At 35.6% G+C, this 72089-nt stretch overlaps 1 protein-coding gene and 1 long non-coding RNA gene across 2 annotated transcripts; one reads left to right on the top strand and one right to left on the bottom strand.

The window, feature by feature from the left end:
* The first annotated feature begins 34024 nt into the window (after positions 1–34024).
* On the top strand, positions 34025–37120 carry LOC108462774 (uncharacterized). Its single transcript, XM_053024600.1, has 4 exons — positions 34025–35735; positions 35919–36115; positions 36274–36555; positions 36908–37120. Exons 1-4 carry the CDS (start codon positions 34025–34027, stop codon positions 37118–37120), a joined length of 2403 nt encoding a protein of 800 aa, XP_052880560.1.
* A 19940-nt stretch (positions 37121–57060) lies between these two features.
* LOC128286424 (uncharacterized) lies at positions 57061–59184 on the bottom strand. Its single transcript, XR_008276982.1, has 3 exons — positions 58939–59184; positions 57976–58019; positions 57061–57084 (listed from the first exon to the last, which is right to left on the bottom strand). It is a non-coding gene; the product is annotated as an uncharacterized LOC128286424 (long non-coding RNA).
* Between the last annotated feature and the right edge of the window lie 12905 nt (positions 59185–72089).

Genomic DNA, 72089 nt, shown 5'->3' with positions numbered 1-72089 from the left:
ATTTTTGTCGAGATTTGATTTGAATAAATTGCTTAGCTATGTTTTATCTTTGATAATTAGTCTATATTATTCTTAAAAAAAATTACAATACCTACATATATATTAATAGAAATTCGTTGTTTTTTTAACTTAAGTGTTTAATTCCATATTCAGAGAAGAAGTTCACTTGTATTCGATTGATAATTAGTTATTTTTCTAGTTAGGTAATTTTTCAAATTCAATCTTGATTCTAACCCTTTCTTTCAGCTTATGACCACACCCACTAACCAAGCCACGTTACAACCCTCTAAAGACCTTTTTGATTGATGTATCATCTCAATATATAGTGGTGGAGTTTTGATTTTCATGCAGGCCTATGGTAACAACTTTTCATATTGACTAATGAGTGCATTATTTGATGTCCTTAAACACCTCGAGTGATTTGAGTGAATCTTTGGTAAGGATGTTAAACTCTGTGATATTTTGATCAAAGGTGATTACTTAGATGAGGGGGGACACCTATGTTTTCATGATAAAATGCTCAACTTGGAATGTTTAAAACTTTGGTGTACTTTTAGTTGAATTTTCAATGTATGATTACTTATGGATTATGTTGAGATATTGTTGATATGGATTATAAATTGAGAAGAATTGATTTTGATTGTGAGTTGAGGATTTTGCTTGAGGACAAGCAAATGGTTAAGTGTGGGGGTATTTGATAAACCGTAATTTATACATATTTTTATCCCATGCTTAGCACATTTATGGATGATTTCTTCTTAGATTTGGTGAATTCCATGCTCCTGATCCTTTAATTTCATGTTTTATACTTAGGTGAGCATAGGAGAGTAAAAAGAGCAAGAAACGGGTAGAAAATGAAGAAAATGGACCAACATGGGAAATCAACACGGCCTGGAATTCCTCACACAGGTAAGCCACACGACCGTGTCCATTTGGCAGGATCGAAGCACGACTTACAGGGGTAGACCACACGCACGTGCCTATTTAACAACCTTGAGCACGATCTTGAAGAAATCGCACACGGGCGTGTCACATGGGCGTGTCCCTGTCGAGCCCAAGTTTAGTCCTATCCTGAAAAGGCTACTTTTGAGGGCTTTTAGGCATTCTAAAGCCTATATAAACACATGAGGAGGCAATTAGAATGGACACAGTGAGGAGAAGGCAAGGAATTACTCAAAGAAAGCCGATTGATCCATCTCAGAAGCTTGATTCATCATCAAGACTGAAGATCTCCCTTCAATTTCCTGCAAGAGTTTTGGGTTTTCTTTATGTTTTGTTATCATTATTCTTTTGAGATGTTTTCTTTCATAATTATGAACTAAAAACCCTAAATGCCTAAGAGGAATGAAACCTAATACGAATCTTGTTATTATTAGCTGAATTGTATGATAAATATTTGACTTGTTCTTAATTATATGTTCTTAATTCTTGTTTTAATATTTCAGGATATTGATTCAAGTTAATGCTCTTATTCAGAGTAGAAAAAGTCCCTGTCTAAGTGTAAATTTGTCATAATTAAGCAGAGTTGATTGCACGGCTAGAGATAGGGTGACAAGATTTTTCCAGATAAGGGTGAAACCTAATAAAGGAGTCCATAGATCGAGCTAATAGAACACTAGGGTGTTAATTAGAAAGAGATTTCAATTAATCAACCTAAGGTTAGACGTTATTAGTCTCAAGAGAGATAATAATATAACTTATGGATTTCTACGGATCAAGTCAAATGAATAAGTCAGCTGATTCAGAGTCAAATAACAAGAGAAGTCTAGGTGGATTTTTCCTTGGGTATTGTCTTCATCAATCGAGTTTTCCCAAAAGCTTTTCCCCAATTTTCTCTCTATACACTCTTAGTTTAGGTAATTCGTTTAGATAAACAAATCCCTTAATTTTTAGGCTAGATAATAAAAAGAAAGTAATTACTAGTACTCTTGGTTCCTTTGGGTTCGACAATCCGGTCTTGCTAAAGCTATACTACTGTTTGATAAGTACACTTGCCTTATCGTGATAATAGTTAGTTTCAAGAACGATTAATTATAAATTTTTAAAACATGTCGTGAATGTCACGTATCAGTTCTTCTTGTAAGTCTCAAGTCTTTGAAGCTCAAACTTTTTTCATACTTTATCTGGGTTTATTACTTTGTTGCTCTATTTTCAAACAGAGCTTCAAACTTTATCTGGATTACTTGGTTCTTTTTTTCTTTCTGTGTGTAAAAAACCCAACAAATGGTATCAAGAGCCTATCATCTTTGAGGGCCTTGGTTGTGTTTTGTTGTGAGTGACTTGTGGTTGAAAGAAAAGAAGCAGAAGCTATTTTTTTGTTGGTTTGTTTGATTGCTGTAAGAATGAGTTTTACACCACCACCACCACCACCACCACCACCACCACCACCACCACCTGTGTTTGCTAGAGAAAACTTCCACATTTGGGTAGTAAAGATGAAGACATATCTCCAAGCATACGATTTATGGAATGTTGTAGAGAATGATGCTGAACCACCTCCATTGAGGGCCAATCCCACCATTGCACAGATAAGGCAACATAGTGAAGATTGTGCCAAGAAGCACAAGGCTATGGCTTGCTTGCAAATGGAGTATCCGATGTGATTTTTACTAGGATAATGGCTTGTGACTCACTAAAGCAAGCATGGGAGAAGCTAAAGGAGGAGTTTATGGAGTCAGACAAGATAAGACAGCAGCAACTGATCAACTTTAGGAGAGATTTTGAGAACATGAAGATGAAAGAGTTAGAGATCATCAAGTAATACTTTGATAGGATAATGGCCATAGTCAATAACATTAGGCTCCTTAGTGATGATTTCAATGAAAGCAGAGTTTTTGAAAAGGTCATTACAATTCTCCTTGAGAAATTTGAATTAAAGATTTCTTTATTGGAGGACTCAACGGATTTATCAGCCATCTCATTGTCTGAGTTGGTAAATTCCTTGAAAGTACTTGAGCAAAAGAGGGCCAATAGGTAGGAAGAGCATCCTGAAGGAGCTTTCCAAGCAAAGGTCAAAGAAGGCTTAGGTTCAAGTTAGAAAAGAAAGAAACCTTGGCTCGATAAAAAGGAGAAATCAAAGAGAGATGCTGGTAAGAAGAGGTTCCACCATGCATTCATTGCAAGCATACCACACACTTAGAGAAGTTTTGCTGGTACAGGCTAGATGTCCAGCACAAGAGCTGTAAATAGTTTGTCATGTTGAAAAAGTGTGCAAGACCAAAGGAAGGGCTCAAACTTAACAGTAAAACCAAGCTCAAGCTACTGAGGATGTTCAAGCTCAGGAAGAGCATGTTTTCTCTGCATCTTGTTATGAAACCTCAAGCAAAATCAAGAAGAACTGGTTAGGTGACAGTGGTTGTTCTCACCATATGGCTTCAGAAGAAAAGCTGTTCAAGAATCTTGACAGAAGGTTTACTTGCAAAGCCAGAGTTGGAAACAGCAACCCTATTGAGGCCAGAGGCAAATGAGATACAGTGATCAGCACACATTCAGGTAACAAAGTTATTTCTAATGTACTTTATGTGCCTGACATAGATAAAAACCTACTTAGTGTTGGTTAGCTAATTGAGAAGGGTTATTCATTGGTTTTCAAGAATAACTCTTGTGTTGTTGGGGATTCATTTGGTCAAGTACTGGTTATAGTGGCTATGACTGATAGGTGTTTTATGCTGGATGTAAATCAACTAGAAAAGAAAGCCTATACTAGTGCTATTGACACAGCTGGTTTATGGCACAAGAGGTAGGCCATGTCAATTATAAATCACTTGATTTGTTGCACAAATCAAACATGGTTGAAGACATGTCCAAAGTTGAAGTCAGTGACAATGTTTGTGAAATCTGTTAGCTTGGGAAGTAGGCAAGATTGCCTTTTCCAGTTGATAAGGCTTGGAGAGCTTAAGGCAAGCTCAAATTAGTCCCTACTGACATCTGTGGACCAATGAAGACTTTTTCTTTAAATAACAGTATATATTTTGTGCTATTCATTGATTATTTCAGTAGATTCTGCTGGGTTTATTTTTTGAAGCAAAAGTCAGAAGTATTTGAGGCATTCAACAAATTTAAAGCTCTAGTTGAGAATCAATCAAGCTGCAAGATCAAGGCTTTGAGATCAGAAAATAGTGCTGAGTATTTGTCTGAGAAGTTTCAGAAGCTTTGTGAGCAAGCTGGAATTCATCATCAGCTAAAAACAATCTATACTCCTCAGTAAAATGGAGTATGTGAGAGGAAGAATCGAACAGTGTTTGATATGGCTAGATGCTTAAGCAAATTTTGGGCTGATGCTGTAAACACCTCAGTATACCTGCTCAACAAGTTGCCAACTAGTGCAGTTAAAGAAAAGACTCATTTTGAAACTTAGAACGGACTCAAGCCAACTGTTTTATACCTAAAAGTGTTTAGTTGTGTCTGTTATACCCTCATCCCAGTTGAGAAGAGAACCAAGCTTGAAAGAAGGGCTGTTCCAGGGATCTTTGTTGGTTACAGTAGCACCAATAAGGTCTATAGGGTATTTGATCCCTCAACAAAGAAGATTTTGGTGAGTAGGGATGTGAGGTTTGATGCAGATGCAAGTTTGAGTGAAGAGGATCAGCTTGACTGCAGCTTAGAACCAGTTGAAAATGAGCCTAGCAATGAAGATTTTGATGATGCTCCTGTGAGAGGCACCAGAACCATTGCACACTACAACAAAATAGGTTTTTCGCTGCGTTTGTAGAAAAAACGCAGCTATAGATTGAACATTAGCGGCGTTTTTCAAAAAGTACCGCTAATGCTCGATCTATAGCGGTGTTTACGTTGAGCTTTAGTTTTATTGGCGGCGTTTTTTTATAAAAGCATCGCTATAGATCGAGCATTAGCGGTGCTTTTTAAAAAACGCCACTATAGATCGAACATTAGCGGTATTTTTCAAAAAGCGCCGCTAATTCTCGATCTATAGCGGCAAAAATGCCGCAAAATAATTCATCAACACGCCGTTGTTTTTTGTTGAGCTTCAGTAGCATTAGCGGCGCTTTTTGAAAAACGCCGCTATAGATCGAGCTTTAGCGGCGCTTTTTCAAAAAATGCCACAAAAAACATTTTATTGGTTTATTTACATTAATTAAAATGCAATTTATTTTTAATTGAATATTTAAATTCTTCAAAAAAACTAATGACACGTAGAAAAATTTAAAAATAAAAACATATAAAAATATATGATAAAATGAAAAATTAAAATACTATCATTTAAAATAATTTTAAAGCTTTTTGGTATATGACTAATTGTTTGTCAATTTATATATTAAATAAATTCTTATATAATCATAAAAGAGATAATATTAATTTGAAATATTGAATTAATTATCATTATAGTTTAAGGATTATGGTATAAGGTATATAGTTTAGGGTTTATGTTTTATGATGAGTTAATATTTTAAGGTTTATGGATTATAGGTTTAGGGTTTATGGTTTAGGGTTTATGGTTTATGAGTTAATATGTTAAGGTTTCTGGATTATGGATTATGGACTTAGGGATTATGATTTATGGTTCAATGGGTTGAAGTTTAGGGATTCAGGGTTTATGATTTAGGGGTTAAGAGTTAAGGGTTAAGGGTCTAGGAGTTAAGTGTTAAGGGTCGAGGGCTTAAGGGTTAAGGGTTAAGTGTTTAGGGTTTATAGTTTAAAGTTTAAGGGTTAAGGGTTTAAGGTTTATGAGTTAGGGGTTTAGGGGTTAAGGCATTAAGGGGACAAAGGTTATGGGTTTAGGGTTTAGGATAATTAGTGTTAAAAAAATTAATTAAAATTTGAAATACTATTATTTAAAATAATTTTAAAGTTTTTGGGTATATGACTGCTTTTTTAATTTATATATATTAAATAATTTCAAATTTTAAAGATTTCAAATTTTCAATAATTTTGAAGATTTCAAATTGTATCTAATTCTTTTAAATATAAGTTAAATTTTAAAAAATTATTTATTTAAATAAAAAATTAAAATACTATTATTTAAAATAATTTTAAATTTTTTGGGTATATAAGTGATTGTTTTTAATTTATATTGTTTTTAATTTATATATTAAATAATTTTAATTTTTAAAGGCATTAGCGGCGTTTTATAAAAAACACCTCGAAAGATCATCATGTTTTAAACAAAAGCGGTAGCTTTTGTAGGATTTATTAGTGGCGTTTTTTGTGAAGCGCCGCAATAGGTTTGGATTTAGCGGCGCTAGTGTATAAACGCCGCTAAGATTATTTTGTTTAGATCAAAACGTCGACGTTTTCTTGGTTTATTAGTGGCGTTTCTGTAAAACGCCGCAATAGCTTACCCTTTTAGCGGCGCTATTGTAAAAACGCCACAAATGTTAAATTATGTTGGTTAAAGCATCGTCGTTTTGCTATCTTCTTTTTTACCCACATGATAACACTTAGACATTTTTACAGCTCTCCCCAGTTCATTTCCCTTCTTTTCCTTAGTCCCAAATCCCTAAAGTATTATCACCCCTTTTTCCCCAATTCGACATCCGAAAATAACCCCTTCTTCCCCAGTTTGAAATCCCTAAAATTCACCCTTCCCACTGGCCATTGATTTCCCATCTATGGGAAATCAGATTAAGAAAGGCAAGGGTTTCAAAAGTTGGCTTTGGGGTCGAAGAAAATAGTTCAAGGTAAGAAAACAGTTCAACAATTAATGATTTTCGAAGTTGGTAAGAAAACAGTTCAACGATTAATGATTTTCGAAGTTTCTTTGTTCTATATTAATGATCGGTATTTGATCAACCATGCTTTTCTCTTTGTTTATTATCTACTTAATTGTGATAAATGGTAATTAGAAATTTCTTTATTGTTAGTTAATTTTATGCTTTGTTGTTCATTTTATGAAGTACTATTTGGTAATCATCTCCAAACATATGAAAAAACTTAGATTTGAGACATATACTAGTATTTGACTTTCATTCCCTACTCGGGGTAATTTTATATTGTAAGTAATTTGTTTGTTATGGCAGGGAAAAAAGATGCATGTTATTTGCTTCTGTGAAAGAAAGAGCTGAAATGTGAGTGGAACAAGTTGAAGAATGCCGAGTTGTTGTTTGATATTCAACAATCAGCTGAATTGAGTTTGAGATTCTTATTGCATATTGCTATATTGTAACTTCATAGCCAGGTATGTGATGTTGTAGTGTTTGTATTACAATTGTCCTATTATTTGCCGGTATGTAATGGTGAAAAGTGATGATCCCATGCTTGGTGTCAGGTGTCCTGTAGGCGTTACACTTAGGTTCAGATAATAATAAGTTTCCTAAACCTCATCTGGCCATGCGTACACTTTGTGCCCCTAGCATAAAAAGCTTGCTCAATTGAAATCTTTATTTTATTTTCTTATAAGTTTCTTCATTAGATGTACTTTTACTAGTGAGAAAGGGGATAACATCAAGGTCTCTACTTTGAGTATTCAACAACATACACGAACTAGAAGGAAAGCATACATATCCAATAGAATTTAAATAAGTTTGCATTTTTTGTTGAAACCCTGGACCAATCCTTAGAGTTCATTATCATAATTATATATCTTAAGCTTATTATATAAATTTATAGATGTGTATAAATTTATAAATGTGCATGCAAAATATACATATATTCATCTGTGTCTTGGATACTACTAAGGTTAGGTACTTGAGGTACCAGATTTCAAGTTTGTGGGCCCGAGATTACCCAGAACTGCCCAAGTTTAGCTTTGTTTTAAGTTTTAAAGTCATGGTAATTAGAAATATATATGATTTGGAATGAAACTCCCTTAAGTTATTTTAATGGTTATATTTGTATGTGCTTTGATAATACATTCTCCATAAGTGTGCCATTATTTGCAGCAAGTATGGTAAAGCAACAAATTATTGTGAATCTATGGATTCTTTTTCAGCCTTGAATTCTTAGAACTTATGAAAATATCCGAATACATAAAGCAATTTTTTTTTCTTACATCTGTTCTAGGTACTATCGAGCACCTAAATTAATATTTGGTGCAAATAAATACACCACAGCCATTGACATCTGTTCTAGGTACATGTTTTGTTGCTAAATTACTTAACTTATTTCTATGCATTTTCCCTTTAAATTACTTAACAAATACTATTTTTCTGACTCCAGCCTCTGTTTCCTGGTGAGAGTAGAGTAGATCAGCTTGTTGAAATTATTAAGGTACGTTTTAGTTCAAAATTCTTTGCCAGTTTAATGAAGCATTGAAAGGTGCCAAAAATATGGTTAAGAATGATGAATATGAATATGACTGTGATGTTTGGAAACTGCATGTCCAGCCCCATCTTCACTATTTTGCCATACATGAGTGGTGCTAATTCTGGAGTTGGAGTTTATTTTGTCAACTGGGATTCAAAACTGCTTCTTTACGTTTTGTTATTAATAGAAGTTTTCATGAGATGGATCGAAATTAAAATATATAAAAAGAAGATGGTAATATGAATATAAAATTTGTTCCATGGCATCCACACATAACTTAGATTCGGTAATAACTTTAATATTATTTATTATGGATTAGGACTACAGGTTGGGTTGAAATGAATTTTAGATACCAACTTCTCTTCCCAATCAAAATTTCAAATTATAATCAATAAAAATTGACATTTGTTCAATTGAGTATTTGTTAGTATTCTAGTAAGCACCAAAATTTAAGTTACTTTAAAAACTTTGAAGTCCCATTAAATTAAAGATGAGATTCAATTAAAATTTTGAAACTTTATATAAAATTTAGAATTCTAATTTTACGTTAAACAAAGACAAGTTTATTTAAAACAAAATATGTGGCCACCAAAAATGGTTGAACTAATAATAATAATAACAATAATATGAATAGAAGAAATGAGATTGGTCAAAACTATGGCTTTATTTCTGCTATTATACTGGGCCAGTTTAGTCATAAAATAAACTTCTTTGCCAGTTTAGTCATTTAAACATATACAATGATGGTGGTAGTTTGGATTATCTAATTGGATAATAACAATAATGGCCGACTTTTTCTCCAATCTTATTTTAAATATTTTATTTTATTTTAAATTACCTAATTAAATTAAATTGTATTTAAAGTTTTATTTTGAATATGTTATTTTATTTTATTTTAATTTAATAACGAAAAATATTTTGTCTACTTTTATTTTATTTTTAAATTACCTAATTAAATTAAATTGTATTTAAAGTTTTATTTTGAATATGTTATTTTATTTTATTTTAATTTAATAACGAAAAATATTTTGTCTACTTTTATTTTATTTTTAAATTACCTAATTAAATTAAATTGTATTTAAAGTTTTATTTTAAATATTTTATTTTATTTTATTTTAATCACGAAAAATATTTGTCTACTTTTATTTTATTTTAAATTACCTAATTAAATAACCATAATTGAGCACACATGATGAACTTAATTCAAAATAAATAATTAACCCTAAACTTGTAAATTTAATCCAACAACCAATTCTTCACTTCCCTTGTGTTTTTCCATCAACACAATTACAATCCCACCAACATAAACATATATCATATCTTACACAATTTACATAACTTACATAATATATAAATATATATCATATCTTCATAATTTACATAAGATAAACAACTTACATAATTTACATAACTTACATAATACATAAATATATATCATATCTTACATAATTTACATAAGATAATATCTTTTATTGTCAACTTTAGATTTCAAGAACTACGAAATGGATAGGAGTTGGATGAACTTGTCAAGGGTAAGCAACGCTTATCGAAATGCAGTACAAACTTTTTTAAATTTTGCATTTCAAAATGCAAGTCAAGAGAATATGATTCTTTGCCCTTGTAAGAAGGGTGGCAACATCAATTGGCATTTTCGTGAAGTTGTCTACGAACATCTAATTATTGATGGCTTTATTTGGGGGTATAAAAAATGGATTTTCCATGAAGAGTGTACATCTAGTGGAACTTCTTCAACGATTAATATGACTTATCCTGATACTGCTTACCATCAGTATGTTAGACAAGATGACATGGAAGGTATGTTGCATGATGCATTTACTATGCACTATCATGGTGAGCAATTGTTTCCACCTGACTTTATTGCATCCGATGATTGTAATATTGGTGAAAATGTTTTTTGCGAAACGGGAACAAGTGCACCTGATGAGGAGCCAAATGAAGAAGCAGCGACGTTCTACAATTTACTTAATGAAATGAACGAGAACTTTGCGAGGGATCAAAATATTTGAAATTGTCTTTCTGTATTCGTCTATTTCACTTAAAATGTTTGGAAGGGTGGACCGGGAACTCTTTTACAATGTTGCTAGAGTTTCTGAGAGAGATGTTTCCATTTGCAAAAATCTCCCAGTCTTGTCAAGATATGAAGAGACTAATAAAAGATTTGGGCCTTGGGTACGATAAAATTCATAGTTGCCCAAATGACTGCATGTTGTACTGGGGTGATCAGAAAAACCAACAGCCTTGTCATGTTTGCGATAAGTCTCGTTGGATGGATAGGAATACAAAAGATGTGAATGCGGATGAAGGCGGGGCACAGTTAAAAAAGAAGCTAGTCAAGGTTTTGCGATATTTTCCCCTAATACCAAGACTTTAAAGGCTTTTCATGTCATCAAAGACAGCCGATTCTATGAGGTGGCATAATGATCAGCGAACCGATAATGGATTATTAAGACATCCTGCGGATTCTTTAGCTTGGAAATCATTTGACAATAAATTTCCAAGCTTTGCAAGCAATCCTCGGAATGTGAGGTTTGGGCTAGCAGCTGACGGCTTTAATCCTTTTAAAATCATGATTACTTCATACAGTACTTGGCCTGTAGTGCTTGTTCTTTACAATTTGCCTCCATGGATTTGCATGAAGCAATATTCTTTTATTTTATCAATGATTATCCCTGGAGAGAAAGGTCCCAGAAATGATATTGACATCTATTTGCAACCATTTATTGAAGAGTTAAAGCAGTTATGGTTGGGTATTGTGACATATGATATATTGAGAAAGGAGAACTTTAATTTACGTGCAGCTTTGTTGTGGACAATTAATGATTTCCTAGCTTATGCTAATTTTTCGGGTTAGAGTACTAAATGACGTTATGCTTGTCCTTGCTATGTTGCGCAAACTTGTTCGAAGTGGTTGTATAATGGGAAGAAGTTCTCTTACATGGGCCATCATCGGTGATTGGATGGAAATCATAAATTTAGATTTCAAAGGACTCTATTTGACGGTACTGAATAGTACAGAGGAGCTCCTGAGCAAACTATTGTATCTGAAATCTTGTTTATGTTAAAAGATATCAATTTTAGTTATGGGAAGATGAATCAACCACCTAACATGCAAATAAAGAGAAAATCGAGGGATGAATCTGATGAAGAGGATGATCCTAATGAGGCGGACTTGTGGAAAAAAGGAGTATTTTTTTTAGTTGCCTTATTGGGAGCACAACATTTTACGCCACAATCTTGATGTCATGCATATTGAGAAAAATGTCTGCGAGAACATAATTGGGACAATTTTGAATCTCAATGGAAAATCAAAAGACAATCTTCAGAGTCAACTTGATTTAGTTGACATGAGAATTCGACGTGATCTTCATTCTCAAGTACTTCCAAATGGGAATTATCGGTTGCCGCCTTCTATTTTTTCAATGTCAAAGGAAGAGAAAGAAGTATTCTGCATGGTGTTGAAGGATATAAAGGTCCCAGATGCGTATGCGTCAAATATATCTCGATGTGTTCATTAAAATCACATGATTACCACATCTTGATGCAAGATTTACTCCCAGTTGCTTTACGATACTGTATGTCAAAAAATGTAACGTCCTGTATAATTGAACTATCCAGTATAATGAAAGCTATTTGTGGAAAAGTTTTGGATGTTGAAGAACTTGAGAAAGTACAAGATCGAGTCTCTTTGTCTTTATGCAATTTGGGGAAGATCTTTCCACCTTCCTTCTTCCCTATTATGGTGCACTTGGTAATCCATCTCCCTCATGAAGCAATACTTGGTGGATCGATTTTTTATCGATGGATGTATCCTATAGAAAGGTGCTAATTTATTTATCAAGTAGTTATTCATTCACCTATATACATTTAGTTACTGCTTTTGATAAATATTGTATATCATGTTTAGGTTCCTAAGCAAATTGAAGTCTTATTGTCGCAATAAGCGTTATCTAGAAGGATCAATTGCTAAAGGCTACTTGGCAGAGGAGTGCATGACCTTCTGTTCTAGATATTTAGAAGATGTTGAAACACGATTGAATAGACCAAGTAGAAATGCTGGGCTCAATGATCATAACTTTGCTGAAAGTTATTTATTCCACAGTTATAGAGAACCAATCGGCAAAGTTGAAATTGTAGAATTAGATGATATATCGTGGATACAAGCACATCGATATGTACTTTTTCACCATAATTCAATTGAACCGTTACGCAAGTAAGTTCTAAAACTTCCTCACATATTCGTCGTTTTGATTTGTTTATCTTCTAACCAATTAAACTTGTTTTTAACATAGTGAGTACAAACAAATCTTGAGATCTTGTGCACGCTCCCGAAGATTACAACATCGAGAGATTAATAAGTTATTCACAGAATCTTTTCATGAATGGTTAAGCCAAACTGTATGTAACTGAAGTTAATAAGTTACATATAATCGCAAAATTTAGTTAATGAAATAAGAATGTTTTTACATAATACATTTATAATTACTCAATTTACTTTCGATTCAATAGGTTTGGAGTGGGAAGGACGTCAATGACGAAGTTAAATGGCTTCCCCAAGGTCCAAACAGAGTAATAAAAAGATATAGTGCCTTCCTCATCAATGGATACAGATTTTATACAACATATCACGAGAGAATGAGGAGAACTCAAAATTGTGGAATTGTTGTTAATTCTTCAATTACAACTTATGCTGTGCTAGGGACAGTAATTCGATTGAGGGTAATGTGGAGTATTATGAACTTCTTACCGACATTATTGAGTTGGATTACTATGGCAAATGGAAAGTTGTCTTATTTCGGTGTGATTGGGCTAATGTTAATACTGCTCACGGAATTAAAAAAGATCAATTTGGTTTTACAATGGTTAATTTCTCTCGCTTGATTCACACTGGACAACAATTGATGGACGAGCCTTATGTATTTTCTTCTCAAGTGAAACAAGTTTTTTATTCGAAAGATCCAACTGATGAGGGTTGGTATGTGTACTTTGGAACACCCCTAGAGACTTGTTTGACATGGGTAATGGAAGTAGAGATGAAATCGTCGAAAGATCTGAAACATTGCCTTTTCCAGAACAAAACTTAGATGAAAATATCCCTAGTACTAGTACACAACATCAATGGGTTCGACATGATGTGGATGAAGATATTTACGAATAATGATGTAGTAAGATTTTATGATTTTTTAATTATATGTAATATTATAATTTTAATCTTGGTCATGTTATATAATTTAACTATTTTATATGTACTATTATTGTTGTAATTTGTTACTAAGATTTCAACTATTTTATGTGTATTGCAGGAAAAACGCGTAGAAGAAGATTACGACATTTAAGTATTGTCCAGAATACTCCAAATTTAGAAGAAGCAAATAGTGAATAGTAGACAGTTGTTGGATCTTCAAATGTGCCGGAGACACTTGACGAGCCTACAAAATTTCAAAGTAATGTTAAGTTTATTTTACATGTGTGTTGACTTTTATTATTGATTTATTTTTCAATTTTAATATAATAATAATATATCATTTTTTAGCTGAAAGTGGTGGGACGCACAGAGGTCGAGGACCTACGCTACTTAAAGATTTATACGAATTAAATCCTGTCAAGCGTGTCAAAGTAAGTAGAAACAGTCATGGTTAGCCTGTTGGATCTAAAGCCTGACTTTTAGCAGGCTATTTGGGCATTATAGCACGAAATGCAAATATGTTGCCCATCAACTACGAATCATGGCATCACATGCCTGATAGCAAAAAAAATCAGGCTCTCGATAATATTAAGGTAACTAAACGTGAATGTAATTTATAATACTTTGATTTAAGTTTCATTTATATTTACATTCTAAACTTGTGGTTTTTAGGAGAGATTTGCTTTAGAGGTCTGGGATGACTATATCAAGAAGGCATTGGGTAAAAAATGGAGAGACCATAAAAGCACTTTGAAAAAACAATATTTTAAGAAAGACATAAGCCTCGAAGAAAAATTGCGAAATGTCCCACCGAGAATGCTGAGGTACCAATGGGAAGATGCGGTTAGATTCTAGAATTCAAATAAAGGAGAGGTATTACGTACTTCCAAGATCTTATATATAGTGTTTACTATATATGTAATAATAATTTCATTATGTAGGATCGTGAGCGAGTTGGAACAAGCAGCAGGAAAAAACAAAAATTCACGCACAAGGCAGGGTCGAGAAGTTTTACTTCTGTAGTTGAGGCCGAGGTATTATGAATTTATTAATTCTGTCAAATATTAATGATTTTATACTATTAAATAATATTTTTACTACTATATTGTAGGAAGTCTCGTCTGGTCAAAAAGTTGGACGCCTTCAGCTTTTTGAGATTACGCATAGGAAGAAAGATGAATCTCCTATGACATCCGAAGCTGGAGAAATTATGGTATATTTACTTAATAAACTTTGATTTATTATAAATATTTATATTGTTTAATTATAATGGTTTAATTCGTCGTTAGTAGTTTTAAATAATGTTAAGTTATGTTGCATTCCTTTTTATTATATATTTCGTTTCTAACTCTTTGATTGATTTATTAGGAGAAACTAAAGGAGAAAAAGGCAGAGTATGAAGCGATTGCTTCGACTGATAGTTCTGTTAATCTTGAGAACATTGATAATAGAATTATCACTGAAGTTTTGGGTCTTGAAAGGTACGGTCGGGTTCGATTTCAAGGATCTGGTGTTACCCCAACCCAATATTTTGGATCTGGCTCCCAGCAATACATGCCTTCCGAGAGTCAAGCTCAAGCTGAAATTTAGAGGTTAAGAGACCAGATAGCTCAGATGCAAGCGAGCACAGTTGAGCAAATTACCGAGGTTCAAAGAAATATGAAGAACTCTAGCAACAACTTAAAGCGGAGGTAGCAGAGAGGAGGCAAGCAGAAGAACGGGAGGCGTAAGTAGCAATGATGGCAAAGCAGAGCAGAAAGCGAAAGTACGATGAGCTCCAGCTATAGCTTCAGCAAATGATGCAGATGTTTCAGTAGTCGCAAAAGCCGCCATCTTAGACATTAGTTTTCTCCTTGTAAGAATGTTTTTTACATTGTCACATTTAACATTATTGTAAGAATATTTTGAGTTGTACTTAATTTATTAATTTCCATCATATATCTTTCGTTTAATTTGAAGTATCATTTAGATTTAATATTTTTGGTTGTATTTTTAATGCTACATTTGCTATTTTTGGTTGGATTTCATGCTATATTTGCTGTTTTTGGTTGGATTTAATGCATGAAGGGTTGGATATTGGTGAAAAATGTACATTGCAAATCCGCCAAAATTAGCGGTGTTTGTGAAAAAAGCGCAGCCAAAATTCATGACTTACTTTTAGCGGCGCTTTTCCCACAAACGCCGCTAAAAGTTTTGATCTTTTATGGCGTTTTGTCCAGATAAACATCGTAAATTTTTGCCACGTTTCCTATAGCGGCATTTTTTGCGGTGCTTGTGAAAATGTCGTTAAAAGTCTATTTTCTTGTAGTGGTAGACGTCTACCAAAGATGTGATGGTGCAATAGTTGAACCTTCAAATTTTGAAGAGGCTACCAGGGACAAATTCTGGAAGAAGGCCATGGAAGCTAAATTGGAAATGATGTACAATAATGACACTTGGGAATTCGTTGACAGACTAAACTAGAAAAAAGTTATAGGTGTCAAGTGGGTGTTTCGAGCCATGTACAATGATGATGGCTCATTGAACAAGCACAAGGAAAGGCTTGTGGTGAAAGGCCACAGTCAGCAATATGGCATTGATTTCATGGAGACATTTGCTCTAGTAGCAAGGCTAGACATAATTAAACTTTTGTTTGCCTTGGCTGCACAGAAACAATGGAGAATTCACCAGCTAGATGTCAAGTCAGCATTCTTAAATGGCTTCCTTAAGGGGGAGATTTATATTGAGCAACCAGATGGATTTAAAGTCCTAGGAGAAGAGGAAAAAGTCTATAGGTTAAAAAAGGCCCAGTATGGTCTGAAGCAGGCACCAAGGGCCTGGTATGACATGGTTGATGCATTCTTGTCTAGGCTCGGGTTCAAGAAAAGTGTTAGTGAACCTACACTTTTTATAAAGAAGTCAAAACATGAAACTCTTCTAATTGTCTCACTTTATGTGGATAATTTACTTGTAACTGGAAGCAAGGAAGAGTTAATCAATGAATTCAAAGTACAAATGCAAGAAGTTTTTGAAATGACAGATTTAGGAGTTATGACATACTTCCTTGGGATGAAAGTGAACCAGTCTGATCAAGGCATCTTCATTAGCCATCATGCCTTTACTTTGAAGATTCTCCACAGATTTTGCATGACAAAATGTAAAACAGTCAGCACACCAGTGGCTCAAGGGGAGAAGCTGACTAGTAGTGGAAATCAAGAGAGGGTTGATGAGAAGGAGTATCGAACTTTACTTAACAGCTACTAGGCCTGATATCATGTATGTTGTTAGTCTCCTATCCAAATTTATGCATTGCTGCGATGTTGTTCATTTTAAAGCAGCAAATAGAGTTCTTAGATATGTGAAGGGAACTTTGGATCATAGAGAGAAGTTTGAGAAGGCAAAAGAGCTCAATCTGATAGGGTATTTTGATAGTGATTGGGCAGGGTCCATTGATGACATGAAAAACACCTCTGGATACTTTTTTACTCTTGGCTCAAGAGGTTTTTATTGGAGTTCAAAGAAACAACAAACTGTTGCTCAACCAACAGCTGAAGCAGAGTACATTGCAGCTGATGCAGCTGTTAATGAAGCCATTTGGCTTAGAAAGTTGTTGTGTGGTTTGAATGAAGAGCCGATTCAAGCTACTAAGATCAGAATTGATAATCAGTCAGTAGTTGCTATAGCTAAAAATCCTGTTTTTCATGGCAAGACCAAACTGTTGCTCTTGGTTTTTTCCTCCAAGATCCCTTTATTTACCCATAAATATTACCAGTATCAGACATCATCTACACTTGGTACATATTACTTTCCATCATTCACTTCTAGGAATCTAAGCAAAAATAGCAAGAGGAGAAGAGAATTTCCAAATCTCATGAAATTCAATGCCTAGCGCAACAGAGCTGGAAGATGCAGGAATCCATTTCTCAGGTGACCCTATCCAAGATATGCAAAACCAGGAGCAAGGAAAAAAGAACATGTTTGATATAACATTTGACAATGACATTAAAGAACTCAAGATTCCAACCTTAAAAGTCGGTGATTCCACAGGGCATGAGTTCCGAAATAATATGGTCTACGAACAATTCTTCGCATGGGAGGTACCAAATTTCTTTGTTGATTATGCAGTATTCATTTGTAAACTCATCAACACAAGCAAGGATATGGAGCTACTCTATAAAAGTGGAATTACTGATAATTTGTTAGGAAATGATGAAGCAGTTACCAAAATGTTTAACAAAATGGGGGACTCCATTTAGTACAGCCCAAATACTTCTACTATAAGGACATAGCTAATCAAGTGAACAAGCATTGCCAGAAAAAATAGAATATGGAAGGCCAAATTAAAGAAAGATTATTTTAACACTCCCTGGTTGCCCATATCATTTCTTGTTGCACTTTTCTTGCTCATGCTTACCATACTACAAACTATATTTTCGCTTCTTTCTTATTATCAGTAGAGGCAGTAAGACTATTGAAGCCAAAGTGTATGATATCAACTAAGTATAAGCTGCTAGACCTAGCAGTTGTTATTTCTCATCTTCATGTATAGTGTAATAGGCCCATTTCGCCTGGGCCCATAACAAAAACCAAAAAAACAAAATAAATAAATAAATAAAACCAAATGTTAATAATCCAAGTCCTTTTTGTTACAACAGAGCCCAAACCAAAATAAACCAAGCATCCGACCCAAACATTAAACTCAAATTAACCCAATTAACCCAAATAGCCTAGGACCCAATAGCCCAAAACTAAACCAAATTTTTGGTAGAAACCCTAAGGTTCCCTTACGCAAGAATCGGTTTCCAAAGACTTCCAAAGATTCTTTGCCTCCTGCCAGTTCCACGTGTGCCATCAGCCAGCTGGCTCACTACCTGCAACAAATGGAAATCACAACAACAAATGACAAATAATATAATGGAATAACAACAAACAAAAGGGGAAATTTGTAAATTTTATATTTGATTTTGGCTATATAAAGCCAATTGTATACTGTAAATAGGAAAATCTGATTTTTTCAGAGAAATATTTTACGCATACTAAATACAATCAAAGATTAGAAGGTGATTTTTGATCTATTTTTGGCATTGTTCTCGCCTACATTTTTCGGCATAAAAAAATAAAGAGAAATGAGAGAGGATTACCTTCGTGGGTGTACCGTCGGGGTCCTTGTCTCCTCCATCAAAATCGAAGTTTTAGACGAGGATTTTCAGGTGAAAGAAGGCTTTGAATCTCAGCTTTAATGGAGAAAAAGAGGGACTTCTCATCATTCACCGATTTTAATGGTGAAAATGGTGGTTAAATGGTGGATGAGGAAAGAGTTTTTTTGGTTCGGCTGAATGGGAAAGGAAGGAGGCTTTAGTTTTTTTTTTTGCTTTGATTCTTTTTCAAATGGCTGAGTGTTAGTCTAGGTTTTTTAGTTTTGAGTTATGAGATTTGGTCTTTGAGGGATAATTCCGCAATTCGTCCCTCCCTTTCACGCTATTATTCAAATCGAGTCCCGTTCGATTTCTTTTGCATTTTTGAATTTTTCTTTTGGATTTACATACTGTTTCAATTTAGTCCATGTCTAAATGCTTTGTTTTGAGATATGGTGTAACGCCCTGTACCCGAGACCGTCGCCGGAGTCGAACACGAGGTGTTAACAGACTTAATTCATTACTTAAACAGCACAAACAATTTATTTTTAAAATTTCCAGTCAAGCTAGAAATCTGCGTCATAGTATCTTAAAAAATCATATCTCGAGTTCCGAAACTTGAAATTCAATTCCATAAATTTTCCCTGAAACTAGACTCATATATCTATTTACTAATTTTTTTCTAGAATTTTTGGTCGAGCAAATTAGTACAGTTTATTAGTTAAAATCTCCCTTGTTTTAGGGTTCGACTACTCTGACCTCTGTGTATTAAAAATCATATATCTCTCTGTACAGAATTTCAATGACTATGAGTTTGTTTCTCTTAAAACTAGACTCCATAAGGAACCTGTACATATAAAGCATGACTTCTAATTATTTTTTTACAATTTATGATGAATTCTTAAAGTCAGAATAGGGGATCAAAAATCGCTCTGGTACTGTTTCACAAAAATTTAAACATCTCATAAAATATAACTCATATACCGGTTTTGTTCCATTCATATGAAAATAGACTCATAATTCTTTAATTACATATTTTATTCATCATCTAATTATATCTGTACTATTTTTAATGAATTTTCAAACTCACGTCATTGTTGATGTCTGAATCTATTTTATGGTAAATTTTACCTATTTCATGGTTTCCATGGATTAGCTAGCAATTTAGCATACATAACACCAAATATGATCATGATTAGCCATTCCAATGGCTAATCATTACCAAGCATTTCCATACCACTCAATAACCATATCATAAGACCATATATACAAAATGATTATAATACTATACATGCCATACTCAAAATATACAAGCCATTATGCCAAGATGGTATACGGATAGTGTGAGCTTGCCTCCGACCGTTCCCGATTTCTGAGCTGGCTTGTCAACACTACAAGGAATGAAAAGGAGGGAGTAAGCATAAATGCTTAGTAAGTTCACATGCAAATAGCAAGTAACACAACTATATAAGCAAACATAAAACATCATTTGCATCATCATCACCAAGACATTCATATCACATTTTCATTTATCATCTTACCATATTGTTGTTATATCGAGTTTTCAACCCTAGGGTTAAGTACATACCTGTTCAAAGTATTCATTTCACAACACTTACTGATACGTCTCTTTCATCTCGAGTATTCCTCCATTTGAGTAGAATTTTGCCCGTTGAACACATCGGAATATAATTCGGATACATGGAAAGTTTGCACATAAGTGCCACATATGTGGCCAAGCTACCATGTAACCCGCCCATAAGCGAACTCAGACTCAACTCAACGAGCTCGGATGCCTAGTTACATCTCACGAACTCGGACTCAACTCAACGAGTTCGGACGCTCGCATCCATAAGTGAACTCGGACTCAAATCAACGAGTTCGGATGCCCAAATATCCCATTGACATGTCACTTGTATCCTAATCCATTCCTAAGGTTCAACGGGACATTTTTCCCAATCATATGTCTCAACCATCTTCTATGGAATGTCGATACTGATACTCGGTAGTATTTCACATTTTCCAAGTATATCACATAATTTGACATATTATCAAACAATTGTCACAAGTATGATATTTCATAATAATTATCATATCATTTAAATAACATTAAAACATTTAAAACAATAACTATGTTACCAACATTTACATATGAACTTACCTCGTATGCGAAAATGGCTACTTTTACCATTTCGTCCACAACTTGGTATTTTCCCCATTTTAGCCCGAATTTCAGTTTTCCTTGCTCTATCATTTAAAATATAATCTAATTAGGACTCACATTATTCAAATTGACCCAAAATCATATTTTGGAAAAATTACAATTTTGCCCCTAAACTTTTGCATATTTACACTTTTTCCCCAAAGCTCGTAAATTAAAATTCAGCCTATTTTCTTATGTTTTATGACATGCTGATCATTTTTCCCTTCTATGGAAACATCAAATTCTCACTCTAACATGTACTTATGACTATTAGGTATTTTTACCGATTAAGCCCTTTTGCTCGTTTTCACTTAAAACCGAGTAGCACAAGTTGTCTAACATAATTTAAAACCTCATATTCTATCATAAAACACCAAAATACAAAAATTTCACCTATGGGTATTTTTCCAAATATAAGCCCTAGGTTGAATTATTGCTAGCATAAGCTTAATCGAGCTACCGGGACTCCAAAAACGTAAAAATCAATAAAAACGAGGCTAGAACGGACTTACAATCGAGCTTGGAAGCTTGAAAAACCCTATCCATGGTTTCTACTTGCTATATTCGGCCATGGGGTTGAAGATGAGTAAAATTGGCTTTTAATTTTGTATTTTAATTCATTTTACCCCTAAATAACCAAAATGCCCATACTACTAAACTTTCCAAAAATTCCATCCATGTCCAATTTTTGTCCATAGACATAGAAATTGGTAAAATTTCTATTTAAGACCTCCTAATTAATATTTAAAAACAATTTCATACTAGAAACTTCTAGAATGCAAGTTTTACAAATTATTCGATTTAGTCCCTAATTTCAATTTAAGCACTTTATGCATAAAATTTCTTCACGAAATTTTCACACAATCATGAAATCATATCATAGACCTTAAAATAATCATAAAATAATTATTTCTATCTCAGATTTTGTGGTCACGAAACCACTATTCCGACTAGGCCCAAAATCAGTATATTACAACTCTCCCCCCCTTCAGGGATTTTCGTCCCCGAAAATCTTACCAGAAAAGTGGTCTTCACTTTTAATCTCATATTCGGTGCTGAAGAACTTGCACTTAGACTGTACCTCCAATATATCTCTTCAATTTCTCATATGATCTAAAAGCTTACAGTCTCAACTCTCAACTGTTCTTAAATTTTCAACCCTTCTCAGTTTCCCATGATATCATGACATAAAACCCGAATCTCAACTTGATTTAATGGAGACCGGAATTCCAAGAAATCCAACAATCAAAGAGACCTGAAATTTCATGAATCTGGTGAGTAGGAATTCATTCAATACGGATATGATTTATAGATCTCGCCAAACATTTAACAATAGGATACATCACATTTTCCTCTTTCCGCCATAGAAATAATTTTGATATGGCCTCAAGAATAATCCTTTTCATTTCCATCCCAATATCAACACTGACAAGGATAATTTTGATAGATCCCAATGCTCAGCTTTAACCCCTTTAACAACTCTGATTTTATGTAACATCGGATGCTCTAAACTATCACATTACCTCACTGTCTTGAAACACATCACAATTCATACAACAATACATTACTGAAAGTCAGGAAGTCTTTGCTCAATGTAGACTAGTCTAGTTCAGACGCTTCGGTTACCAATATTCTCATCTATCCGAACTCTGTCAACATGTAATAAACTTTTCACTTTCACAAGACGAAAACCTTATCATTCGTAATGACTTTAACTAAATCCAACTCTTTCTAATAAATATACACTTCTCATTCAGACTATTTACTCTTTTATCAGTACAAAAATGAAATTCTATTATCAAACTCGAGAAAAATAATCCTGACATAATTGTCACATGAAATCTTTCAAATAAATAATTCACCATATCGACTGAAACTCACGCTTTTATCACCTATGCCTTTACTGATGTCAAATCCTTACACAGAAATTAGAAAAAATCCCAATACTAAAATCACCACATTACCAAGACCAAATTAAAAGTATAGTCATATTTGACATGATTATCACGAGCTGAAGAACGTACTTCGAACATGAGTCATAATTGACAAATTATGGAACAAAGATAACAAGAAAACCGAATAAAGAAATCCAAGATAGAGAAACCCGAATAAAGAAATCCGAATAAAGAGATCCGGATAAAGAAACCCAAGATACGATACTATGCGGAGAATCGAAAACCAAACTCATAGAGAAAATACAGAATACCCGATAATTCTTCAAAGAAAGAAAGTCCAAAAGAAAACATCATTTAATCCCACTGGAATCAAATATATCAAGAACAATATATCTTCCCATACATATATATCAGATGAAGCATCAAGTAGAAGAAACAGAATCATAATATCATATGTATTCTCTCATCAATTCTTATCGATTTAAATGAAATAGAATACCCGATGAAATAGAGCAATATAAATTATAAACCAGTCAGACTACCAATGCTTTCATCCAACACCAGAATTAAAAGACATTCCCATATAACAAGAATTTCTTCAAAAGATCAATAGCCATAGAAATATTTTTGAGAACGGGTAAACACATAGAACATCTCAAAAGAGACTGCTAAATCTATCCAGTCATAACTGTCACACTCAGATAGTTCACATTTCAAATATCATTTCCCCAACTAGTTCTGCCATCACAAATTTCATATTAAACCATTCACTAAAGAAGGCCAATTCTGAATAAATTTCGATTTACACTTTTCTCGACCTTGCACCTGAGTAATTTGATTTACCAAAGAGAATTCCTTCTCTAACTGGGACAGTGCATAATTCCAATAATCTTTATATCAATTCGATACTTTACTGGCTCTGACTTTACTTATCAGCTCATTTTCAATCTCTGATCATACTTATAATTATTCTATCACTGAACTCTTTGGGTTCTCAACCGGAAACTTATTCAATACAAATTTCATGAAATTCCATTATAAGTACCACTTCGGTAAGGGGGAGGGGTTGTAGGACCTCTGACTCAACTTTCTTATACATACACATATGACACAACTTCCATCATCATAGCAACATCATCAAAATCATGACATTCATTCATGTTGGCTTACACCAATTTTCCTATTGTCCCATTTAGACAATATACTTATGCATACATTCTATGTTTTCTAGACAGCTTTACTTATCCATTCATTTAATTAAATTAATTCATGCTCATGACATTATATAAGGCCAAACAAACATAGATATTTGCATCACAATCACAACTTTCATTTCGTGCATCATCATGTACATATCATTACAATCATATAATTCAGTCCAACAATTTAACATAGATAAGTTCATTTCATTATAATCCTTTATCTCATATAAATTATATATCATTAACATTTATCAACATTCGACGTCCAAATCAAGACAAGGACATTTTCACTCGTATCATAATATTATGACCTTTATTCATACCTCTACTACTTTCTATTTATTCCGTTCATCTTATCAAGTAAGCCACATACACTACACCATATGAGCATTAAGCAAATATTAATATTTATCACATATGTATCATAAACTTTTATTCATACTTTTCTGAACCGAGACTTATCATAATCATAATTTTACTCAAATACTTTCACATAACATTGAACATGGTCGGCATGACTCGGTTGGAGAGTACCTGCCTAAATAAGATGGTACTCATACGCGTCGGAAGACATCACACTATCACAGATCAGTGGCATGTATAGCTAAACTTTTACACATGCTAGGTTAGTCTGAGAACCGACTAAACCTGCTCTGATACCACCAAATGTAACGTCCCGTATCCGAGACCGTTTCCGAAGTCGAACACGAGGTGTTAACAGACTTAATTCATTACTTAAACAACACAAACAATTTATTTTTAAAATTTCCAGTCAAGCTAGCAATCTGCATCACAGTCTCTTAAAAAATCATATCTCGAGTTCCAAAACTTGAAATCGAATTCTGTAAATTTTCCCTGAAACTAGACTCATATATCTATTTACTAATTTTTTTCTAGAATTTTTGGTCAAGCAAATTAGTACAGTTTATTAGTTAAAATCTCCCCTGTTTCAGGGTTCGACTACTCTAACCTCTGTGTATTAAAAATCAGATATCTCTCTGTACAGAATTTCAATAACTATGAAGTTTATTTCTCTTAAAACTAGACTCCATAAGGAATTTGTACATATAAATAATGACTTCTAATTATTTTTGTACAATTTATGATGAATTTGTAAATTCAGAATAGGGAATCCAGAAATTTCTCTGGCCCTATTTCACAAATATTTAAACATCTCATAAAATATAACTCATATACCTGTTTTGTTCCATTCATATAAAAATAGACTCATAATTATTTAATTCCATATTTTATTCATCATCTAATTATATCTGTACTATTTTTAATAAATTTTCAAACTCACGTCATTGTTGCTGTCTGAATCTATTTTATGGTAAATTTTACCTATTTCATGGTTTCCATGGATTAGCTAGCAATTTAGCATACATAACACCAAATATGATCATGATTAGCTATTCCAATGACTAATCATTACCAAGCATTTCCATACCACTCAATAACCATATCATAAGACCATATATACAAAATGATTATAATACTATACATGCCATACTCAAAATATACAAGCCATTATGCCAAGATGGTATACGGATAGTGTGAGCGTGCCTCCGACCGTTCCCGATTTCCGAGCTGGCTTGTCAACACTACAAGGAATGAAAAGAAGGGAGTAAGCATAAATGCTTAGTAGGTTCACATGAAAATAGCAAGTAACACAACTATATAAGCAAACATAAAACATCATTTGCATCATCATCACCGAGACATTCATATCACATTTTCATTTATCATCTTACCATATTGTTGTTATATCGAGTTTTCAACCCGAGGGTTAAGTACATACCTGTTCAAAGTATTCATTTCACAACACTTACTGATACATCCCTTTCATCTCGAGTATTCCTCCATTTGAGTAGAATTTTACCCGTTGAACACATCGGAATATAATTCGGATACATGGAAAGTTTGCACATAAGTGCCACATATGTAGCCAAGCTACCATGTAACCCGCCCATAAGCGAACTCGGACTCAACTCAACGAGCTCGGGCGTTCGCATCCATAAGTGAACTCGGACTCAACTCAACGAGCTCGGATGCCTAGTTACATCTCACGAACTCGGACTCAACTCAACGAGTTCGGACGCTCGCATCCATAAGTGAACTCGGACTCAACTCAACGAGTTCGGATGCCCAAATATCCCGTGACATGTCACTAGTATCCTAATCCATTCCTAAGGTTCAACGGGACATTTTTCCCAATCATATGTCTCAACCATCTTCTATGGAATGTCGATACCGATACTCGGTAGTATTTCACATTTTCCAAGTATATCACATAATTTGACATATTATCAAACAATTGTCACAAGTATGATATTTCATAATAATTATCATATCATTTAAATAACATTAAAACATTTAAAACAATAACTATGTTACCAACATTTACATATAAACTTACCTCGTATGCGAAAATGGCTACTTTTATCATTTCGTCCACAACTTGGTATTTTCCCCATTTTAGCCCGAATTTTAGTTTTCCTTGCTCTATCATTTAAAATATAGTCTAATTATGACTCACATTATTCAAATTGACCCAAAATCATATTTTGGAAAAATTACAATTTTGCCCCTAAACTTTTGCATATTTACACTTTTGCCCCAAAGCTCGTAAATTAAAATTCAGCCTATTTTCTTATGTTTTATGACATGCTGATCATTTTTTCCTTCTATGGAAACATCAAATTCTCACTCTAACATGTACTTATGACTATTAGGTATTTTTACCGATTAAGCCCTTTTGCTTGTTTTCACTTAAAACCGAGTAGCACAAGTTGTCTAACATAATTTAAAACCTCATATTCTATCATAAAACACCAAAATACACAAATTTCACCTATGGGTATTTTTCCAAATATAAATCTTAGGTTGAATTATTGCTAGCATAAGCTTAATCGAGCTATCGGGACTCCAAAAACGTAAAAATCATTAAAAATGAGGCTAGAACGGACTTACAATCGATCTTGGAAGCTTGAAAAACCCTAGCCATGGTTTCTCCTTGCTATATTCGGCCATGGGGTTGAAGATGAGCAAAATTGGCTTTTAATTTTGTATTTTAATTCATTTTACCCCTAAATGACCAAACTTTCCAAAAATTCCATCCATGTCCAATTTTTGTCCATAGACTTAGAAATTGGTAAAATTTCTATTTAAGACCTCCTAATTAATATTTCAAAACAATTTCATACTAGAAACTTCTAGAATGCAAGTTTTGAAAATTATTCGATTTAGTCCCTAATTTCAATTTAAGCACTTTATGCATAAAATTTCTTCACGAAATTTTCACACAATCATGCAATCATGTCATAGACCTTAAAATAATCATAAAATAATTATTTCTATCTCGAATTTTGTGGTCACGAAACCACTATTCCGACTAGGCCCAAAATCAGGATATTACATCTGGAACATTTACCTTTTCAGTCCTTGCGTATTTGCGCGCGTTGCACTTTCGTTCTTGGTTCTGTTTCAATGTTCTATCTTATTTATTAATTATCTCTTTGAATTTGATTTGATTTCAATTAAGTTTTATTTCAATTTGTATAATTCAATTTCTAATTCATATAACATTCATTTTTTTAAATTTATTTCTCTACATGTTTTGAATTACTTTGGTATTTTACTTTGTTTTTATTTTTATTTTTGTTTAAATTATTAAAATTATTATTTTAAAAGTTCCTTTTATATCATGTTGACTTGAAATTATGTATGATATTATGTTTAATTTTTTTGTAATTATACATATATAGTTTTTGATAAAATTAGTTCAATTTTGTATACATTATCTGTAATAGCCCAAATTTACCCACGCCCGTAAAAATAAATAAATAAAAAAACAAAAACAAAAATTTATTAAAGTCTATTTACAGTCCATTAACAAAACCCAAAATTCGGTTAGCCCAAAATTCATTAGCCCTATACCTGGTTATACCCAAAACCCTTAGCCTGATAGCCCAAACCCGTTTACATTGGTAGCCCAACAGATGACCCAAGACCCAATCAGCCTAAATTACCCACTACCCCATTACACCCTTAACCCAAAAAACGAACGGGGCCCAAGAGGCCCAAACCATGAAATAGGGATAGCAGATCTAGGGTTTCAGAAACCCTAGGTGCCGCAAGCACTACAACTGACGCGTCCTTTCGTCTCGCAATGACCCACCATCAGTGCCGTGATTCCAGGCTCCGTATCACGCCGTGATCGACGCATGAATCAATGCCAGTGTACCGTCATCAGTGCCGTTCATTACTAGCCTCCTCGCTGGTACCTGCAAAAGAAGAAGGAACCATAGCAACCAAAGAAACAAATATGGAAAGAAATTAAAGGATTCTTTCCTAAATTGTAACAGAGGGTTATAAAACCCCCTTTTTGTTCTAATTTGTTTACATTTTTTTTCTTCATACACAAATTCAATAAAAGAGAACACGTTCTACACTAAAAGAAACCAATAGTTGACTGGAGAGTACAGAGGTGATTATTTTATTTCTTTTTCTCTCTAAATACATACTGATCATAAAAATAAAAAGAAAAGGAAACGTACCGATTTGATCTACATTGGAAAAGGAAGCTTTCCAGCTTCCAACCAACGTAAGTGGCGGCATTGACGGGGGCACGTGAGCGCGTACAGACCTCCAGACGGAGGCTTGATAGAGCTCCGAGACCCCCAGCCCTCTTTCAGAGGGTTTCTTCTTTTTTTTTTTTTAAAATAAGGTTTCAAAATAATTTTAGACTCGATATTTGGCTTATATAGCCTTACGAAAATGGTGCTGTTTTGCTTAAAACCAAATAGCTTCAAAACGATGCCGTTTAAAGCTAGGATCCGCGCGTTGACTCGAGATTCGGGTAGGATCCACGAGGTTTTGGGAATTGGGCAAATTGCCCAATTGGTCCTTCCATATTTTTAATATTTATAATTTTATTTTATTTTTATTATCATTTTGCCCTGAATTTTTATACCTGTTTTAATTTAGTCCTAACTGCTATAATATGGCTTATTTTGAAACGGTGTCGTTTTGGGATTAGGGATAAATTGTCCAGTGAGTCCCTCAGATTTTAGCGCATGTTTCAATTAGGCCCAAATTTTCTATTTATTTGTAATTAACCCCAGATTTTTTAATTAAATTCAATTTTAATCCTTTTTATAAATTTAATTTATTTTAAATACTATATGTATTAATTTTAGTTATATATAAAAATAGTATATATTATTTTTAATTATATGTTATTTTATCATATTATTTATATTTCATTATATATTTTATATTTTATTACATATCATATTCTATTATATATTATTCCTATATTATTTTCCTTTTATTATATATATCATTATTACATTATTTATTATTTATTAGTACATAAAATTAAAATTTGTAAATTATTATAAACTAGTACATATATTATTAATATCTGCTTAATGTCTAATATTTTAAAATTTACTACAAAATTTTATTCCAATTTAACATATTATTATCTTTATAAGTATTAAGTTATTATATCATGTAGTGTATTTTGTATATATATATGTTAATCATCTCTAAAACTCACCTTCATCTTTTATACTTTGTTTAAAATATTTTATTAAATACTTCATCTATTTTTTTAAATTTTTGTATTTATTTTTATCTTTATTTTTGATTTATATATTCATAGTTTTGTTTTTGTTTTGTTTTTGTATCTTTTGTATTTACTTAATATTGTTTTAAAATGATAATGATATCTCACCACCTATTTGCTATTTTTATATTCATTGTTTACCATATTTGCATAAAATTGATGTTGTTTTAAGTTATATTTCCATGAAATATTATTATGTATATATTATGTAGTCTATATTGTATTTTCATTGTTTTCTATGATTATAACTGCATGAGATGATAATGTATATTATAATTTATGTCGTCATTCATCATTTGCCATATTATATTTGTATAAAGTGTTAAAGTATGTAGTTTATGTTGTTTAGTATTAATATCGTAGTATGTTAAATGCATTATCACTTTTAAAAAACTTTATATTTCATTTGATCCAAAAAGATTTTAAAGAAATGAGGCAATGTTTTTTTGGTAGTTAGGAATTCGGGAAGTAGTGCCCTAATATGCTGGGTTGCGATTTCCCGTTTGTCTAAATGCCTAAAATATCCTTCTAAATAAGTTTTGAAAATCACAAGATGATTTTGGTTACGAAAGTTTAAGAATATCGTGTCCAATCATGCTGGATGTGATATTTATATTCTTTTGAAGCGAAGGAATCTTGATTATTTTTAACTCAAATTATTATGGTTTTAAAAGAAATCTTATTTCTAAATTCTTTCAAACTTTTGACATTAAGGCAAAATTATCCAATTTGGTACCAATTTTGGGCATTGCGAGGTGCTAACCCTTCCTCGTACGTAACCGACTCCCGAACCTGTTTTCTCATAATTTCGTAGACCAAAATATTTTATAAGGTGATCCAATCACACCTAAAAAGGTTGGTGGCGACTCCTGTTTTCAAAATACCCTCCTCTTTTAAAAAGAGGTTTCGATAGCTTGGCTACTCCGCTGGGGACAATAAGAGAGTCAAACCAAGAAATTGATTATTTTTCTGTCTTAATGTCGGAAGTTTGGAAAAATTTTAAAATATTGATTATTTTACATGTGTTTGCTGCATATGTTTGTTTTCACACACATTGTATTTGCATGACCGCTGTGGTCGCACCTTTAAGTGGGAGTGAGAAGCTACGCTTCGTGAGGTTTTCACCTCCGTATGGGCTAGTGGATTGCTTCCAGGATACATCCGTACCTATGTCTTCGTGAGATTTTCATATCCGTGTGGCCATAGGGAAATGTGTCCCCCTGAGCCGAACTTGGTCCATATGAGCCTATAATGGGTGAGGACCGAGGAATCTGCTGGTTCAGGTACCCTCGCTTTAGAATTGAAATGCATATAGTGAACTTTAAGTGCTTACCCAAGGGAGTAGAGTGATAACCTTTAGTAAGCTATCCTTATAAGTGCTTGTTTGTTATACTTTTATATATGATACTAACTTATTTAATTTTGTTATCATTGCATGACATTCAGCATTTAAGGTGTCGATTCACGGTTCGATTTCTAGATTAGAAAGTTTTGTAATGAGGAACGAATATCTTAATAAAGTGGAGGACAATGCCTCTGTTTGTACCTGGCCAGAGAAAGCCCAGTTAGAGAAAGGAGATAGTATTACCGAGGGGTATACATCAGAGTTATGGGACTTCACTCGCATTAATTCGACACAGAATGAGTTTCAAGAGTTGAGAGACATTTGGGCCCAATGGGATGACAAGGCTAAGTAGCTTTTCTATCAGAATTATTGAGATCTTCCCTATTTGCTAGACATCAAGGTAGATAAGCATCTGTTCCAAGCTATGGTATAGTTTTGGAACCCTGCTTATAGTTGTTTTACATTTGGAGAGGTAGACTTAGTACCTACTTTGGAGAAGTATACGACCTTACTTCGCTGCCCAAAAATTCAAGGTAACAAAGCTTATGTTAGGGCTGCTAATCCTCCAACTTTTGTGAAGAAATTAATGACGATTATAGGGGTGAGTGAACAGTAGGCCGCAGCTCGAATCCAACAAAAGGGTGATAGCAAATGCATTCCGTGGGCAAGTTTGAGGGGTTTGATATTGGCACACCCAGATGTGAAGAAGAAGGTTGATGTCTTGGCCTTAAGTATGTATGGATTGATGATTTTCCCAAAAGCTATGGGGCACATAGATGAGGCAGTTGCAGATTTATTCGATCGAATTAGTAAACAGAACACACCTGTGCCTGCAATCCTAGCCGAGGCGTTTAGATCCTTGAGTGCATGTCGGAGAGCTGGTGAAGGTAGATTCATTGGATGTGCACAATTGTTGTTAGTTTGGTTCCACAGTCTCTTTTGGAAGGTTGATAAGGTTCCTTGTCGGGTGTTCTTTAAAGACTATTCTCCACTAAAGGAAGCAGCAGCTACACCGAGGAGGGATGACAATACAGAGGAAAGGTGGATAGAAATACTTCAGAACCTCCGAGAAGAAGATGTTATGTGGAAAGCCCCTTGGATGACTCCTAGCGAAATCCTTTATCGTTGTGGGAACTTTGATTGTGTACCTCTTCCTGGAATTTGGGGGGTTATTGGTTATGCACCATTACTTGTCCTAAGGCAATACGAGACAGAGCAGTTTATACCAGCAACACAAAGGCTAGCTTAAAGTGACTTCTCATATAAAGGGGATCATTATAAGAAGAAGATGCGAGAAATCTCCGAGGCTTGGAAGAAGGTTTGCTGTGTGAAGATTCTGACTAAAGGACCGACGACAACTTTTGAATACAAAGGGTGGTTTAGTAAGAGGGTCAATGATAACATCCCTAGACCGAGTTTGGAGGCTGCTCGATCAATGGATGAGAATTTACGAGTGATTCCATCAGAGTTAGAGGTTACAGAGTAAGAGTTCGAAAGGAAGAGTTTGGAGCTTGGAAGAAAGATAGAGAGGCTCGAGGAGAAAAAGATATACCTAAGCTTAGATGTCGACATCTAGAAAATCGAGGTCGAAAAAATAAGGAAAGAAAAGAGGAAGATTGAGGAAGACCGAGATGACTTGAAGATGCAGTATAAGAAGACACAGCTATCATTGAAGAGAGCTGGATTGGGGAAGTCTTCAGAATAGTAGCAACAAGAGGTTCAAGAAGAAAGAGCCAAAGCCAAGTATTGGGAGAAGAAGTTCCAAGAGATGCAGGCGCGTAATCAGGCCCTAGAAAAGGAGAATCAAGGATTAAAAACTAAGGTGACTGAGCTTGGACGATCTCTTCATCATCACCGAAGTTGTAACTCTGCGGTCGAGTTAAAAGCAAGCTTAGATAATATCGAGGAAATGAAGCACAATATTGAGGGTTGGAAGCAGCATTACAGGACTGTGAGCTACGGATTGAGCAGCTTGAGGCAAGAGAAGAACATTGGAAGGGAGAACTTCACCATCTTCAGGATCAAGTTGGAGATAGGGATTTTCTCATGGGAGAAGCTATAGTCCATATTCAAGAGGTTGCTGATCATTTACAAGACCTAGCAGCACAAGCTAATGTATTAAGTACAAAGTATGAGTTAGTGACAGATAGAGGTTTAGAGTTAGCTTCGTTGTTGGATAGGATTAAAACTCTGGGTCTGAGGGAGAAGGTGTATTTGTAATCCATTTTGTATAAAGATTTTTGTCTCTTAAATAACATTTTCTAAAAGGGAACTGAATCAGAATCGATATTTTTCAGCATTCATGCATTTGCATCTCATCGCATCATATGCATTCAAATTTATAGAAAGACCCTAATTAGTTAAAATTATTAGGGAGAAAGAGAGAGTAAGAGAAAGAAAATCTGGAAGCAACACATCCTTACGGTACACACGCTAAGTCAAAGAGTATGGATCAAAGATTTGAGTAGATTTAGAAAGAAATGCAAGAGCAGTTGCAGGAGCAATTGGCAAAAATCCAACAAGAGATGAAGGATCAAATGTTGGAGGCTCAAAGAAATATGATGGCTGAGATGGCTCAAGTGCTGAAGGGGGCGACAGATAAAGGAAAGGTCCCTATGACCATCACTGAAGGAGATAATGAGTATCATCCTCTGAGTTTTACTCCACCGCATGTGCAAACTCAATCTGAAGCATATCCTCAAAGGCGTCCATCACGATAAGGCCTCAACATGGGCAGGTAGATACCGGAATACCTATGAACTTTCAAACTGGCTCGGGGTTTAATCTAGGAGATAACCCTACCAATCCAGTCATCCCTAATTTAGATGTAGCTGAGAGGGAAGAGATGAGGCTTGAATCATCAAGGCAATTGGAGGAACGTTGTAAATGGTTAGAAGAGAAGTTTAAGGCATTAGAAAACACTGATAATCGTCAGGGAATTGATGCGAAAGACTTGAGTTTGTCCCAGATTTGGTACTTCCCCATAAGTTCAAGATGCCAGAGTTTGAGAAGTACAATGGGATTACTTGCCCTGAGACCCATATCACTATGTTTTGTAGACGGATGGCTGGCTATGTAAACAATGATCAATTATTGATCCATTGTTTTCAAGATAGTTTGGATGGACCAGCGGCTAGGTGGTATAATCAATTGAGTCGTGCAAGGATCAATTCTTGGAGAGACCTAGCGCAAGCTTTTATATAGCAATATAATCATGTGACTGACATGACTCCTGATAGAATTACTTTGCAGAACATGGAAAAGAGACCTAATGAAAGTTTTAGGCAAAATGCCCAGAGATGGAGGGAGGTCGCCATGCAAGTTCAACCACCGCTCTTGGAGAAAGAAACTACTATGCTGTTTATTAACACTTTGAAAGCCTCATTCATTACTCACATGGTTGGAAGTACCACCAAGAGTTTTGCTGATATAGTTATGGCGGGAGAAATAATTGAGAATGCCATAAGAGGTGGCAAGATAGAGGGCGAAACTGCCAAAAGATCAGCTCCACGGAGGAAAGATAATGAGGTGAACAATACGAGCAGTTATAATCCAAAAGCAGTTACGGTTAGTCAGCCCAGAGTAACTACAGTTGGGCAACAGGATTCTCAGAAGCACGGATCTGGTTCGAGACAAAATTCTGAGAAGGTCTCATTTACGCCTATCCCAGTAACGTATCAAGAGCTTTATCAAAGTTTATTTAATGCCCATGCAATAGCTCATTTTCATTTGAAACCACTGCAACCTCCATACCCTAAATGGTACGATGCAAACGCCAAGTGTGAATACCATGTAGGGATATCGGGGCATTCTATCGAGAATTGCACTGGCTTTAAAAAAGTAGTGGAAAGACTTATCAAGATGGGGGTTGTAAAGTTTAACGACACCCCTAGTAATGAGAACCCGTTGCCAAATCATGGTGATCAAGGGGTAAACGCATTTGGGGATATTGGAACGAGAAAGATTAAGGAGGGTGTGGCTGAGGTGAGAACGCTGATGAAAGTGATTTGGGAAGAAATGGTGAAAAAAGATATGATAATCTCTAAAGAAAGGAATAGAGGAGTAAGGGACTATTGCGAGTTCCATGCTGAAGAGGGACACGAGATCCAGGAATGTGAAGAGTTTAAAGTCTTGGTACAAGGCCTTATGGATAATAAGGAGTTAGAATTTTATGAAGCTAGCTCAGATGAGGGATATATATGTACATTAAAAAGGAGACCAAAGAATCAAAACCGGCCAAGGATCATTATTTCTTTACCAAGAAATAATGAAGTTGAAATACCAACGGTACCGAAAGTCATTATTCATAAACCTGTTTCCTTTCCTTACAAGGATAACAAGAGAGTACCTTGGAATTATAACTGCAATGTGACAATGCCAGAGAAGGAGGATATAGCTAGTGCCTCTAAGGAAGTTCGAGATGAGGGTTCTTATACACGTAGTGGGAAACGTTATGATGCAGAAGACGTCAGAGTTGAGCCCACAAAAGCAAAAGCTTTTGACAAAGGAAAGAGGACTGAAATACTGGTTAATGAGCCAGTGAAGGAAGAAGAAGCCAGAGAATTTCTAAAATTCTTGAAACACAGTGAGTACAGTGTAGTTGAGCAATTGCGCAAACAACCAGCTCGTATATCAGTACTAGCTTTGCTTCTGAGTTTAGAGGTACATCGTGAGGCATTAATAAATGTGCTCAACGAGACTTATGTTACCAATGATATATCCGTCAACAAGTTGGATCGATTGGTTAGTAACATAAGTGCTGACAATTTTATTTATTTCAACGATGATGAAATTCCACCTGGAGGCATGGGATCAGCTAAGGCTTTGCACATTACCACTCGTTGCAAAGGATATACATTGCCGAGCTTGCTTATTGATAATGGGTCAACCTTAAATGTCATGCCATTGTCCATACTGAATAGATTACCCATTGACAGTTCTCACATGAAAACATGCCATAATGTAGTGAGAGCATTTGATGGCACGGAGAGAAAGGTCATGAGAAGAATTGATATTCCTTTGATGATTGGGCCAAACACGTATGAGGTAGACTTTTTAGTAATAGACATCAAGCCCTCTTCCAACTGCCTGTTGGGGAGACCTTGGATACATTCGGTAGGAGCGGTACCCTCATCTCTGCACCAGAAATTGAAGTTAGTAGCTGATGGACGGTTGGTTACCATAAATGCAGAGGAGGACATTATAGCAACAGTTACCAGTGACGCACCCTATGTAGAAGCAAATGAGGAGGCCATTGAATGCTCTTTCCATTCATTAGAATTCATCAATGCAACATTCATCTTAGAAGGGAATAAGGTGCTGGTGCCTAGGATATCCAGAACCACAAGAATGGGTTTGCAGATGACAATGGGGAAAGGACCCTTGCCAGGAAAATGATTGGAAAGATATCTCCAATGAGGGATTCAAGGTCCTAAACTAAAGGAGAAAAGAGACCCTTTTGGCTTGGGTTTCAGGACAGATTACAAGCAGAGGAGGAAAGAAATAGAGAAGCGCCAAGACAGAAGAGTGGCGTGTTTAGATGGAAGAGAGGTAGAGTGGGAACTGATGACATTCCCCCATATATCCCAAACCTTTGTATCAGAGGGATAATTCACCCTGGAGGAGGGTTGCTTGAAGAAGGAAGTTATTATATCAATGCTGTGCATAATGAAGGATTTGGACAAGGAAACCTTGAGGGCATTCGCCCTTATGAACCGGGAAGCTTTTTGAATAATTGGGTTGCAGAGGAACTTCCTGTAGTTTTTAAAGATTCTTCAGAGTAATTTTCAGAACACTCTTATTGCTCTAAAGCCTAGGAGTAGTAAGATTTCATTTGTAAAATAGGCTCATGTTCGGATATTTACATTTCAATAAAATGTAACTTTTGTTATCGATTCAAGTGAATATTCTTTTATACCATTCAATATTCTTTTGACATTTAAATTCTTTCAAATATTTTCCATTCCATTCATAACATATAAATAAATTCATTCATTCTTTGTACATTCTTTCGTACCCCGCAGGCCCCTAGATATCAATGACATGAGCACTGATACTACGAATCCTAGATTCTCTTTTGAGCAAGACATGTGTTTAGAAGAACTTTAGGATTTTGAAGATGACAGGGATTGTGATATGTCTCCAGATCTATTGAGAATGGTGAAACAAGAGGAGAAACAAATCCTACCCTGTGAGAAAGAGGTCATAGAGAATGTAGCCTTGGAGGAAGGGAATGGGGTGAAAATTGGCACACATGTTACTAAGGAAACGAGACAAGGCCTTGTTGAGCTACTACGGGAATTTAAAGATATCTTTGCATAGTCATATAAGGATATGCAGGTTTGAATATTGATATTGTGGTACATAGTCTCCCCATAAGATAAGATTGCAAGCCAGTCCAACAAAAATTGCGAAGGATGAGGCCTGATATTGTGCTAAAAATAAAAGATGAAGTCAAAAAGCAGTTTGATGCTGGATTCCTACAAGAGGTTAAGTATTCAGAATGGGTGGCCAACATTGTGCCTGTCCCTAAGAAGGATGGAAAGGTACGAATGTGTGTTGATTACAGAGATCTGAATAAAGCTAGCCCGAAGGATAATTTTCCTTTACCGCATATTGACACTTTGGTAGATAATACAGCGAGATATTCGTTGTTCTCCTTTATGGATGGTTTCTCGGGGTACAATCAGATAAAGATGCATCTTGAAGACATGGATACAAACACCTTCATAACATTGTGGGACACCTTTTGTTACAAGGTGATGCCCTTTGGGCTAAAGAATGCAGGGGCAACATACAAAAGGGCTATGGTGACTTTATTCCACGATATGATGCATAAGGAGATTGAGGTGTATGTTGATGACATGATTGCTAAATCTCGAACAGAGAAGGAACATATTGAAGTTTTGAGGAAATTGTTCCTGAGATTAAGGAAATTTCAGTTGAAGCTTAATTCGGCAAAGTGCATCTTCGGAGCTAGGTCGGGGAAGTTATTGGGCTTTGTGTTCAGCAAAAAGGGAATAAAAGTTGACTCAGACAAGGTTAGAGCCATACGAGAATTGCCTCCATCGCGTACTCAGAAGGAAGTTCGGGGTTTTCTTGGAAGATTGAATTATATTACTCGGTTTATTTCACAATTAACCGAGAAATATGATCCTATATTTCGCCTCCTTAGAAAACACAACTAGGGTACTTGGGATGAGGAATGCCAGAATGCTTTTGATAAGGTTAAGCAATACTTGTTAAACGTTCCAGTGTTATCTCTCCTAGTCCAGATAGACCATTAATTCTGTACTTATCAGTGTTTAATAATTCTATGGGGTGTGTGCTTGGCCAATATGACGAGTCGGGAAGAAAAGAGAAGGTGATATACTACCTCAGCAAGAAATTCACAGAGTGTGAGATGAGATATTCGCCAATTGAGAAATTATGTTGTGCTTTAATCTGGATGACTCAAAGGTTGAGGCAATATATGTTATATCATACGACTTGGCTAATTTCAAAACTTGATCCATTAAAGTACATGATGGAGTCAACAGCATTAAATGGAAGAATGGCAAGGTGGCAAATATTGCTTTCAGAATTTGACATAGTCTATGTGAGTCAAAAGCTATAAAAGGAAGCGCGATAGCAGAATTTCTGGCTAGCAGAGCTTTAGAAGATTATGAGCCGTTGAGCATCGATTTCCTTAACGAGGAGTTGATGTATGTGGCAGTCGTTAAAGAATATTCTTGGAAGCTGAACTTTGACGGTGCATCCAATGTGGCAGGAAATGGAATTAGGGCAGTCTTGGTATCCCCAAATGGTGATCATTATCCATTTACATGTAAATTGGATTTTGACTGTACGAACAACATGGCAGAATATGAAGCATACATTATGGGGATTCGAGCAGCCAAAGAGCGGAAAATTAGAACCCTGAAAGTATATGGAGACTCTGTGTTGGTAATATACCAGCTTAGGGGTGAATGGGAGACAAGGGACCCCAAGTTGATTAATTATCAAAAGGTAGTTTTGGAGTTACTTGAAGAGTTTGATAACGTCACTTTTAGTTATCTCCCACGGGACGAAAATCAGATGGCGGACACTTTGGCAACATTGGCTTCCATGATTAAAGCTAATAAATAAGAGGATGTGAGACCAATTCAGATGAGCATTTCTGAGGTTCCAGCTCATTGCTGTAACATCGAAGAAGAGGAAAAGGATGACCATCCTTGGTATCAAGATATATTATGGTATGTGAGAAATCGTGAATATCCTGAACAGGCAACTGAGAATGACAAAAGAACATTGAGAAGGTTAGCCTGTGAATATGTACTAGATGGGGATATCCTTTATAAAAGAAGGAAAGATCAGGTACTTTTGAGATGCGTTGACGCTGTAGAAGCTAGACAAATCCTGGAAGAAGTACATGAAGGAGTTTGTGGTACACATGCTAATGGCTTTACGATGGTAAGACAAATCATGAGGTTTGGATACTATTGGTTTACTATAGAAGGAGATTGTATCAGTTATGCTAAGAAATGTCATAAATGCCAGATATATGGAGACAAGATCCATGTACCACCTTCACCCTTACATGTTATGACTTCTCCATGGCCCTTTTCCATGTGGGGCATGGATGTCATTGGGCCAATATCACCAAAAGCTTCGAGTGGGCATCGTTTCATTTTCATAGTCATTGACTACTTCACAAAATGGGTAGAGGTAGCTTCATATGCTGGTGTTACCATCGGCAGTAAGTAGTTTCTTGAAAAAGGAAATGATTTGTCGGTATGGAATGCCTGAGAGGATTATATCGGATAATGCATTAAACTTGAATAATAGTATGATTGTGGAAGTTTGCAGCCAATTCAAGATCAAACATCATAATTCATCTCCATATCGGCCAAAAATGAATGGGGCAATGGAAGCTGCTAACAAAAATATCAAGAAGATAGTGGGGAAAATGACTGAGACCTACAGAGATTGGCATGAGAAATTACCATTTGCACTCTTTGCCTATCGAATATCCGTCAGAACCTCTACTGGGGCAACTCCTTTCTCGTTGGTTTATGGGATGGAGGCAGTGTTACCCATTGAAGTGGAAATACCTTCTCTTCGAATTTTGTCAGAGATAAAACTGGATGAAGCAGAATGGATTCAATCGCGGTATGACCAATTGAACTTGATTGAAGAAAAGAGGCCAAGAGCTATTCGCCATGGTCAGATGTATCAGAAGCGAATGATGCGAGCTTATAATAAGAAAGTTCGTCCAAGAGAATTTCACGAAGGGGACCTTGTGCTAGAAAAGATCCTTCCCATACAGAAGGACTTTAGAGGAAAATGGATGCTGAATTGGGAAGGGCCGTATGTTGTAAAGAAGGCTTTCTCTGGTGGTGCTCTGATTTTGACAGAAATGGATGGGAAAAGTTTACCCAATCTAGTGAATTCAGACTCAGTAAAGAAGTACTTTGTCTAAAGAGAAGGGAAGCCAATGTGAAAACCCACAAAGGGCGCTTTTAGACTTCTAAAATAAAAATAAAAAAATAGAGAGGTCAAGGTGAAAACTCGCAAAGGGCACCTTGAGACCAAAGGGGTTTTGAGTTGAAAACCTAAAAGGGCTGCTCAAATATTCAAGAAGCATGCGGTGACCTTGCTATACCGAATTTGACGAAAAATGGAGTGTGTTACATACCGGGGCATCAACAAAGTACTTTGGATCTTCTAAACACATGTTAAACTCAAAATAGTCTTCATGGAATTTGTACATAGAAGCCCAAGCTGTGGTATGTTGGACATCGAATTTTTGTTCTGTTTATTATCTTTGGATTCTTTTTCTTCTCAAAGATATGTTTTTAGATTAATTTCCTATTGTATTCTGATAATTTATCTAATTATTTTCAAGATTAAATTATTTGTCTTCCATTACTCATAAAGAGTGTTGCATTGAAATAATAATTGATGAACTAAATATTTTTACAAATGAAGTTTTGCATAGAAACTAAAATAGAACAATTGTTTGAAGAATTCCCATGAGTAAAGGTCGGAGGTACTCAAGGAAATTTCTTTTTCAGTCCAAAGGATGATTGGACAATTCAAATGATTCAATTGTAGGAGAGGATTGCCTTCAGCAGGTCGTAACGTTTGGAGAATGGTATAATAGGACCAATTTGATTCAAAACACATGAGCAAAGTATGATACTTGGAGTAAAATAAAGGTGGAACTTTGATGGATGAACGAGTAAATACGTCCGAAATAGGAATCATTTTCATAACATTTTGCATAATTAGGAGTATTTGATTCATTTCGGGCATGGCATTTTAAATCATTGGGCATGAGTACATATGCATTCTACAGGTTATGTAGATCGAAGATAGCAGATTTGGCGTCTCTGTATTGTCTGGTAGCAGATCAAAGATAGTATATTTGGCATCTCTGTATTGTCATAGAGCAGATCGAAGATAGCAGATTTGGCGTCTCTGTATTGTCAGAGAGCAGATCGAAGATAACAGATTTGGCGTCTCTGTATTGTCAGAGAGCAGATTGAAGATAACAGATTTGGCATCTCTGTATTGTCAGAGAGCAGATCGAAGATAGTGGATTTGGCATCTCTGTATTTTCAGAGAGTAGATCGAAGATAACGGATTTGGCGTCTCTGTATTGTCAGAGAGCAGATCGAAGATAGCAGATTTGGCATCTCTGTATGGTCAGAGAACAGATTGAAGATAGTAAATTTGGCGTCTCTGTATTGTCAGAGAGCAGATCGAAGATAACAGATTCGGCGTCTCTGTATTATCAGAGAGCAGATCGAAGATAGCAGATTTGGCATCTCTGTATGGTCAGAGAATAAATCGAAGATAGCAGATTTGGCGTCTCTGTATTGTCAGAGCGCATATCAATGTATTGTCAGAGAGCAGATCAAAGATAGCAGATTTGGCGTCTCTGTATTATCAGAGAACAGATTGAAGATAACAGATTTGGCGTCTCTGTATTGTCAGAGAGCAGATCGAAGATAGCAGATTTGGCGTCTCTGTATTGACAGAAAGCAGATCGAAGATAGCAGATTTGGCATCTCTGTATTGTCAGAGAGCAAATCGGAGATAACAGATTTGGCGTTCCTGAGTTTGCAAGAAGCAGATTGAAGATAGCCAATTTGACATTCCTGAAGCTATCAGAATACCTTTGAGGAAGATAAGGATCAAGATTTCGAGATTTGGCCAGGCCGAGCAAATTTGGTCCTTTTGTAATCTTTGCTCTATTCCTGTTACACAGTAACAAGCAAAGAGGGGCAGCTGTAATAGCCCAAATTTACCCGGGCCCATAAAAAAAAATTATTAAAGTCTATTTATAGTCCATTAACAAAACCCAAAATTCGGTTAGCCCAAAATTCATTAGCCCTATACCCGGTTATACCCAAAACCCTTAGCCTGATAGCCCAAACCCGTTTACATTGGTAGCCCAACAGATCACCCAAGAACCAATCAGCCTAAATTACCCACTACCCTATTACACCCTTAACCCAAAAAATGAACGGGGCCCAAGAGTCCCAAACCATGAAACAGGGACAGCAAATCTAGGGTTTCAGAAACCCTAGGCGCCGCAAGCACTCCAACCGACGCGTCCTTTCGTCTCACAGTGGCCTACCATCAGTGCCGTGATCCCAGGCTCTGTATCACGCCGTGATCGACGAACGAATCAACGCCAGTGTGCCGTCATCAGTGTCGTTCATTACTAGCCTCCTCGCTGGTACCTGCAAAAGAAGAAGGAACCACAGCAACCAAAGAAACAAATATGGAAAGAAATCAAAGGATTCTTTCCTAAATTGTAACAGAGGGTTACAAAAACCCCTTTTTGTTCTAATTTGTTTACGTTTTTTTCTTCATACACAAATTCAATAAAAGAGAACACGTTCTACACTAAAAGAAACCAACAGTTGACTAGAGAGTACAAAGGTGATTATTTTATTTCTTTTTCTCTCTAAATACATACTGATCATAAAAATAAAAAGAAAAGGAAACATACCGATTTGATCTACGTTGGAACAGGAAGCTTTCCAGCTTCCGACCACCGTAAGTGGCGGCGTTAACGGAGGCGCGTGAGAGCGTGCAGACCTCCAGACGGAGGCTCGATAGAGCTCCGAGACCCCCAGCCCTCTTTCAGAGGGTTTCTTCTTTTTTTTTTTAAAAAAAAAAACAAGGTTTCAAAATGATTTCAGACTCGATATTTGGCTTATATAGCCTCACGAAAACGGTGCCGTTTTGCTTAAAACTAAATAGCTTCAAAACGACGCTGTTCAAAGCTAGGATCCGCGCGTTGACCCGAGATCCGGGTAGGATCTGCGCATTTTTGGAAAATGGGCAAATTGCCCAATTGGTCCTTCCATATTTTTAATATTTATAATTTTGTTTTATTTTTATTATAATTTTGCCCTGAATTTTTATACCTATTTTAATTTAGTCCTAACTGCTATAATAGGGCTTATTTTGAGACGGTGTCGTTTTGGGATTAGGGATAAATTGCCCAGTGAGTCCCTCAAATTTTAGCGCATGTTTCAATTAGGCCCAAATTTTCTATTTATTTGTAATTAAACCCAGATTTTTAATTAAATTCAATTTTAATCCTTTTATATATTTAATTTATTTTAAATACTATATGTATTAATTTTAGTTATATATAAAAATAGTATATATTATTTTTAATTATATGTTATTTTATCATATTATTTATATTTCATTATATATATTTTATATTTTATTACATATCATATTCTATTATACATTATTCCTATATTATTTTCCTTTTATTATATATATCATTATTACATTATTTATTATTTATTAGTACATAAAATTAAAATTTGTAAATTATTATAAACTAATACATATATTATTAATATATATTTAATGTCTAATATTTTAAAATTTACTACAAAATTTTATTCCAATTTAACATATTATTATTTTTATAAGTATTAAGTTATTATATCATGTAGTGTATTTTGTATATATATATATTAATCATCTCTAAAACTCACCTTCATCTTTTATACTTTGTTTAAAATATTTTATTAAATACTTCATCTATTTTTTAAAATTTTGTATTTATTTTTATCTTTATTTTTGAATTATATGTTCATAGTTTTGTTTTTGTATCTTTTGTATTTACTTAATATTGTTTTAAAATGATAATGATATCTCACCACCTATTTGCTATTTTTATATTCATTGTTTACCATATTTGCATAAAATTGATGTTGTTTTAAGTTATATTTCCATGAAATATTATTATGTATGTATTATGTAGTCTATATTGTATTTTCATTGTTTTTATGATTATAACTGCATGAGATGATAATGTATATTATAATTTATGTCGTCATTCATCATTTGCCATATTATATTTGTATAAAGTGTTAAAGTATGTAGTTTATATTGTTTAGTATTAATATCGTAGTATGTTAAATGCATTATCACTTTTAAAAAACTTTATATTTCATTTGATCCAAAAAGATTTTAAAAAAATGAGGCAATGTTTTTTTGGTAGTTAGGAATTCGGGAAGTGGTGCCCTAATATGCTGGGTTGCGATTTCCCGTTTGTCTAAATGCCTAAAATATCCTTCTAAATAAGTTTTGAAAATCACAAGATGATTTTAGTTACGAAAGTTTAAGAATATCGTGTCCAATCATGCTGGATGTGATATTTATATTATTTTGAAGCGAAGGAATCTTGATTATTTTTAACTCAAATTATTATGGTTTTAAAAGAAATCTTATTTCTAAATTCTTTCAAACTTTTGACATTAAGGCAAAATTATCCAATTTGGTACCAATTTTGGGCGTTGCGAGGGTGCTAACCCTTCCTCGTATGTAACCGACTCCCGAACCTGTTTTCTCATAATTTCGTAGACCAAAGTATTTTATAAGGTGATCCAATCACACCCAAAAAGGTTGGTGGCGACTCCTGTTTTCAAAATACCCTCCCCTTTTAAAAAGAGGTTTCGACATTATCGTTTTCATATTATTTTATGTAAATATTTTCTTTGAAATCTATTATATATATATATATATATATATATATATGTTGTAGACACTCAATTTTGCCCGGGCCCAGAAATAAGTCCAAAAACAAAAATATAATAAACCCAAAAAAAAAATGAAGTCCAAGTTCAGTCCAGAATTACAAATATAATTTGGCCCGATCGGAATAGCCCATTACTTGAAAAGATTTAAGGTCCATCTACAAGCTTGACTCATATGGAAATATAATCTTCAATGATATGCAATCTTAGATATGATACAATCTTAGATATGATTGCAATCTTAGATATGATATGCAATCTTAGAAGATATGATTTTGTAATCTTAGAGATTTAATTTGTAGATACCTTTTAATCTTAACCGTTGATATAATTGATCTGTACACTATAAATAGAGGCCTCTCCCTTCATTGTTAACACACTTGAATTTTGGGAAGCAATAAGAATTCTTGAGAGCATTCACTCAAATTTCTCTCCCTCTTGCGTTCTTACTCTCTGTGGTTTGTTCTTATTTTATTCTTCGTCTATCTTAGTTTTTCAACCTTTTTTTATTTTAATTTCTTCATTTTTCAAATATGTATATTTATTCCTATTTTTATACATTTGATTATGTATTTTATATATTTTAATATTTAACCTTTTATATAGTTTATTTTCAAATATATATTTTCTATGCATGTATATATATTATATTATCATTTCATGTATTTTGAACTATTACATTATATTTTTTTAATTTGTAAATGTTCTATTTATTCATTTTTTAGTGAATGTCATTTATCTTATTTAGCATAGTTTCATTTTTTATAAGCTATATTTAATTATTTCTTTTATGTGCTATTTTATGATATATTTTGTTGTATAATTTTTGCATGTATTATGTTTTTCTTTTAGTTTACTCATGTTTTTATTTGTTTATTATCTTATATTTACCCTAGTATGATTTTTTTTATTAAACGTATGTTCATGTTATTTAGTTTTGTCTTAATGATATTATTTATGTTTGTATGGAAATGTTAGAATATTTTGTACATCTATGCTTCATGATGCATTAATATGTCATCCTAAAACGTCATTTAAAATAATATTCCAAGGTTTTTTTTTTTTTAAAAAAAAAGAGGCAATGCTTTATGTTTGGAAACTTCGAGAAAGGTAGTGCCCTAACTTACAGGGTTGCGACTTTTCTCGTTGAACAATTATTTCGAGATTTCAAAACATAGTGTCCTAACTTACTGGATATGGCGTTTTGTTGTTTCGAGATAGAAATTTTCGAAAGACGAGCTTAGTTTCGAAGGGTTTAAAATGTTGCGTCCTAACTTACTGGATGTGATGTTTTGACTCGTTTGAAATAAGTGAGCCTTAATTTTCAAAATTGAGACATTCTAATTAAAAGAGGTTTGCATCTTAAAACTTTCAAATTTCCGACATTAAAGACACTTGATAATCAATTAGGTACCAATTTTTGGGCGTTACGAGGGTGCTAACCCTTCCTCGTACGTAACCGACTCCCGAACCTGTTTTCTCATAATTTCGAGAACCAAAGTATTTTATAAGGTGATCCAATCACACCCAAAAAGGTTGGTGGCGACTCCTGTTTTCAAAATACCCTCCCCTTTTAAAAAGATGTTTTGACATTATCGTTTTCATATTATTTTATGTAAATATTTTCTTTGAAATCTATTTTATATATATATATATTGTAGACACTCAATTTTGCCCGGGCCCAGAAATAAGTCCAAAAACAAAAATATATTAAACCCAAAAAAAAATGAAGTCCAAGTTTAGTCCAGAATTACAAATATAATTTGGCCCGATCGGAATAGCCCATTACTTGAAAAGATTTAAGGTCCATCTACAAGCTTGACTCATATAGAAATATAATCTTCAATGATATGCAATCTTAGATATGATACAATCTTAGATATGATTGCAATCTTAGATATGATATGCAATCTTAGAAGATATGATTTTGTAATCTTAGAGATTTAATTTGTAGATACCTTTTAATCTTAACCATTGATGTAATTGATCTGTACCGTTGGATTTGAGGAGGTTCAACTATAAATATAATTCTTGAGAGCATTCACTCAAATTTCTCTCCCTCTTGCATTCTTACTCTCTGTGGTTTGTTCTTATTTTATTCTTCGTCTATCTTAGTTTTTCAACCTTTTTTTTATTTTAATTTCTTCATTTTTCAAATATGTATATTTATTCCTATTTTTTATACATTTGATTATGTATTTTATATATTTTAATATTTAACCTTTTTATATAGTTTATTTTCAAATATATATTTTCTATGCATGTATATATATTATATTATCATTTCATGTATTTTGAACTATTACATTATATTTTTTAATTTGTAAATGTTCTATTTATTCATTTTTTAGTGTATGTCATTTATCTTATTTGTGCATAGTTTCATTTTTTTATAAGCTATATTTAATTAATTCTTTTATGTGCTATTTTATGATATATTTTGTTGTATAATTTTTGCATGTATTATGTTTTTATTTTAGTTTACTCATGTTTTTATTTGTTTATTATCTTATATTTACCCTAGTATGATTTTTTTATTAAACGTATGTTCATGTTATTTAGTTTTGTCTTAATGATATTATTTATTTTTGTATGGAAATGTTAGAATATTTTGTACATCTATGCTTCATGATGCATTAATATGTCATCCTAAAACGTCATTTAAAATAATATTCCAAGGTTTTTTTTTTTAAAAAAAGAGGCAATGCTTGATGTTTGGAAACTTCGAGAAAGGTAGTGCCCTAACTTACAAGGTTGTGACTTTTCTCGTTGAATTCGAATAGTCAAGCACCCTTCTAAGTGATTTTGAGTTTTCAAAACTTAAACAATTATTTCGAGATTTCAAAACATAGTGTCCTAACTTACTGGATATGGCGTTTTGTTGTTTCGAGATAGAAATTTTAGAAAGACGAGCTTAGTTTCGAAGGTTTTAAAATGTTGCGTCCTAACTTACTGGATGTGAAGTTTTGACTCGTTTGAAATAAGTGAGCCTTAATTTTCAAAATTGAGACATTCTAATTAAAAGAGGTTTGCATCTTAAAACTTTCAAATTTCCGACATTAAAGACACTTGATAATCAATTAGGTACCAATTTTTGGGCGTTACGAGGGTGCTAACCCTTCCTCGTACGTAATCGACTCCCAAATCCGTTTTCTCGACTTTCGTAGACCAAAATTAATGTTTTAAAACAAAACATTTTATAAGGTGATCCAATCACACCTAAAAAGATTGGTGGCGACTCCCGTTTTCGTTTTTCTTAAAGTCGATTCCCATTTTCCAAAACTCGATTTAAAAATGGTTTCGATAGCTTGGCGACTCCGCTGGGGACTTCATAAGAGAGTCAAGCCGTGTAATTGATTATCTCTTGTCTTAATGTTGGAAATTAAAAATTTTAAAATCTAACCCTCTTTGCATTACATGTGTTGCTATATTCTGATGCGCATTGCATTTGCATGACCGTTGTGGTCACACCCTTAAGTGGGAGTGAGAAACTACGCCTTCGTGAGGCTTTCGCCTCCGTGCAGGATAGTGGATCACTTTCGGGATACATCCGTACCTATGGTTTCGTGAGATTTTCATCTCTGTGTAGCCATAGGGAAATGTACACCCTTGAACTGAACTCGATTCAAATGAGCCTATAATGGGTGAGATTCGAGGAATCTACTGGTTCAGGTACCTCAAACTTTAGAACCAACCTCATATAGAAAACCCGTAAGAGCCCAACTTGGTTAGAGTTAAACTTTAGATATTACCCTTATAAATTATCGTTGAGATTTATTGATATCATGTGATACTAACTATTTCTTTTCTTTTGTTCGCATGTCATTTTGCATTTACAAAGGTATCGATTGACGGTCAGTTTCTAAGTTAGGAAGTTTTATTATGGAGAACGGACTTCTTGATAGAGTGGAGGGCAACGCTAACGTCCATAGATGGTCTGAGCAAACTCAACTAAAAAAGGGCGACAGTATAACTATGGGATATGTGTCGGAGCTGTCAGATTATACTCATATTAGTGTCACACAAAATAATCTCCAAGAGCTTAAGGAAATTTGGGATCAGTGGGGCTATGAGACCAAACAGTTATTCTACGATAGTTACGGAGACTTACCTTACTTGCTCGATGTTCAGGTAGATGAGCACTTGTTCTGAGCCCTTGCTCAGTTTTGGAACCCAGCCTACAGTTGTTTCACTTTTGGGGAAGTAGACTTGGTTCCTACCATGGAGGAGTACACTGCCTTACTACGTTGTCCCAGGTTTCAGAGTGATAGGATCTATTCTCGAGCTTCTTGTGTCCTTACCTTTTGGAAGAAATTAATGACTATTACGAGGATGAGCGAGCAGTGGATCACGACCAGAATTAAAGAGAAAGGTGAGTGCAAGTGCATTTCCTGGGATGCTTTAAAAGATCTGATTTTGACACACCCCGATGAGACGAAGAAGGTAGATGTTTTTGCCTTAAGTTTGTATGGACTAATGGTTTTCCCTAGGGCTTTAGGATATGTGGACGAGGCAACCACGGATCTTTTTCATCAACTCAGTAAAAGTCACTTCCGTCCCTACAATTTTAGCGGAGACATTCAGGTCCTTAGGTGCATGTAGGAGGGCTGGTGCAGGCAGGTTTGTTGGTTATTCTCAGTTACTTTTAGCTTGATTCTACAGTCACTTTTGATTGACAGATAGGGTGGTTTGTCTGGTCTTCTTCGAGGATTACTCCCTGTTGAAGGACATAGCAGCTTCAACGACGAGAGTTGATGTTCCTGAAAAAAATTGGATAGCGTTACTTCAGAACCTACAGTCAAAGGATGTGGAGTGGAGGGCTCCATGGATGATTCCTGGTGAGATTCTTTACCAATGCGGCAGTTTTGATTGGGTTCCTTTATTGGGAATTTGGGGTGCCATTTGTTATGCCCCTTTGCTTGTGTTGAGGTAACATGGATTGAGACAGTTCATACCGACAACTTACGGTTTGGTTCAGAGTGAGTTCATAGAGGAGCTGACTACAAGAGAAAGGTCAGTGAGATCTCTAGTGCTTGGAACAAGACTTGTCGATTAAAGGGAGTAGTTATTAGCCCTGCTACGGCTCCGGAGTACGTCGAGTGGAGAGGCAGAAGAACTAATGATAACATCCCTAAGCCAAGCGTGGAAGGAGCTCGACCGATAGAGGAATATTTGCAAGCGATGCCCTCGGAGTTAGAAATTATGAAGCAAGAGTTCGAGAGAAATAACTTAGAGTTCGAGAAAAGGATAGCAAAGCTTGAAGAAGAAAAGATGTACTTGAGCTTAGACGTCGATGTTCAAAATATGGAGGTCGAGAAAGAGAGAAAGATCGAGGAAGATCGAGATGATTTGAAAGAGCATTACAAAAAGGCACAAGTATCCTTAAAAAGAGCGAGAATAGGAGGGTCTTCGGATCAGTTGCAGAAAGAGGTCCAAGAGGAAAAACCTAAAGCCGAGTATTGGGAGAGGAAGTTCCAAGAGATACAGTCGCAGAATTTGGCATTAAAGGAAGAGAATAAAGGGTTAAAGACCAAGGTAACTGTGCTTGGAAGATCCCTTCGTTGGCATCGAAACCATGATCCTACGGTCGAGTTAAAAGAACTAAAAAGTAAGATTGAAGATTTGGAAGTGGCATTGCATGATGATGAACTTCGAATTGAGCAGCTCGAGGCACAAGAAGACTATCTGAAGGGAGAACTTCATCAGTCTATAGGACAGGTCAGAGAAAGGGATCACGTTATTGGTGAAGCTGTAGCCCAGATTCAAGGGGTTGCTGAATATGTGCAAGACTTGGCAATACGAGCTGATGTATTAAGTCTGATGTGCGGATCGTCGTCTAATATAGGACGAGAGTTAGCCCTTTTATTAGATAGAGTTAAAACTTTGGGCATTAGGGCGAAAGCGTATTTGTAATCCATTTATATGTAAAGATATTCTTTTTCTAAATAAAGTTTTCTAAATGAGATTGAATCGAGATCAATACCTTTTGCATTCATTTGCATCTTATAGCATTTCGTTGAATCATTTGCATTCAAAATTATAAAAAGACCTTAATTAGTTAAAGTTATTAAAAAGAGAAAGAAAGAGAGAGAGAGAGAGAAGAGGGTCACGGTTGAGTGAAAAAGAAGTTGAATGGGAATTAACGACGTTCCCTTACATATCCCTGACTTTTGTGTCAGGAGGGAGAGCTTACCAGGAGAAAGGGGTGTTTGGAAATGAAAATCATCCCATCAATGTCATACATGAGGAAGGGACTGAACAAAGAAACCTTGAGGGCATTCGCCCTTAGGAACCGGGAAGTTCTTGAAACAATTGGACTGCAGAAGAACTTCCTTTAATCTTTAGGAATTTTACGGAGTAATATTCAGAACACTCTTGTTGCTCTAAAGCCTAGGAGTAATGAGATTTCTTTTGAGAAGTGGGCTCATGTTCAGACATTTTTATTTTCAATAAAACATACTTTTATTATTTATCCGAGTAAATATTCTTTGATTCTGATTCTTTTGACCTTTGACATTCTTTATAAATGTTCATTTCATGTAAATAGTCATTCTTGAATTCCTTGTATATTCTTTTTTGTGCCTATCACAGATCCCTAGATATCAATGACACGGGCAACGATACTACAGATTTAGAGTTCCTTTTGAGTGCGATATGTGTTTAGAGGAATCTCAGTACTTTGAAGGACAAAAATTGTGACTTGTTTCTGAATTTGTTGAAAATGGCTTTTACCCCATGAAGTGGTGGTAGGAAATATAGCCTTAGAGGAAAGAAAGATTGCGAAATTGGAATTAGTTGAGGAGACAAAACAAGACCTTGTTGAGACTATTATGGGAATTGAAAAATGTGGTCCAAAACCGTACGTAGGAGGATTTGCAATTGCCAGGATAAACATGAGGTTTTGGGGCACTGTTAGTCCACTATGGAAAGGGATCGCATCAGTTGTACAATGAATGCCAAATTTAAAGGAGTCAAGACTTATGGGGCATGTATGTTATTGGCACGAGCTCGTCAAAAGTTTCAAGCTGACAATGACTCATCTTTGTGGACGTCAACTACTCCATTAAGAGGGGGAGATAGCTTCATATGCTAATATTACAAAGTCAAAAGTCATCCATTTCCAAAAAAAAAAAAAATTATATATGACTGCACAATGCCAAAAGTTTGCAGTCTTTTCAAAGATAATGCGCCATACCACAGTACAACAAAGGTTGCCAAAAGAAAAGAAAAAGAAGAAAAAAACAAATTACAGAAGATGATCGAGACTGGTAAAAATTGGCATAAGAAACTACCGCCTACTCTCTATGCTTACGCTAGGGCAAACACCTTCAATTCCAGTTGTTTCAAAGGTTCCAACCATCATCCTTGAAATGAGTGCATTGTTTGGCTTTCCTGAGTAGTCTGATGTGCCGTCAATAGCTACAATGGTTAGCTCCAGGCGGTGGCCATTGATTTCTAGCTATGGGGCATCAGGCCATACACAGTCTCTGAAGCTTAAAATGATAGATTCTTTCTTCAAAACCAGTTTCTGACAAATTGGATGACAGTATCATGAAGGAAGCTCTCTTAGACTTCTATACATGTTCAGGGAAGAGGAAACCTGATCAAATCATTATTTTCAGGGATGGGGTTAGCGAGTCTCAATTCAATCAAGTTTTGATCAAGTTATTGAGGCTTGCAAGTTCCTTAACGAGAAGTGGAACCCTAAATATTGTGGTTATTGTTGTACGAAAAACCATCATACCAAGTTTTTTCAGCAGGGATCTCCTAACAATGTGCTACATGGTACTATCATTGACAACAAAGTATGTCATCCAAAGAACAATGATTTTTACCTTGGTACCCATGCTGGAATGATTGGAATCACGAGGCAGACCCACTATCATGTTCTCTTAGACCAAGCTGGGTTTTCGGTTGATGATCTGTAAGAGTTTGTTCATTCTCTATCCTATATGTATCAAAGGAGCACCACAACTCTATTTTTTGTAGCTCCTATTTGCTACGCTCTTTTGGTAGCTTCATAGTTGGGGGCAATTTATGAAGATTAGGGATGCTTCAGAAATATCATCGAGTCATGGTAGGATGTATGCTCCGGGAGTAATCTCTGTACCTCAGCTTTCCAGGTTGAAGGATAAAGTCAGCAACTTCATTCTTGTCTGCTGAGAATCATTGAACCATTTTTTTTTTTGTAGGGTTTGGCAAACAACAGCCAGGACTGCTGCTGGGGCAATCCCTTTCTCATGGGTTTATAAATCAAGATTTTTCCTCCAAACTTTGATGGAGTCAAGAATTGAATACCTCTAGTAAACTTAACTTGAAAGTATTCATCCTAAGCAAATGTACCAAGAATGGATGATACAGACTTATGACAAAGAAGGTTCGTCCAAAAGAATTTCATAAAGGAAACCTTGTGCTGAAAGAGATCCTTCCCATGCAAAAGGATGCCGAATTGAAAAGGGCCATATGTTGCGAAGAGGGCTTTCTCTAGAGGTGCACTGATTTTGACAAGAAATGGATAGGAAGAATTTATCTAATCCAGTGAATTCGGACTCGGTCAAGGAGTACTTTGTTTAAAGGAGAAGGAAAGCCAAGGTGAAAACCCGCAAAGGGCACTTTGGGACTTCTATTTCAAAAAAAAAGAAAAGAAAAAGAGAAAAAAGAAAAAAAATGAAAAAAGAAAAAAGAAAAAAGAAAAATTGAGAGGCCATGGTGAAAACCCGCAAAGGGCGCCTTAAGACCAAAGGGGTTTTGAGTTGAAAACCCGAAAGGGCAGCTCAAATTTGGAAAGCCATGCAGTAGTAACCTTGCTATACCGGATTCAACGAGAAGTGAAGTATGTTACATATCGAGGCATCAACGAATTACTTTGGATCTTTTAAACACATGTTGAACTCAAGAAAGTCTTCATGGAGCTGGTGTATAGACGCTCAAGCGGCGATATCTGGGGCATCTGATTTCTGTCCTATTTACTATCTTTGGATTCTTTTTCTTTGCAAAGATATGTTCTCAGGTTAATCTTTTTTCATTCCTTCCAATAATGTGTCCAAATCTAATTATCCTCAGGATCAGTTTATTTGTCTCCTATTATTCATAAAACATGTTGCATTGAAATAATGATAGATGAACTAAAATATCTTCACAAACGAAGTTTTGCATATTACTCTGGAAATTTCTAGATAATACAAGAAACTGAAACAAGACAATTGTTTAAGGAATTCTCATATGTATGGGTTGGAGATACTCGAGAGATTTTCTTCTTCAGTTTAAAAGGTGGTTGGACGTTTTAAGCAATATTGATCTTAAGAAAGGATCATTTCATAAACATCTTCAGTGGGTCGTAACATTCAGAGAATGGTACGGTAGACCAAATTGATGGAGAATATTCGAGGCATACGAGCAGAGTATGATTGATATGTCGAGACGAACAAGGTGGAAAGCTCGATAGATGAATGAGTGGTGACATCTAGGATAGGGGTCATGTTCACAACATTTTGTATCATAACATGTTTAATTAGAAAAATTCGACTCACTTCGATCATAGCATCCCAATTAGCAGGCATAATCATTCTACAGGTTATCAAAGATGACGCGTCTTAATCCCCTAAGCGGTAGGGTAATAGGCCGCAGCATAGCAGATCTGGCTGAAGCAAGATCCAAGATGGTTTGGCATCCTTGTGCTTACAAGGAGCAAATTGAAGACATAGCTGATTTGGTTTTCGCGTGCTTACGCTGAAGCAAATCTAAGATGATTTGGCATCTCTGTATTGTCAGAGAACAAATCGAAGTTTGGCATCTCCATTTCGACGGAGAGCAGATACATAGCAGATCTAACCTTCAGATGTTTATACTGAAGCAGATCCAAGATGGTTTGGCATCCTTGTGCTTACAAGGAACAAATCAAAGACATAGCTGATTTGGCTTTCACGTGTTTACGCTGAAGCAAATCTAAGATGATTTGGCATCTCTGTATTGTCAGAGAACAAATCAAAGTCTGGAATCTCCATTTTGACGGAGTGCAGATACATAGCAGATCTAACCTTCAGATGTTTATACTGAAGCAGATCCAAGATGGTTTAGCATCCTTGTGCTTACAAGGAACAAATCAAAGACATAGCTGATTTGACTTTCACGTGCTTACGATGAAGCAAATCTAAGATGATTTGGCATCTCTGTATTGTCAGAGGACAAATCGAAGTCTGGCATCTCCATTTCGACGGAGAGCAGATACATAGCAGATCTAACCTTTAGATGACTGAAGTAGATCCAAGATGGTTTGGCATCCTTGTGCTTACAAGGAACAAATCGAAGACGTAGCTGATTTGGTTTTCGCGTGCTTACGCTGAAGCAAATCTAAGATGATTTGGCATCTCTGTATTGTTAGAGAACAAATCGAAGAAACAGATTTGGCGTTTCTGTATTCGGCAGAGAGCAGATCGAAGATATCAACAGGATAGTCATAAGTTTACAAGAAGCAGATTAAAGGCATGGCCGATCTGACCTTCAGATGATTTTACTGAAGCAGATCCAAGATGATTTGGCATCCTTGTGTTCACAAGGAGCAAATCAGAGACAAAGCAGATTTGGCTTTCACGTGTTTATGCTGAAGCAGATCTAAGATGATTTGGCATCTCTGTATTGTCAAAAAAAACAAATCGAAGAAGCGGATTTGGCGTCTCTGTGTTCGACGGAGAGCAGATCGAAGATATCAACATGACAGTCTTAAGTTTGCAGTGAAGTAGATTGAAGCCGTCAAGAGGCCATTTAAAGAAGATCAAGGATCAAGAAATCAAGACTCTGCGAGCTCGAGCAAAATTGGTCCTTTTATAGTCTTTGCTCTATTCCTGTTACACAGCAATGAGCAAAGAGGGGCAGCTGTAGACACTCAATTTTTCCCGCCCAGAAATAAGTCCAAAAACAAAAATATAATAAACCCCAAAAAAAAATGAAGTCCAAGTTCAGTCCAGAATTACAAATATAATTTGGCCCAATCGGAATGGCCCATTACTTGAAAAGATTTAAGGTCCATCTACAAGCTTGACTCATATGGAAATATAATCTTCAATGATATGCAATCTTAGATATGATATGCAATCTTAGAAGATATGATTTTGTAATCTTAGAGATTTAATTTGTAGATACCTTTTAATCTAAATGTTGATGTAATTGATTTGTACCGTTGGATTTGAGAAGGTTCAACTATAAATAGAGGCCCCTCCCTTCATTGTAAACACACTTGAGTTTTAGGAAGCAATAAGAATTCTTGAGAGCATTCACTCAAATTTCTCTCCCTCTTGCGTTCTTACTCTCTGTGGTTTGTTCTTATTTTATTCTTCGTCTATCTTAGTTTTTCAACCTTTTTTTTTATTTTAATTTCTTCATTTTACAAATATGTATATTTATTCCTATCTTTTATACATTTGATTATGTATTTTATATATTATAATATTTAACCTTTTATATAGTTTATTTTCAAATATATATTATATTATCATTTCATGTATTTTGAACTATTGCATTATATTTTTTTAATTTGTAAATGTTCTATTTATTCATTTTTTTAGTGTATGTCATTTATCTTATTTGTGCATAGTTTCATTTTTTTATAAGCTATATTTAATTATGTAGCACCCCAAACCCAGCCCAGAAGTTATGGCCAGATCCGGCATGCCACATCAAAAACGTTAAAAAAAATTTTATTCTAAGTCTAGAAAATCGTACTTGATGTTCAAAAGAATAATTCATTAAGGGTTAAAGTGAATGGAAGCTGTGCACCAGGTAGGAAACCGGAAAAGAGGTGGTGAGTTCATCGGACTGCTTAAGTACCAAGCTCCCTTCGGATCCATCCTAGACATGCATACCGCCATTGCCACACCTTAACGTCATGGATATTTCTAGGAAACCAATTTGATTAAGTCATTTTTAGGAAAAGTGATTAATTTTGGAAAATACTTTCATTGCGGAAGCTTTGCTTGTTGTCGTGTTATTTTGAAATCAATTGTTATTTTTGAAAACGCGCCCTAAAGCTATCCAATTTCGACAGTTAAAATAAGTATTACCTAATACATATTAAAACCATCAAAAATAATTAAGCGGCCTTATTACATTTAAAAACCCAAAACTTCAAACGTAAATAAAAGGATGTCCATTCACGGAAGAAAATCAAACTTTGAACGGTGGCCACTCCGAATTCCTCACGACTCCAAGCCCACTATGGTTGGGGATTTCCTGCGTGGATGAAAATAAAAGGGGTGAGTTTGGGGAAACTCAGTGTGTAAGGAAAACCCATTCAAAGCCCAAGTCAGCTCAAGCCCATTGGGCCTAAGCCCATTCAAGTAACAGTGGTACTGGGCCAGAGCCCTTTTCAGATTACAATAAACTGGGCCTTAGCCCCTTATTCAGATAACAGTATGGCCCATAGGCCTATTTCAAAATACATGCAACATCAGTAAACATATGCAAGCCCATTTGGGAAGACTACTCAACCCACCAACCACTACACTCCACCCGTACCAGCCATACACTCCATGTGGGGAATAGCTCAACCCACCCATTGACACTCCACGATTGCAAACATTCTTTGCTCGATTATCAATAAATTGAGGCAAAGCCTCCAGTACGTGGACAAGCCACTTTCAGTACTTCCTCCGTCAATATCCCAATCCCATGCATCAGATAATAACAACATTGCATGCAGTAAATAGCAACAGTCAAACATGCATTTAGGTCAATTTAACCCTAGGGGTATTTCGGTAATTTATCTCCCAGGGGTAAAACTGTAAATTTTCCACTTTTAAAGGTATTTCAGTAATTTATCTATTTTAGGGTTTTTCATGCATATTCTTACCTTTCACGTACTAACAGAATTACGTACCAAGGGTTCTTACCGAATTGGGCACGTTGGCCCATCATTCCAATTTTGGCCCATTAAGCCCAAAAATATCGAGGGCACAAAAATTATGCACTTTGCAGTCCAAACATTGCAGCTTACCAAAAACCTTAATCGATTTACCTCACGAGCATTCGCACACTCGCAAATCTACAAAATACCGATTTTTGGCATTTCGGCTTTTCGGCTTTTGCCGATCTAGACTAAGAAAGAGGGTGTTAGTTACACACCTGTTTGCAACGATATGCTGACGAGATCCACACACACGAACTGCCTACAATTGGATTACTAACACGTTAATCTAACTATTCAAACACGAACTACATATTAACCTCATACCATATTCGGCCAACCACACCTACAGATCATAGTAAGCTTATAAGAAATCAATAAGCAACTCATTAACAAATTTTTGTCAATGTTTACCACATAATCATAATTTCACTGCAAACTGTCTTCCTGAACAACAGTCACTAAATTATTTATAACTGGAGCTACGAAACTCCAAATCAAGTGCCGTTAATTTTCCCTGAAAATAGACTCATATATCTTCTATCCATAAAATTTTTAGAATTTTTGGTTTAGCCAATAAATACCAGAATTTTCTCAAAGTTTCCCATGTTTCACTGTTTGACTAATCTGACCATCCTTCATTACGAATCAAATTTCTCATTGTACAGAATTCAAAATATGTTCTTGTTTATTTCATTAGAAACTAGACTCAATAAGCTTTAATTACATAATTTATTCAGCTTCTAATTCATCTCCCACAATTTATGGTGATTTTCCAAAGTCACGTTACTGCTGCTGTCCCAAGCAGATTTATTACCAAATCACTCTTTCATACACCTATCTTGCATGCGTGTTATTTAAACATGTATATCACCAATCAATCATCACATATCTATGATTTTTACTTAAGCATAATCTCCATTTCATCATTTTAAAGCACAACATGTTAGCCGATTTTTCCCTTTAGCATCTAAGGCACATGCATGCTCATTTGTTTGGCTCAACTTTACATATCTTCTATTTTTCATCAAAAGAACATGAAACAACAACCATTTCCTTCATTTTAATTCATGACCAAATGCTCACAACACAACTAAAAATCAAATTATACTTCAAGAGTTAAGGTAGAATCAAGAAGAACTCATGAGCCTCAAAATAGAAGCAAGGTACCAAGAACTTACCTTCAATTTTCCTCCTCCTAATGACCAAATACTCAAGAGCTTTCTCTTCTCTAACTTTCAGCTATGATGAACAAAGATGGACAAAACTTTGTTCTTTTCACCCCTTTTTCTTTTAATAAAACTTCATATTTCATCCATTTAATTCTTTAATACAAAAGACATGAAATTCTTATCATGAAACATTTACCTAACCCATTATCATGAAACATTTACCTAACCCATTATCATGGAACATTTACCTAACCTATTATCATGAAACATTTACCTAACCCATTATCATGGAACATTTTCCTAACCTATTATCAAAGAATATTTACCTAACCTATTATCAATTTGTATCAATTTGTACCATAAATTATGGATATCAAGTGTACATTTTGTCTATAACAACATGATGGCTGGCCACTTCATGTAAAATGGGAGGTTTGTCATGCAAATCCTCCTATTTTGCACTCCTATTTATTTGGCCACTTCAATTTAGCCTATAGCATTTTCAAACATTTTCACATAGGTCCTATTTCATAATTTCACCCCCTTTTTCTTATGGAACAAAAATTAACTAAAATTGTCGGGTTCTATCTTAAGTTTGGGCTTTCTAGAGGCCCACTAACATAATTAAACCTATGCCAACATTCACAGAATTCCCGAAAATTGAGGCGTTACAACTCTACCCTCCTTAAAGAAATTTCGTCCTTGAAATTTACCTAATCCAAACAGATGAGGGTATTGTTTGTTGCATCGTCTCTTCGCTCCCAAACTCGAAGTTTCCTTCCTTAACTTGTTGAAAGCGGCGACCAAAGACTCATCGTTCAACTGTTTTCCTTAATCTGATCCACCAGTTGGCCTCACTTGCAACTCACCAACAGACTTCCATCATCATATGAGACTCAGACGAGCAAACATTGCTCTCGGATCGAATCTGACTCTACGACTTAGAGCATCGGCTACCACATTAGCCTTGCTTGGGTGATACTCGATCGAGCAGTCATAATCCTTAAGCAACTCAATCCATCTCCTTTGCCTAAGGTTCAGCTCCTTCTAAGTCAACAAATACTTAAGACTCTTATGGTCAGTGTATATAATACACCTTTCTCCGTACAAGTAATGTCTCCAAATCTTAAGTGCAAATATTACTGCTGCCAACTCTAAATCATGAGTCAAATAGTTTCCCTCATGAGGCTTAAGCTATCGTGATGTATATGCAACCACCTTACCCTCTTGCATTAACACGCAGCCCAAACCCACGTGTGATGCGTCACTGTACACAGTAAAATCATTCCCAGACTCCGGCTGAATTAACACAAGTGCTTCAGTCAGAACTTTCTTCAACTTCTCAAAAGCTTCCTGCTGTTTCTTAGTCCATACAAATGGTACTCCTTTCCTTATGTGTTTTGTCAGAGGTGCTGGCATCACAGAAAAAACCTTCCACAAACCTTCTGTAGTATCCTGCCAGTCCTAGGAAACTTTGAATTTCTGACACCGTCCTAGGTGGCTTCCACTCCAAAATTGCTTCAATCTTCGAGGTCCACCTTAATCCCTTGGCAGAGACCACATGTCCTAAGAAGGTTACCTCCCTCAACCAAAATTCACACTTGCTTGAACTTCAAAGAGTTCATTCTCCTTAATACTTACAAAGACTATACGGAGATGCTCATCATGTTTCGTTTCAGTTTGAATATACCGGGATATCGTCAATAAAGACGACTCTGAACCGATCCAAAATGGTTGGAACACACGATTCATCGATCCATAAGCGCTGCAGGAGCGTTCGTTAGTCCAAAAGGCATAACCAGAAACTCATAATGACCATACCGAGTCCTGAATGTCGTCTTTTGGATATCTACCTCCTTAACCTTTAACTGATGATATCCAGATCGAAGGTCGATCTTGGAAAATACAGAAGCTTCTCTAAGCTGGTCGAATAGATCGTCAATCCTTGGCAGTGGATACTTATTCTTAATCGTCAGTTTGTTCAACTGGCGATAATCATTGCACATCCGCATCGTACCATCCTTTTTTTTCACGAATAGCACCGGTGCTCCCCATGGAGACACGCTTGGCCTAATAAAGCCCCTATCCAACAACTCTTGAATTTGAGCATTTAACTCTACTAACTCCTTCGGTGCCATCCTATACGGTGCGATAGACACAGGTGCCATTCCAGGCAACAAGCCTATTCCAAACTCAACTTCTCGATTCGAAGGCAATCCTGGAAGCTCCTCTGGAAAAACATCTTGGAACTCCTTTACGGTCCTAACCTTATCCACTGTCAGTCCCTTCTCTTCCGACTGACTTACAAATACCAATTAGGCCTCACAACCTTTCCGAATCCACTTTTTGACTCTTAATGCCGACACCACATTGGACAAATAATCCCTTCTCTCACCTATCACCATAACCTCCTCATCCTTTGTAGTTCTTAACACCATTCGTTTAGCAAACAATCCAGTCGCCTTATGCTTAACAAGCCAATCCATTCCCGAATGAGGTCAAACTCTCCGACAGTAACTCCATCGACCTCCGGAAAAACCTTGCCTTGAGTTTCTAAGGGTACATTCCTATACAGTTTGTCTACCCTAACCGAGTGACCCAAGGGACTTAGTACAGATACCCCACTCACAATCTCCTCAGAGCAGTCCAAGTTGTCCATAATCCGTTCTGTCGCCTCCAACCAATATTCCACTACATTCGGGGCTATACCAGACACGCCCTTAAAGATATCTGTTCCGTTAGTCCCGAAGACATTCAGAAATAGATCCCTGAATTTCGTTGCCCGAACTTGCTCCGGCAACCCTTTCCAGAACACGAAGCATTGCCTGTGATAGGGCATCATCCTCGGCGGCCCTATCATATGGCCTATTCTCATCCGTCGGTGGTGGTCGTGCTACTCCAGTGGGTATGTGTTTAGAAGACGAAGTTCCAGCTTGAGTACTACCTCGGCCTCGACCACGGCCTCTTCCCTGAGTAGCTCTCGTACTCATATCGATTTATCTTGATTACGAATTTTTATGCATCAATTCAATATTCCAGTGTTTATTACAGATGTTTTATGAATCAGACAGTAATTCAAAGTTTGTTTTCGCAGAATCGAAGTCTAGCTACGATTTGAGTCTCTTATCGATTTTCCTATGGTTTGAATCATCCTATCTAGAGTATCCTAGTAGGGTTTGATCTGAACAGATAATTGGAAAAATTTTGAAAAAGTTCAGAGTAATACTTACAGACTTGAGCCAGAGATTCGGAATGCCACCTTTTAAATATCTAAATTTTGAAAATCGCGTTTTTCGCAATCTTTATAAAATTTTCGCTTTCGAAAATATTTGTTTTTGTAAACCCATTCCACAGCCGAGTTGTTGCAATCTAGGCTCTGATACCACTAAATGTAGCACCCCAAACCCGGCCCAGAAGTTATGGCCAGATCCGGCATGCCATATCAAAAACGTTAAAAAAAATTTCATTCTAAGTCCAGAAAATCGTACTTGATGTTCAAAAGAATAATTCATTAAGGGTTAAAGTGAATGGAAGCTGTGCACCAGGTAGGAAACCGGAAAAGAGGTGGTGAGTCCATCGGACTGCTTAAGTACCAAGCTCCCTTCGGATCCAATCCTAGACATGCATACCGCTATTGCCACACCTTAACGTCATGGATATTTCTAGGAAACCGATTTGATTAAGTCATTTTTAGGAAAAGTGATTAATTTTGGAAAATACTTTCATTGCGGAAGCTTTGCTTGTTGTCGTGTTATTTTGAAATCAATTGTTATTTTTGAAAACGCGCCCTAAAGCTATCCAATTTCGACAGTTAAAATAAGTATTACCTAATACATATTAAAACCATCAAAAATAATTAAGCGGCCTTATTACATTTAAAACCCAAAACTTCAAACGTAAATAAAAGGATGTCCAGTTCACCAGAAGAAAATCAAACTTTCAGAACTGGTGGCCACTCGAATTCCCTCACGCTCCAAGCCCACTATGGTTGGGGATTTCTGCGTGGATGAAAATAAAAGGGTGAGTTTGGGAAACTCGGTGTGTAGGAAAACCCATTCAAAGCCCAAGTCAGCTCAAGCCCATTGGGCCTAAGCCCATTCAAGTAACAGATGGTCTTGGGCGAGCCCTTTTGATTACAATAAACGGGCCTTAGCCCTTATTCAGATAATGATATGGCCCATAGGCCTATTTCAAAATACATGCAACATCAAGAAACATATGCAAGCCCATTTAGGAGACTACTCAACCCACCAACCACTACACTCCACCGTACCAGCCATACACTCCATGTGGGAATAGCTCAACCCACCCATTGAACACTCCACAGATTCTTGATTGTCTTTGCTCGATTATCGATAAATTGAGGCAAAGCCTCCGATCGTGGACAAGCCACTTTCAGTACTTCCTCCGTCAATATCCCAATCCCATGCATCGATAATAACAACATTGCATCTTGTAAATAACAACATCAAACATGCATTTAGGTCAATTTAACCCTAGGGGTATTTGGTAATTTATCTCCTGGGGTAAAGCGTAAATTTTCCACTTTTAAAGGTATTTCAGTAATTTATCTATTTTAGGGTTTTCATGCATATTCTTACCTTTCACGTACTAACGAATTACGTACCAAGGGTTCTTACCGAATTGGGCAGTTGGCCCATCATTCCAATTTTGGCCCATTAAGCCCAAAAATATCGAGGCACAAAAATTATGCACTTTGCGGTCAAACATTGCAGCTTACCAAAAACCTTAATCGATTTACCTCACGAGCATTACTTTTCACTCAAATCTACAAAAATACCGATTTTTGGCATTTCGCTTTTCGCTTTTGCCGATCTAGACTAAGAAAGAGGTGTTAGTTACACACATTTTGCGACGATATCTTGTGAGATCCACACACACGAATTGCCTACAATTGGATTACTAACACGTTAATCTAACTATTCAAACACGAACTACATATTAACCTCATACCATATTCGGCCAACCACACCTACAGATCACAGTAAGCTTATAAGAAATCAATAAGCAACTCATTAACAAATTTTTGTCAATGTTTACCACATAATCATAATTTCACTGCAAGCTGTCTTCCTGAACAACAGTCACTAAATCATTTATAACTGGAGCTACGAAACTCCAAATCAAGTGCCATTAATTTTCCCTGAAAATAGACTCATATATCTTCTATCCATAAAATTTTCAGAATTTTTGGTTTAGCCAATCAATACCAGAATTTTCTCAAAGTTTCCCATGTTTCATTGTTTGACTAATCTGACCACCCATCATTACTAATCAAATTTCTCATTGTACAGAACTCAAAATATGTTCTTGTTTATTTCATTAGAAACTAGACTCAATAAGCTTTAATTACATAATTTATTCAGCTTCTAATTCATCTCCCACAACTTATGGTGATTTTCCAAAGTCACGTTACTGCTGCTGTCCCAAGCAGATTTATTACCAAATCACTCTTTCATACACCTATCTTGCATGCATGTTATTTAAACATGTATATCACCAATCAATCATCACATATCTATGATTTTTACTTAAGCATAATCTCCATTTCATCATTTTAAAGCACAACATGTTAGCCGATTTTTCCCTTTAGCATCTAAGGCACATGCATGCTCATTTGTTTGGCTCAACTTTACATATCTTCTATTTTTCATCAAAAGAACATGAAACAACAACCATTTCCTTCATTTTAATTCATGACCAAATGCTCACAACACAACTAAAAATCAAATTATACTTCAAGAGTTAAGGTAGAATCAAGAAGAACTCATGAGCCTCAAAATAGAAGCAAGGTACCAAGAACTTACCTTCAATTTTCCTCCTCCTAATGACCAAATACTCAAGAGCTTTCTCTTCTCTAACTTTCAGCTATGATGAACAAAGATGGACAAAACTTTGTTCTTTTCACCCCTTTTTCCTTTAATAAAACTTCATATTTCATCCATTTAATTCTTTAATACAAAAGACATGAAATTCTTATCATGAAACATTTACCTAACCCATTATCATGAAACATTTACCTAACCCATTATCATGGAACATTTACCTAACCTATTATCATGAAACATTTACCTAACCCATTATCATGGAACATTTACCTAACCTATTATCAAGGAACATTTACCTAACCTATTATCAATTTGTATCAATTTGTACCATAAATTATGGATATCAAGTGTACATTTTGTCTATAACAACATGATGGCTGGCCACTTCATGTAAAATGGGAGGTTTGTCATGCAAATCCTCCTATTTTGCACTCCTATTTATTTGGCCACTTCAATTTAGCCTATAGCATTTTCAAACATTTTCACATTCACCCCCTTTTTCATATGGAACAAAAATTAACTAAAATTGTCGGGTTCTATCTTAAGTTTGGGCTTTCTAGAGGCCCACTAACATAATTAAACCTATGCCAACATTCACAGAATTCCCGAAAATTGGGGCGTTACAAATTATTTCTTTTATGTGCTATTTTACGATATATATTGTTGTATAATTTTTGCATGTATTATGTTTTTTTTTAGTTTACTCATGTTTTTATTTGTTTATTATCTTATATTTACCCTAGTATGATTTTTTTTATTAAACGTATGTTCATGTTATTTAGTTTTGTCTTAATGATATTATTTATGTTTGTATGGAAATGTTAGAATATTTTGTACATCTATGCTTCATGATGCATTAATATGTCATCCTAAAACGTCATTTAAAATAATATTCCAAGGTTTTTTTTTTAAAAAAAAGAGGCAATGCTTGATGTTTGGAAACTTCCAGAAAGGTAGTGCCCTAACTTACAGGGTTGCGACTTTTCTCGTTGAATTCGAATAGTCAAGCACCCTTCTAAGTGATTTTGAGTTTTCAAAACTTAAACAATTATTTCGAGATTTCAAAACATAGTGTCCTAACTTACTGGATATGGCGTTTTGTTGTTTCGAGATAGAAATTTTAAAAAGACGAGCTTAGTTCCGAAGGTTTTAAAATGTTGTGTCCTAACTTACTGGAAGTGATGTTTTGACTCGTTTGAAATAAGTGAGCCTTAATTTTCAAAATTGAGACATTCTAATTAAAAGAGGTTTGCATATTAAAACTTTCAAATTTCCGACATTAAAGACACTTGATAATCAATTAGGTACCAATTTTTGGGCGTTACGAGGGTGCTAACCCTTCCTCGTACGTAACCGACTCCCGAATCTATTTTCTCGACTTTCGTAGACCAAAATTAATGTTTTAAAACAAAACATTTTATAAGGTGATCCAATCACACCTAAAAAGATTGGTGGCGTCTCCCGTTTTTGTTTTTCTTAAAGTCGATTCCCATTTTCCAAAACTCGATTTAAAAATGGTTTCGACAGCTTGGCGACTCCGCTGGGGACTCCATAAGAGAGTCAAGCCGTGTAATTGATTATTTCTTGTCTTAATGTCGGAAATTAAAAATTTTAAAATATAACCCTCTTTGCATTACATGTGTTGCTATATTCTGATGAGCATTGCATTTGCATGACCGTTGTGGTCACACCCTTAAGTGGGAGTGAGAAACTACACCTTCGTGAGGCTTTCGCCTCCGTGCAGGATAGTGGATCACTTTCGGGATACATCCGTACCTATGGTTTCGTGAGATTTTCATCTCCGTGTAGCCATAGGAAAATGTATTCCCCTGAACTGAACTCGATTCAAATGAGCCTATAATGGGTGAGAATTGAGGAATCTACTGGTTCAGGTACCTCAAACTTTAGAACCAACCTCATATAGAAAAACCGTAAGAGCCCAACTTGGTTAGAGTTAAACTTTAGATATTACCCTTATAAATTATCGTTGAGATTTATTGATATCATGTGATACTAACTATTTCTTTTCTTTTGTTCGCATGTCATTTTGCATTTACAAAGGTATTGATTCACGGTCAGTTTCTAAGTTAGGAAGTTTTATTATGGAGAACGGACTTCTTGATAGAGTGGAGGGCAACGCTAACGTCCATAGATGGTCTGAGCAAACTCAACTAAAAAAGGGGGACAATATAACTATGGGATATGTGTCGGAGCTGTCCGATTATACTCGTATTAGTGTCACACAAAATAATCTCCAAGAGCTTAAGGAAATTTGGGATCAGTGGGGCTATGAGACCAAACAGTTATTCTACGATAGTTACGAAGACTTACCTTACTTGCTCGATGTTCAGGTAGATGAGCACTTGTTCTGAGCCCTTGCTCAGTTTTGAAACCCAACCTACAGTTGTTTCACTTTTGAGGAAGTAGACTTGGTACCTACCGTGGAGGAGTACACTACCTTACTTCGTTGTCCCAGGTTTCAGAGTGATAAGATCTATTCTCGAGCTTCTTGTGTCCTTACCTCTTGGAAGAAATTAATGACTATTACGGGGATGAGCGAGCAGTGGGTCACGACCAGAATTAAAGAGAAGGGTGAGTGCAAGTGTATTTCATGGGATGCTTTAAAAGATCTGATTTTGACACACCCCGATGAGACGAAGAAAGTAGATGTTTTTGCCTTAAGTTTGTATGGATTAATGGTTTTCCTTAGGGCTTTAAGATATGTGGACGAGGCAACCACGGATCTTTTTCATCGACTCAGTAAAAAGGTTACTTCCGTCCCTGCGATTTTGGCGGAGACATTCAGGTCTTTAGGTGCATGTAGGAGGGCTGGTGCAGGCAGGTTTGTTGGTTATTCTCAGTTACTTTTAGCTTGGTTCTACAGTCACTTTTGATTGACAGATAGGGTGGTTTGTCTGGTCTTCTTCGAGGATTACTCCCTGTTGAAGGACATAGCAGCTTCAACGACGAGAATTGATGTTCCTGAAAAAAATTGGATAGCGTTACTTCAGAACCTACAGTCAAAGGATGTGGAGTGGAGAGCTCCATGGATGATTCCTGGTGAGATTCTTTACCAATGAGGCAGTTTTGATTGGGTTCCTTTATTGGGAATTTGGGGTGCCATTGGTTATGCCCCTTTGCTTGTGTTGAGGCAACATGGATTGAGACAGTTCATACTGACAACTTACGGTTTGGTTCAGACTGAGTTCATAGAGGAGCTGACTACAAGAGAAAGGTTAGTGAGATCTCTAGTGCTTGGAACAAGACTTGTCAATTAAAGGGAGTAGTTATTAGCCCTGCTACGACTCCGGAGTACGTCGAGTGGAGAGGCAGAAGAACTAATGATAACATCCCTAAGCCAAGCGTGGAAGGAGCTCGACCGATAGAGGAATATTTGCAAGCGATGCCCTCGGAGTTAGAAATTATGAAGCAAGAGTTCGAGAGAAATAACTTAGAGTTCGAGAAAAGGATAGCAAAGCTTGAAGAAGAAAAGATGTACTTGAGCTTAGATGTCGATGTTCAAAAGATGGAGGTCGAGAAAGAGAGAAAGATCGAGGAAGATCGAGATGATTTGAAAGAGCATTACAAAAAGGCACAAGTATCCTTAAAAAGAGCGAGAATAGGAGGGTCTTGGATCGATTCTGAGAAAAGAGGTCCAAGAGGAAAAACCTAAAGCCGAGTATTGGGAGAGGAAGTTCCAAGAGATACAGTCGCAGAATTTGGCATTAAAGGAAGAGAATAAAGGGTTAAAGACCAAGGTAACTGAGCTTGGAAGATCCCTTCGTTGGAATCGAAACCATGATCCTACGGTCGAGTTAAAAGAACTAAAAAGTAAGATTGAAGATTTGGAAGTGGCATTGCATGATGATGAACTTCGAATTGAGCAGCTCGAGGCACAAGAAGACTATCTAAAGGGAGAACTTCATCAGTCTATAGGACAGGTCAGAGAAATGGATCACGTTATTGGTGAAGCTTTAGCCCAGATTCGAGGGGTTGTTGAATATGTGCAAGATTTGGCAATACGAGCTGATGTATTAAGTCTGATGTGCGGATCATCATCTGATATAGGACGAGAGTTAGCCCTTTTATTAGATAGAGTTAAAACTTTGGGCATTAGGGCGAAAGCGTATTTTTAATCCATTTTTATGTAAAGATATTCTTTTTCTAAATAAAGTTTTCTAAATGAGATTGAATCGAGATCGATACCTTTTGGATTCATTTGCATCTTATAGCATTTCATTGCATCATTTGTATTCAAAATTATAAAAAGACCCTAATTAGTTAAAGTTATTAAAAAGAGAAAGAAAAAGAGAGAGAGAGAGAAGAGGGTCACGGCTGAGTGAAAAAGAAGTTGAATAGGAATTAACGACGTTCCCTTACATATCCACGACTTTTGTGTCGGGAGGGATAGCTACCGGAGAAGGGGTGTTTGGAAATGAAAATCATCCCATCAATGTCATACATGAGGAAGGGACTGAACAAAGAAACCTTGAGGGCATTCGCCCTTACGAAGCGGGAAGTTCTTTAAACAATTGGACTGCAGAAGAACTTCCTTTAATCTTTAGGAATTTTACGGAGTAATATTCAGAACACTCTTGTTGCTCCAATGCCTAGGAGTAATGAGATTTCTTTTGAGAAGTGGGCTCATGTTCAGACATTTTTATTTTCAATAAAACATACTTTTATTATTTATCCGAGTAAATATTCTTTCATTCTGATTCTTTTGACCTTTGACATTCTTTATAAATGTTCATTTCATGTAAATAGTCATTCTTGAATTCCTTGTATATTCTTTTTTGTGCCTATCATAAATCCCTAGATATCAATGACGAGAACAACGATACAATGATTCGAGTTCCTTTTGAGTGCGATATGTGTTTAGAGGAATCTCAGTACTTTGAAGGTGACAGAAATTGTGACTTGTTTTTGAATTTGTTGAAAATGGCTTTTACCCCATGAAGTGGTGGTAGGAAATATAGCCTTAGAGGAAGCAAAGATTGCGAAATTCGAATTAGCTGAGGAGACAAAACAAGACCTTGTTGAGACTATTATGGGAATTGAAAAATGTGGTCCAAAGACGCATGTAGGAGGATTTGCAATTGCCAGGATAAACATGAGGTTTTGGGGCACTGTTGGTCTACTAAGGAAAGGGATCGCATCAGTTGTACAATGAATGCCAAATTTAAAGGAGTCAATAGTTATGGGGCATGTATGTTATGGGCACGAGCTCGTCAAAAGTTTCAAGCTGACAATGACTCATCTTTGTGGACGGTCAACTACTCCCTTAAGAGGGGGAGATAGCTTCATATGCAAATATTACAAAGTCAAAAGTCATCCATTTCCAAAAAAAAAAAGATTATATATGACTGCACAATGCCAAAATTTTGCATTCTTTTCAAAGATAATGCGCCATACCACAGTACAACAAAGGTTGCCAAAAGAAAAGAAAAAGAAGAAAAAAACAAATTACAGAAAATGATCGAGACTGGTAAAAATTGGCATAAGAAACTACCGCCTACTCTCTATGCTTACGCTAGGGCAAACACCTTCAATTCCAGTTGTTTCAAAGGTTCCAACCATCATCCTTGGAATGGGTGCATTGTTTGGCTTTCCTGAGCAGTCTGATGTGCCGTCAATAGCTACAATGGTTAGCTCCCGGTGGTGGCCATTGATTTCCAGCTATGGGGCATCAGGCCATACACAGTCTCTGAAGCTTAAAATGATAGATTCTTTCTTCAAAACCAGTTTCTGACAAATTGGATGACAGTATCATGAAGGAAGCTCTCTTAGACTTCTATACATGTTCAGGGAAGAGGAAACCTGATCAAATCATTATTTTCAGGGATGGGGTTAGCGAGTCTCAATTCAATCAAGTTTTGATCAAGTTATTGAGGCTTGCAAGTTCCTTAACGAGAAGTGGAACCCTAAAGATTGTGGTTATTGTTGTACGAAAAACCATCATACCAAGTTTTTTCAGCAGGGATCTCCTGACAATGTGCTACATGGTACTATCATTGACAACAAAGTATGTCATCTAAAGAACAATGATTTTTACCTTGGTACCCATGCTGGAATGATTGGAATCACGAGGCAGACCCACTATCATGTTCTCTGAGACCAGGCTGGGTTTTCGGTTGATGATCTGTAAGAGTTTGTTCATTCTCTATCTTATAAGTATCAAAGGAGCACCACAACTCTATTTGTTGTGGCTCCTATTTGCTACGCTCTTTTGGTAGCTTCATAGTTGGGGGCAATTTATGAAGATTAGGGATGCTTCAGAAATATCATCGAGTCATGGTAGGATGTATGCTCCGGGAGTAATCTCTGTACCTCAGTTTTCCAAGTTGAAGGATAAAGTCAGCAACTTCATTCTTGTCTGCTGAGAATCATTGAACCATTTTTTTTTGTAGGGTTTGGCAAACAACAGCCAGGATTGCTGCTGGGGCAATCCCTTTCTCATGGGTTTATAAATCAAGATTTTTCCTCCAAACTTTGATGGAGTCAAGAATTGAATACCTCTAGTAAACTTAACTTAAAAGTATTCATCCTAAGCAAATGTACCAAGAATGGATGACACAGACTTATGACAAAGAAGGTTCGTCCAAAAGAATTTCATAAAGGAAACCTTGTGCTGAAAGAGATCCTTCCCATGCAAAAGGATGCCGAATTGAAAAGGGCCATATGTTGCGAAGAGGGCTTTCTCTAGAGGTGCACTGATTTTGACAAGAAATGGATAGGAAGAATTTATCTAATCCAGTGAATTCGAACTCGGTCAAGGAGTACTTTGTCTAAAGGAGAAGGAAAGCCAAGGTGAAAACCCGCAAAGGGCACTTTGGGACTTTTATTTCAAAAAAAAAAGAAAAGAAAAAGAGAAAAAAGAAAAAAAATGAAAAAAGAAAAAAGAAAAAAGAAAAATTGAGAGGCTATGGTGAAAACCCGCAAAGGGCGCCTTAAGACCAAAGGGGTTTTGAGTTGAAAACCCGAAAGGGCAGCTCAAATTTGGAAAGCCATGCAGTAACCTTGCTATACCGGATTCAACGAGAAGTGAAGTATGTTACATATTGAGGCATCAACGAATTACTTTGGATCTTTTAAACACATGTTGAACTCAAGAAAGTCTTCATGGAGCTGGTGTATAGACGCTCAATCGGCGATATCTGGGGCATCGATTTACATCCTATTTACTATCTTTAGATTCTTTTTCTTCGCAAAGATATGTTCTCGAGCTAATCTTTTTTCATTCCTTCCAATAATGTATCCAAATCTAATTATCCTCAGGATTAATTTATTTGTCTCCCATTATTCATAAAA

Source organism: Gossypium arboreum, chromosome 13 (assembly GCF_025698485.1).
Source record: "Gossypium arboreum isolate Shixiya-1 chromosome 13, ASM2569848v2, whole genome shotgun sequence".
Classification (NCBI taxonomy): Eukaryota; Viridiplantae; Streptophyta; class Magnoliopsida; order Malvales; family Malvaceae; genus Gossypium; species Gossypium arboreum.
Note: the sequence above shows the minus strand (reverse complement) of the source record. Positions and strands in the feature narration are given on the sequence as shown.

Excerpts from the sequence above, each read along its gene's own strand:
- LOC108462774 (XM_053024600.1), top strand. The coding sequence starts at position 34,025 with ATGACTCCTGATAGAATTACTTTGCAGAACATGGAAAAGAGACCTAAT. Across the intron at positions 35,736-35,918 it reads GAATAGATTACCCATTGACA|GAGCGGTACCCTCATCTCTG; the intron begins GTTCTCACATGA and ends TACATTCGGTAG. Across the intron at positions 36,116-36,273 it reads TCATCTTAGAAGGGAATAAG|GACAGATTACAAGCAGAGGA; the intron begins GTGCTGGTGCCT and ends CTTGGGTTTCAG.